The 72,089-nt window shown below is 42.2% G+C and overlaps 1 protein-coding gene across 1 annotated transcript; it reads right to left on the bottom strand.

Annotated features, from left to right (window-relative positions):
* Nucleotides 1-28,045: 28,045 nt before the first annotated feature.
* On the bottom strand, nucleotides 28,046-65,320 carry ETNK1 (ethanolamine kinase 1). The gene is made up of 9 exons (XM_083700790.1): nucleotides 62,850-65,320; nucleotides 50,905-51,164; nucleotides 47,823-47,963; nucleotides 47,232-47,374; nucleotides 41,318-41,401; nucleotides 38,279-38,439; nucleotides 36,639-36,712; nucleotides 30,226-34,712; nucleotides 28,046-29,904 (listed from the first exon to the last, which is right to left on the bottom strand). Exons 1-8 carry the CDS (start codon nucleotides 63,057-63,059, stop codon nucleotides 34,640-34,642), a joined length of 1,146 nt encoding a protein of 381 aa, XP_083556916.1. The 5' UTR covers nucleotides 63,060-65,320; the 3' UTR covers nucleotides 28,046-29,904; nucleotides 30,226-34,639.
* Nucleotides 65,321-72,089: the final 6,769 nt, after the last annotated feature.

Raw genomic sequence — 72,089 nt, 5'->3', positions numbered from 1 at the left:
GTAGTTGCTTCGGAAGACGATAATCGGGCATCCACACTACATGACCAGTCCAACGAAGTTGATGTGGAAGAATCATTGCTTCAGCGCTGGTGATCTTTGCTTCTTCCAGTACACTGGCATTAGTTTGCCTGTCTTCCACTTGACTTGAGCTCAGAAGTGAACAGAGAGCCAATGTAATTTCTTCAGAACTGGTGCAACAGATCTCACCTGGCAATACAGGTTGACATTGTGGCAGCTGAAGTCTGCAGTAATGGAAGCTTCAAAGTCATCTTCAAGGGCAGCTCCATGCGTAACATGTTACAGTAGCCTAAATGGGACCAGGGGATGGACTACGGCAACTACCCAGGAATGAATGTAGCTGATGAGCCAGACAAAACTGAAACAAGGCATACTTGCGACAAAGCCCACCAGGCCTTGAGCTACAATGCTGGATCTATGAGGACACTCAACGTGTGTACCAGTTGGTTCAAGTATACCACGACCCGAACCTGATCTCTATCCATAGCAACTACCTCCCTGTAAGTGCCTCCTTTAGTGAGAATGAAAAGAGATATGCGATATCATTATCAGAGTTAACAATTACAATTCCATACATAAACAAAAAAATTCCTTCCAGTAGCACCTTAAACACCAACTAAGTTAGTTCTTGGTATGAGCTTTCGTGTGCATGCACACTTCTTCAGATACACTGTAACTAATTCCATACATACTTATCTAATGCATCAGTATTCTTATTATCTATGTGTTCATTTTAACTGACTATATTTTGTATAAATGTGGTTCAAATATTGTTATATTTGTCCGTGCAATGTATACATCTATAAGTAATCCATTCCTAAATTGCAAGCATAGTCGTATCTTCAATCCATTGATTCAATGGATACTTATCTTTCCAGTGCATCAGTCTTTTGGCCATAGTAAGGGCATGAAGAATCAATTTATGTTACCCCGTTGTCCAATTCTGTACGCTAGGTATGTAATTTTCCTCTGATATTTTTCACTTTCTCTGAACACTCCTATTTATGTAGTCCACTACTTTCTCCCAAATCTTAATAAGTGTAGGATATTTGACATCTCCAACAATATATTGTTGTAGTAGACAGTCTTTCTATGCAAACATAGTTCAATAAATTCTAAATATTTTCTATTGTACGAGTCGTCATGTAAGGACAAAAGCAAAAGAAAGACAGGGCAATGTTTCCTACTATTAAAGGGGAAACAGATGAGATAAATAAAACCTCAACAGATATTAATGATTGATTAAAAAAATCTATTCAGAATTATATAGCAAACCAAGGAACATATTGAATGAAGATATAGAAAATTAACCTGCCACATCTAGAGGATATACAGAAACATTTGCTATTAGCTCCAGTATCTGACCTAGAGAGTAAGCAAATAATTATAAAAATGCAAATTGTAAAACACCTGCATTGGATGGATTTCCCATTGAGCGGTACAAAACACGCATAGATATTTTAGTGCCGAAACTCCACCAATTGTATGATGAGATATTTGAAAGCGGAATTTTATCAGTGAGATTTAATCAAGCTTATATTACAGTTGTACCAAAACCAGATAAACATCACACTCAATATGCTAATTATGGTCCAATTTCAATTTTATATATGAATATAACTTTAATTCTATTAATGCTTAACTGTTGTTGCTTTTTTATGTTTTTGGTGATTTTTGTTTTTTTCTGTAAGCCACCATGAAAAAGGGAAGGTGAAGAAGGAGGAGGAGGAGGAGGAGGTGGTGATACTAGGGCCATCTGGGAATTTTCAGGCCAAGCTACCCAGTGGTTTCTGCAAAGCGCTAAGTTAAAAAGTAATAACCATAGCAGCTAGGAAAAAATATATTGAAACGAGAGGTGTTCATGTATATGATACATCCTTGATACACTCTCACATCAATGCAAGGCAGATTTCTTGTGAATCAGTGGCAATGAGTGAAACTCTGAAGTGTAAATTGACACCTCCCTCAACATCAAGGTTCAAGGACACAGGGGGCATGTCTCTTGCAAGGAAGAAGTCGTCTCAAGAACACAAGTAGAGCTGGGGTGTCAGCAGGGGTTATTGATACTCCAGAAGGAATCTCGAGTGATGGTTGTGTTGAATTACGGACTGCCCACTGGCCTTCTAATGGAACAGCTGCCAAATTTGTGATTTTTAAAAAATGGAGTATGTCCTCTGTAAGCTTGCATCCAGCATCTACGTCAGGGATAGCCAATGTGGGGACCCTCCAGATGTTGCTGGATCACAACACAACTCCATCCTCCATGACCATTGTTCATGTTGGCTCAGGCTGATGGGAGTTGGAATCCAAAAACAACTGGAGGGCACTGTGGGAGAAAATTCCCTTTGGTTGTTCAATACAGAGGCCCACATCCAATTCCCAATTAGTCAGACTTCATTCAGTACAGTGGTACCTCAGGTTACATACGCTTCAGGTTACATACGCTTCAGGTTACAGACTCTGCTAACCCAGAAATAGTGCTTCAGGTTAAGAACTTTGCTTCAGGATGAGAACAGAAATCGTGCAGCGGCAGCAGGAGGCCCCATTAGCTAAAGTGGTGCTTCAGGTTAAGAACAGTTTCAGGTTAAGTACGGACCTCTGGAATGAATTAAGTACTTAACCCAAGGTACCACTGTAATGCATTACCAGACAGACAGACAGACAGACAGACACATGTCCTATATAGGAAAAATACATCATCTTGGCTGTTTTTTCCCTAGCCAACCAACCTCTGCCACTCCAGTACCTCACCATCTCATATCCAGTCCTGGGAAAACACTTGCTCAAGCCAAGTTTTTGCTTTACATGGAGAGCCCTCCTTGCACCTTATCACAAGTTGTTTTTCACTTGAACAGTCCGTGTTAGGGTCTTACCAGTTATGTGGTCAGGCCTCGTATGGTGACCTTGACCTCACCAACAATAGGTTTTACAGATTTTCTACTTCTACACTTTGTTGGATACCCCAACATACATAGAGTTTGGTATGTATTATAACCAGTGCTTTTTCTGGGGGTACGCATACCCCCAAACATTTTGTGAATCTAAGTTTGACCTCATTGAGGGGCAGTATTTCAATATGAATAGGAAAATGAGAGTACCCTTAAACATTTTTTTTTTTAGAAAAAAGCACTAATTATAACTATACAATCAGGTCAGCTTTAAGGAAACAACAAGGTTCTGTTGCATCAAGAAACCTCAGAACTTTCAAAACAGCCTCTGTTACAGCACAAAACAAGTTGAGCTGATGAATACAAATACAAAAATTAAGTATCATACATGCAGAACTTCTGGTTGGTATGTCAAGGCAAATGAATTGCAAATATACTTCTGCTAAACATAGGTTCACAAGCACCAATTCAGTATCTCCACACCAGAGACCTTTGGACAACACAAGAGGAAGCAGAAGGCATTATTATGTTACACCAAGTGATCTATGCTGTCACTGCGTGTCATCACAAACACATCAGGGTGATTTCATATGACAGCAATGTGTCTATTTTGCTGGTGCACTACTAACATGGCAGGAAAAGTAACTATGGAAACCACGGGAGACAAGTCACTGACAGAGGACCGTGAAGAAGCACAACGATATTGTACAATGCCTGGGTGTGACACCATGGCAGGTGGTCAAGGCGGTGGGCAAGAAACTGTGACAATGAAGTTGAAGCAACTGATTCATTCACAGTGTGGGAATGAAGAGAGATGACTCTCCACCCTCATCGTTCAGCCCGGACACTGAGATCCAGCGCCGAGGGCCTTCTGGCAGTTCCCTCATTGCAAGAAGTGAGGTTACAGGGAACCAGACAGAGGGCCTTCTCGGTAGTGGCGCCTGCCCTGTGGAACACCCTCCCTTCAGATGGGAAGGAAATAAGCAGCTATCTTATCTTTAAAAGACATCTGAAGACAGCCCTGCTTAGAGAAGTTTTTAATACAGTGGTACCTCAGGTTACATAAGCTTCAGGTTACATACGCTTCAGGTTACGGACTCTGCTAACCCAGAAATAGTGCTTCAGGATAAGAACTTTGCTTCAGGATGAGAACAGAAATAGTGCTCCGGCGGCACGGCAGCAGCAGTTGGACCCATTAGCTAAAATGGTGCTTCAGGTTAAGAACAGTTTCAGGTTAAGTATGGACATCTGGAACGAATTAAGTACTTAACCCGAGGTACCATTGTATTTAAGGCTGTATTGTTTTTTAACACTTGATTGGGAGCCGCCCAGAGTGGCTGGGGAAACTCAGTCAGATGGGCGGGGTATAAATAAATTTATTATTATTATTATTATTATTATTATTATTATTATTATTATTAAGACATTCTCAGTGAGGCTACAACGCTAGTCAGCAGCTGTCCTGAACCCCTTGCCTACCTGGCAACAAGTCAGTAGGCCAAGTCTCCAGTCCAAGATCGATCCACATGTCCAAAGTCCAAAATCCAGAGTCCAAACCAAACCACAGTCCCACAGAGATGATAGAGCCTCCAAGCTGAGGTCCCTCAACATGTGCAGTTGAGCAGAAACAGTACCTCAGCTCTGCTTCTCTGTTGCACTTTGCCTGCTGATTGCAGCATCTGGGCTTGATGAGGCAGACCACCCTCACCTGTTCCAAGCCTACTCCAACTGAGGAATCAAACCCCTCCTCCCAGAGCTAGCGAGCTCCACCTGGCCAGCTAGGGAGCTGGGCTGTGGGTCCTTGCCTACCTGAGTTTCCTAGAGCACCTCTCCCACTGTTCCCTACACCTCAGAGCTTGCCATGTTTGGGGAGACAGGGGCACCTCTAATAATAATAATAATGATTTATTATTGATACCCCACCCATCTGGCTGGGTCTCCCCAGCTACTTCCAATCAAGTGTTAAAGACAATACAGCATTAAATATTAAAAACTTCCCTAAACAGGGCTGCCTTCAGATGTCTTTGAAAGAGAAGATAGCTACTTATTTCCTTCACATCTGAAAGGACGGCATTCCACAGGGCGGGCGCCACTACCGAGAAGGCCCTCTTTCTGGTTCCCTGTAACCTCACTTCTCGCAATGAGGGAACTGTCAGAAGGCCCTCGGCGCTGGATCTCAGCTGAACGATTGGGGTGGAGACACTCCTTCAGTTATACAGGACCAAGGCCAGCTCAGGAGATGGGTCCTGGTGCTCTGGTTCCTGTGCACTGACCCCCAGCCCCTTGCCATCCTCTGCTACCCCTTGAGTCGTTCCTGTGTCAACCCTTCCTTCCCCATCCCCGGCTTGCCCCAGTGTGTCCCAGTTCCAGCTACACCCCTCGCCAAGATCCTCTTCCTCCTCTCTGTCGTCCTGCCAGTTCGTGACAGTGGTGGCTATGGCCACATCAAAGCAGACATATTGGCATCGAAGCTTATGGTGGGGTCACTGAAAATGGCAGCGGCAAATAGCCTTGCTGATTAGCTCAGAGCATGGTGCCAGAAACTGACCCAGAAACTCCAGCGGGTGCAAAATGCCGCGGCGAGAATACTGGGGTCCTCGCTGTGGGATCACATTCACCCAGTGCTATACCAGCTGCACTGGCTCCCGGTGGAGTACAGGATCAGATACCTACGGGACCTCTCCTGGTGTGTCACACAGAGGACCTTACAGTCTTCAAACAAAAACACTTTGGAGGTCCCGGGCCACAGAGAGCTTAGGCTGGTCTCAACCAGAGCCAGGGCTTTTCGGCTGTGGCTCCGATCTGGTGGAACGCTCTGTCACAAGAGACTAGGGCCCTGCAAGACTTGACATCCTTCCTCAGGGCCTGCAAGACAGAGCTGTTCCACCAGGCACAGCCTGACCCCCTCCTTTGGTAATTCTTCACAGAACTCTAACCCAATGGTTGCCATTAATTTGATTTGAACTGCTTTTATAATGAATTGATTTTAGAATGCTATGTTATTTTACTGTTGTTAGCCACTCTGAGCCCGGCTTTGGCTGGGGAGGGCGGGATATAAATAAATAAAATTATTATTATTTATTAATAATGCCAAGGGCATGGGTTTGATCCTTGTATGGGCGCATTTTCCTGCATTGCATTCGTCTTGGATGAGATGATCCTGCTCTATGATTCTATGAAGTCCATGTGCACCAAGACTAGCTTCTTTTTGCTCGATGCGAAGCTCAAACCCACAGCCCTGAAATTAAGAGTCTTGTGCTCTACTGACTGTAGATAGTATTAGCCTGCCTTTGTTCTTCGATGGAACTCAAGATGAAACTCAAGGAAGCTTACTTGGGGTTCCCAGGCAATCTCTCATCCTGACATTGACCAAACAGAGACCTGCTTAGTTCCATCATGGTTGCTACTACAGCATTTGAGCTCAAAGAATGGAATGGACTCAGGAGGTTAGCTACTGATGAACAAGTGGAAGCCAGATTTCATCCAGGGACATCTAGCTGCTGATCTTTACTTTTTAGGTTCCATTTTCACCACCACCACACACACACAAAATTGCCTCGGCGTGTTGATAGGAAGGAAGCAGTTAAATGATAAAAAATGTGAAATGCAGCAAGCTGTGTACAATTAACTACAATTCAAATATACACCTTGTTCCAATCCAAGCCATTTATCAGATAAAAATAGTCTGCTACAAGAATGTCATGATTAATGAGGTGAGACTCCAGCTAATTACTGTTTCCTCCAGAAGTAATTAGGTTGGCATTGCTAATCAAGATGAATGAACACTCTGACCCGCTTTTTTAAATGTAAAACTATGAGCGGCTGCCACAATAACATCATTTAGTTCAGGCAACGGAGTCTTTATTAGGCTTGTAGTTTGATTAAATTCTTTTGTTACACTCGGCTTTGCACACATGAACAGATGAATGCTGTGATGTTCAAAGAGTTTGTCACCCTTAATTAAAGACTGAAAAGGTTCATTCGACTCCGGAGGCAATACACATGACAGCTCTAAATTGATAGCTTTTAAGTAAGGGATAACTGGCGAAGTCACAGGGGTTTGCCCATCTGCAGAAGAGGTTCCTTCCACTTGCCATAATTTCCAGGCAGAGTGGCTAAGGATATTTATGTCTGGATTCTCTTTCAGAAGCGCTTGTTTAATCAAAGCTCTTTCCCCTGGTTTCCATCTTCACTACAATCAAACCGGAGCCTGGTTTCTAATACAATTCTCTCCTCTCTCTTTTTTTGTCAATTAACGTTTGAAAACGCGGCAGAAAACGATTCAAAAGGTAACCGGAGGGTCCATTGCTAGCACACGTTTCCCCCTGCCATGAATGTCTCCTACGGTTAAGCCCAAATTATTCAAATTTGGTGAGGGGAGGGAGACAGAGAGAAGAGGGTTGAGCTAAAAGTTCTTCAATGATTTGGCAAGTAGCAGCTGAAATCTGGGGCCTTTTAGGCTCACCGGCTTAATTTTCTCCCTTTTCAGTATCTCACTGTGGCAATCTCCAAAGTCTTAGTAATCAGTGGTCATCATTTTGTTCTTTCCAGGATCCACTAGAGTATAGGCAAGAAATTTACATGGTGTGGTACTTAACCCCAGTGAAACTAGCAAAAATCTACCACACTAATGATAATCTATGTTGGAAATGTAAAGAGAAAGAAGGCACTTTTTATCATATGTGGTGAAAGACTTCTGGGAAAAGATTGATAACGAATTAAAAAATATGTTGAAAAATACATTTATTAAGAAACCAGAAGCCTTTCTACTTGGAATAACAGGACCGGATTTGCCCAAGAAGGATGTTAGACTGTTTTTGTATGCCACTACAGCAGCAAGACTTTTATTAGCCCAAAACTGGAAATTGCAAGAAATACCGACAATAGAAGAATGGCAGGTGAAGATGATGGAGTTTTCGGAGCTGGCTGACCTGACTGGAAGAATCTGCAACCAGAAAGAGGAGGAAACACAAGAAGACTGGAAGAAATTTAAAGAATATTGAGCGAGATATTGTAATATAAGATGATTAAGAAATTCCTAGAAGTAACAGATTAGGCTAAGGGATAGAAAAAGATTAATAATAATGGCTATTATGGATTACAATTGGAAGTAAGGATAAGAAGTCTGTAATGAAAGAGGATATTGATGCTATAAATATGAAATTGGGAACTGCTTAATAGGTGCTATGATGAAATTCAGATTGGAAGGTGTTGAGGAAGTCTTTTAGCAATGTAAATATACCAGAGAATAAGAAGGGGGGGAAATCTTCTTTTATTTTTTGTGTTTTAATTGTTGTTAAGTTTTTATGTTGTGTTAAATGTAATGGGTTGTTTTTTTCTGTATTTATGTCTGTGTGCTATAAGAGAAAACCAATAAATTTTTGGAAGAAAAAAAAAGAAATTTACATGGTGGTGTGATGTCACTAGAATCTAGAAGGCACTATTGCTATTGCCACTGCCAGTAATTTCCCTCCTAGCTTTAGTTAACTAGATAACTCAGTTGGTTAGAGTGTGGTGCTGAGAACACCAAGGTTGCAGGTTCGATCCCTGTGCTGAATATTCCAGCCTGGCAGGGGGTTGGACTAGATGACCCCCAGGGTCCCTTCCAACTCTACAATTCTATGATTTTACTAGAATCATAGGTAAACTAAACCTTCACCCCTTTCCTTTTTCTGCCTCCCCACTTTGCCAAAATGCCATCCTAAGCAAGGGATAGGCAAGACACTTCATTTTGGCTTCCCTGTCATTTTTCCCAAACTTAAGTTCAGATAACCCCTTTTGTGCAGGTTTGCTAATTTAGTTAAGTCTGTGTGAAAACACTTACACATTTGGATTCACATTACATCCAATGCACACATTTTTGCTTCGTTTATGTGTGTGTGTTTTGCAGCCAGATTTTCCATAACAGAACTCCTTTTTAGACTTATTTATTCATTAATTTCACAAAAGTTATATACCACTTGACTGTTAAAAACCTCAAAGCAAAACTGCAAAGCAGGAAAGAATAAAACAATAAAATTACTAGTAAACACAGATATTTAAAACATTCCAAAAATTAAAATCAGTGCCAATACTTCCTTCAGAAACACACTCTGAATCTATTTGGTTTAAATCATTTGTTTTGTCTTTTTTTGTATACTTTTTTGAGGGGGGTTTCCACAACCAAGCAGTGTATAATTTTATGAAAAATGCTAAATAAATAATATCTTATTTATACGAATCCCTTGTCTACAACCTTTTCCTTAATGCGGGAAAGGTTTAATTTAATATCTCACCTGTCCATATGTTAAGATCAACCCATTTTAACCAAGTCTTGCTATTTACCTTTTCATTTGCCACACCTAAGCTACTCAGTTGCCCATCTTTAAATCTTCATCTTTAATAATTGAATAAATAAGATGGCACCATACCAACATTGCTGTTTATTGTTTATATTTCCTATGGCTATTGTGCCATTGTACATACATTGCCAACTGCTTTGAGCATAATCTATTTGTGGAAAATGCAGTATGTAAATAAACTAATTATCACAACTGTGATCATGTAGGAATTACGTTGAGTTATTTCCTTTCGGGGTTTTATTTATTTATTTTTATGGGTACTGGATCAATTCAGATATCCATCCAAATCATGATTTGCACCACCCATAGATTTTAATCTAAACCATGGTTTGAATTTTCGAATGCACCACCGAACTATAGTTTATTGCTGCACATCTCAGTTGGTTTTTCATCTGCTTGGCACTCCCCATTTCTATGGGGGTCTCTGAAAGTGAATTTGCAACCATCAGCATGCTTTGTCCATATATATTACACCCAGGGGTAGATAACTAGGGGTAGCTAGCATGTTGTTAGACAACAGATCCCATCCTACCTGACCATGAGACTGGCTGGCTGGGGCTGATGAGCAGTCTATTTTGTATTTTGTATTTTTTTATTCAGTTTTACCTTATACATTTGAATTCAAACAATAATCATAATCATCAACATATAGGATTGCCTGAATCCTTAGACTTCCCTCCATCCCTCTGTGGTTTCCATTGTCAAATTTTGTCTATTGCATCATATAATTTCTCCATTTTTCTTTTTGAAAAATCCATTTTTACCTTAGTTTTAAATACATCACAAGTGTTGCTAAAATCCTACCAAAGTTCTTAGTTGTTTACAGTGTTCTCTTAAGTAACTTGTAAATTTCCCCCAATCCTTTCTATCTTCCTGGTTTCTGATTTTCCCGGTCATTTTCGCCGTTTCGGCGTAGTTCATCATCTTTATCAACCATACGTCTCTGGTCGGGACTTTATCTTCTTTCCATCTCAGGGCCAGTAGCATCCGCGCTGCTGTCGTCGCATGCATAAATATTTGTTTCTTTTCCTTTGGTATTTCTACCTTTAGAATTCATAGTAAAAATGCTTCTGGTTTTCCCACAAATATTATGTCAAACTCCCCCCCCCCAACTCATTATATATCAGGCATGTCCAACAGGTACATCGCAATCTACTGGTAGATGACGGGGCACTCCTGATAGATCCTGGTAGATCTCTGGCCCCTCGGTGATCTCCCTCCCCCCCTTTGGCTTCCTAAAAAAAGCTCAACAACTTTTGGGCTTCCATCCAACAACAATGGGTAGATCACTGCCAGTTTTTCTATACTGTGAGTAGATCGCAGTCTATTAGGAGTTGGACGTCCCTGTTATATATCATTTCCCAGAATGTTTTTGTAATTTTGCACTTCCACCACATATGGTAGAAGGTGCCTTCCGGGGCTGATGAGCATTCTAGTCCAACAATAATTGTGCACCATCTTGGCCAGGCATAAGCAAACTCGGCTCTCCAGATGTTTTGGGACTACAACTCCCATGATCCCTATCTAACAGGACCAGTGGTCAGGGATTATGGGAAGTGTAGTCCCAAAACATCTGGAGGGACGAGTTTTCCTAAGCCTGATCTTGGCTATCCTGGCATCAAACCATAGTTAGCACAAACTATGTTTTGCAAATCCGTTTTAACTTTCCTATGTGCCAAAGAATTTTAAGAAGCGCTGGGAGCAATCAGCAAACACTTAAAGATTCCCCCAAATTCCAATTGAAAGGAAAACAACAGTGTAGCCCTCTGGATAAAAGCAAAGGGCTGGATAAAGACCTTTCCTCCCATGGACAAAAGGCCTCCTTCCATTCATGGGAGACTCATGATAGGGATGCTGCTGGCAGAGCAGGGTGAGGAGATTTCACCCCTCCCATATCCAAGAATCTGCTGATGTTCTCTGCTGATTCTCCAGAGAGGAGGGGCGGTTTCTGCTCACTACTTATTCCGCTCCAGCCTCACATCAGAGAAAGAGAGAGACTGAGTGTTAGAGAGAGATCGTGTGTATAGATAAGGTTGCTGCTAAGAGCAGCTGCAGACACTCAGTGCAGTTCAGCATTTTTCGTTTAGACCTCATTTAGCTCTGTACATAGTTGTGTATTATAGTTGTAGATAGAATAAAAGAAGATATTCTACAGAGCTGCTCTCCGAGTTGTTTATGCTCTGCTATACTCTGCTATACTCTGCTGTGCGATGACTGTCTTCTTGTTGGAGTGAATCCAGTGCTCACAACTCTAAGCTGTGAGTCCACAGCACTTTGACCTGTTCCTGTGCAGAAGGTGGTCTCTGGAAGTGCTACCCAGCGCGCCTAGCCCAGTCAGGGCTGAAGTGTGTGAGTCCAGTTGGTGGCACTGGCTCAAGGGCGATGCTGACACAGGGTAGATTAATTTCCCCTAATGCTACCTCCTATTATACCCCAGGAAGTCACGAGGTGGAGGCAAAGGCCATGAGCAAAAGTTGTCTCCCTCCATCAATGGTAGTGAAGTCTGCACCCAGTTCTGACACTCTGGATAGGAATGTCCTTCACCTTAAAGCAGAGGTGAGGTTTGTAAGCAATGATGCTTTATCTCAGTGTTCCCCAACCTTGGGCCTCCAGCTGTTTTTGGACTACAATTCCCATCATCCTTGACCACTGGTCTTGCTAGCGAGGGATGATGGGAGTTGTAGTCCAAAAACAGCTGGAGGCCCAAGGTTGGGGAACACTGCTTTATCTGTCTGTGTGAGACAAAACAAGGGGGGGGATTAAGGGGGGGAAGCAGCAGGGTGCACAAACATGTCAATCAAAATGTTGCAAGTATAGAAATGTCATTAAGTGGGAAATCCTATTTTTACTTTCCCCAATCTAGCAAGCAGAATTATCAAGCAGGTGCAGGAGTAGGAGAAATAACAAACGTGAACCTCCGGAGAAAACCATCGAGGAACGAGGATGTGATATATGACGAATGCGAGCAAAAAATAAATAAATTAGCATTTAGCTCCATGGAGTCAATCTGATGTGCTGAAAGAATCGGGTTTTTCTGTTGTGAGTCTGTGGCCATTGCTGGGCCATGGGCAGCAACCAGAGGAGGGGTGCCAGGAGCCAGGAATGAATAATGTGTCAAAATCTGCTCTCTGGTTTCTCAAAAGTTTTCTCCCCCTGAGAAAGAGGCTTTCGTTTTCCCGACTCATCCTCATCTGAGAATTCCTGAACCATTTTTGCAATAATAATCTTATCTTATCATTGCAAGCTGGCCAGGGGAGGTCCTTGTGGGTTTGTCTGTTTGGAGGCCCCTTAATAGGTTCACGGTAAAAAATTGTATGAGGGACGGTATTTGCGTCACAGTTTTGTATCCTTTCTTTAGGCTACAATTTCCCTACAAATAGAAGAAGAAGAAGAAGAAGAAGAAGAAGAAGAAGAAGAAGAAGAAGAAGAAGAAGAAGAAGAGTAGTTTGGATTTGTTATCCCGCTTTATCACTCCCCTTCAGGAGTCTCAAAGTGGCTAACATTCTCCTTTCCCTTCCTCCCCCACAACAAACACTCTGTGAGGTGAGTGAGGCTGAGACTTCAGAGAAGTGTGACTAGCCCAAGGTCACCCAGCAGCTGCATGTGGAGGAGCGGAGACGCAAACCCGGTTCACCAGATTACAAGTCCACCGCTCTTAACCACTACACCACACTGGCTCCCAAATAGGGGGCGGGGAGGGAGAGACAGCACAACCCACAAATGATTGGGAACAGAATATTTGTTCCCTCAATTCCTGGACTGAACCCTCTTTTAAATTAGGTGGAATTGCTTTGATCACATATCCTGTATTGGTAACTCTCTTTGATGCCTTAGCACAGGGTGGTCCAACTGGTGGCCTGAGGGCCTCATTTTTGGTGACCTTTGGCAACATTTGACACATACACTCACCCCAGCCCTTGTGCCACCTTCCCAAAGCTGAATAAGTAAGATGCTGCACTTTGGGAAGAAGGCATGAGCAGCCGTGCCAACTCCTAGGGGCGGTTTCAGGGGGCCATATTGTTTTTGAAAGGGAGGCCTGAGCCCCCCCCCAATTTTCAGGGGGCATTCGGCTCCACCCTCTGGCTCCTTGTGGCATTGCACGTGTGATGTCAGGGTGTTGTGTGGCACCACACACGGGGCACCTCACTAAAAAAATTGCTTCCCTGGGTATAAGGCTCTGATAGGGTCCTAGAGTCCCTTCCCCTTCTCCTCAAAGTCTAGTTAGTGCTTTCCCAACTTTGGGAGGGACGTGGGAAGGAGCCCCTTTCCCAAAACGCAGCAACTCGCTTGGCACAAGGCAGTGCAAGGGCTGGGGGCAAATTTTGCCCTCACTCCCACCTCCCGCAGGGCGAGGCAATGTGGGAGTCATGGGTGCCGTGTCAAAGTCCTATTGCGGCCCACTTGGTATCAAAAGTTGGGCCACCCTGCTTTACCAGTAAGTTTCAGCACTCCTACCTGCTTGAGGGGGACGCGGGTGGCGCTGTGGGTTAAACCACAGAGCCTAGGACTTGCCGATCAGAAGGTTGGCAGTTCGAATCCCCACGACGGGGTGAGCTCCTGTTGCTCGGTCCCTGCTCCTGCCCACCTAGCAGTTTGAAAGCAAATCAAAGTGTAAGTAGATAAATAGTACTGCTCCGGCGGGAAGGTAAACGGCGTTTCCATGCGCTCCTCTGGTTCGCCAGAAGCGGCTTAGTCATACTGGCCACATGACCCGGAAGCTGTATGCTGGCTCCCTCGGCCAATAAAGCGAGATGAGCACCATAACCCCAGAGCCGGTCATGACTGGACCTAATGGTCAGGGGTCCCTTTACCTTTACCTGCTTGAGGTCCAGAAATGCAACCTACAGGATGTCAAGTTCTGCAGCTGGTTTCTGAATGTGTGTGACAAACTTATCTACACTACACCTGCAGTTAAGTCCATAGAGCATCAACTCATGATGAGCCATGAACTATATGTTTCCCCAGGCCTTTAGAGCAGGCATAGGCAAACTTGGCCCTTCAGATGTTTTGGGACTACAACTCCCACCATCCCTAGCTAACAGGACCAATGGTCAGTGATGATAGGCGTTGTAGTCCCAAAACATCTGGAGGGCCGAGTTTGCCTATGCCTGCTTTAGAGGAATTGGTTAGCCTGCTTTGGGATTTTCAAGGTTTGGGGTTGCCCTGCTCCTGTATTGCTTGGTTAGTGGGGACCGGCAGTTCAAAGCATTGCAATCCATTCTATCACACCACACAAACCCGGCCTTCTCATTCCCCCACTTCTTGTGTAGTACAGCCCTAGTGAAGGATGGGCAGTTTAGTCTGTTTCGGGTTCATGCCAGTTTCCCATTTGCTCATTTACAAATTTGTTCTGTCCTACATAGATCTGCTTTTTCTTAAAGAAAAAAAAATCTGTACAAAAATCATATTTAGAGACATATTAAATTTCAGACTTAATCTCATGAATATGTGTTTTATCTCCATGCACACATTTCTAAATGAATATCCCAAATTACTTTTTAAAAAAATCTTGAAAAATTCAGTATTTTATTCTATTTGAGCCGGGGAACTGTATCCACAAGATTTAGAGAAGTGCAAAATGCAAAGGATAATGGCATTCTGATCCCGTGTTAGACTAGGAGGTGGAAATTAGGTCAGTTCGCTTTGAAGTAAGGACCAGGCTCAATTCTCTCCCTTTCCTAGGCCTACCTTCATGCTTTGAGAATCCGTTTCTCAAACAGCATCTGACCCCCCCATCCATTGCATTCTCCTGTTTAAAAATAAATCACTGGGCACGTACAAAAGTAACTGCAGCTATCCCAGGCAATCTACTTAAACCGTGATTCATTCATCCATTTAACTCAGACACCTTTGTCCAGTGGGTCTACACACTTTGGGTACCTTACAGAGGATTGTATAATCTATTCACCATCGATTTGGAGGGAATGCTAACTTCCCCTCAGCATTCAAGCCCATGATTTCCTTCATCCAAGTCACCTCGTTAAAGAAGAACTTCCTCAGCTCGAGAAAAACCTGTCTTTTAAAGAGCAAACGCCTCGTGGTGTTGTTTCCAGCTTGCCCAACCAATTAAGGTGAATCAGTCTGTGAGCACTTAATCCAAGGCCATTCGAATCTTCAGCAGCCATAGTTTGGTCTACCATCTCTTCAGCACTGGCAGAGCCGGCTCTGCCATTAGACAAAGTGAGGCGATTGCCTCAGGCAGCAGATGCCATGGGGGCCGCAGAGGCAGCCCCACCAACTGTTTCACTGAAGCCCCCAGCTGTTTGCCCTTGTTGGAAATCAGACCTGTATACAGTGGGCGCTCGTGTTGCGAACGTGATCCGTGCAGGATGCACGTTTGCAACCCGCAGCGTTCGCAACCCACACCTGCGCGTCTGTGCACGCACAGGTTGTGATTCGGTGCTTCTGTGTATGTGCAAAGCACGATTTAGCGCTTCTGCGCATGTGTGACTGCCGAAACCCGGAAGTAACCTATTTCAGTACTTCTGGGTTTCAGCAGTCCGTAACCCCAAAAAAATGCAACCTGAAGCATTTGTAACATGAGGTATGACTGTACACCACCAGCCTGTCACACACTTCATAAACAGTGCAGGAAACCTGCCCTCCCACTTCTCAAAAGTTTTCTTCTTCTGAAAACGAGGTTTCCATTTGTCTGTCTCGGTCTCAGGTCAGGTAAGAACTACTTCAATATTTTGGTAGGCACATGCTGTTGTTGTTTTTAAGCTTACCTGATACTTACAAACTGGCAGAGGGCAGCGTGTCTGTTTTTCTTTCCTGTAAGCATTTATTCAGCACTCTGCCAGCCTCCCCTGCTACCCACATGTCCTAATCTGAAAAAAACCCTCTAGGAGGAAGACTTCACAACGTCTCACTCTGGGCTCTAATTGAAGCGCAGGCACCCAGGGAGGCTGCAGAGTACAGAGCGACTGGTGACTTGATAGGCAGAATGGTGGAAAGGACATCTGCAAACACCCCTCAGGCACCTCAAAAGCAAAGTAAGGGGGGCAAACCCCTGCACCCCACACCCATGAGAATTTCACACCAAAAATTGCTCTCCCCTTTGATCATTTTCAAATGCAATCTCATGTTTTGTTGCAGCTGGGGCAGATGAAGGCGTCTGGCTGTGCTGCTGCAAACAGAGCCATCTTTCCCATTGGGTTTACTGGCGCATTGCGCCAGGGTGCCAGCCTCTCGAGGGCGCCCCAGTGAGTGAGGGAGCTGCACGGCTTTGCTGGCGGCCTCCCCTTTCCCTCCTGCATGCCCGCCAGCTGTGCCCCGTCAACCATATGGCTGGCGGACATGCAGCTTCCTTCCTAAGCCTCCACGGGAGAAGAGCAATCCCTACAGAGGCTTGGGAAAAGGTCGACAACTCCAGGAAACGGGAGGTGGGACGCAGGAGAGATCTTTGCACCACGGCACCGGATATGCTTAAGACGGCCCTGGCTGCAGATGCACCATTGCATGATATCTCTCTGTGCTCCTCCCAGCAGTCATTCCTCTTCTGGATGTTGGGATGCATCCAAGGGAACGGGGGCAATTTGCAAGCCCCCAGCTGGCTTCAGCCCACCAGCCGGTAAGCCAGGCGATCTCCAGTCCTTGGATCAGCATGAAACTGCGACCCACAGCTTCAGAAGCCTTCAGAAGCTGGAGCACGCAACACTCAGCAGAGTAAATAACATTGCGCAACAGAAGTGGCAGGAGACAGCTGTGAGAGCATATTTACAAGCAGTTTATTCAGCGTACATCAGGACAAAGGAAAAACATGTCTTCTCCCTTTGTGTCCAAGAGCAAGCAGCATAAGCAATAGCTATACACAAAACGGAAGTTTCCAGCAAGCTGTGCTGGAGTGTAAACAGACATGTGACATACAGCAATCCACACATCTGTTCTTAAGGTGGAACGGAATATTCTAACACTGGATACATAACCTGTCTGTCTGTGTCCAGGCACTGTGGTCGTCTGCAAGGGATTCCCAAACTGAGGTTGATGTTGCCAGACTTCCTGCCACATTTGCAGAATTTTTTTGTATTCATAGGAGTCAACTCCTAGGGCCTGAGATCCCTTCGCACCCACAATAATATATATGAGGCGGCCACCCCCCCACCCCCCAAAATTGATGGGCATTGCCGTCTTGTGATTGATTGTGTGGGGTGGGGCTTACCTGGAGCCCTGCAATATTTCATTCAAGTTTGCACCCCTGTTTGTAATGCAAAGTTGGTCTGCCAACAGGCCAGGTGCCTGAAGCCAGCTCCCCATAGAGCACGTCTTTGGGGAATACAGAACAAACATCTCAAGATGTTTATTAAAAAAACCTTTGCTTTTGACTGGTCTCGTATAGTTTTCGAGTGACTTAGATGTTCTTAAGAGCAGAAAGAACCCAGCAGCAAATCTGGTACTAAAGAACCAAGTTCGGAAGTTCTGTTATAAATGATTAAAGCAAGTGCGTAATCAATTTGGTTGAAGCAACCTGATGAGTCAGCTCAGGATTTTGGCAGGAGCATCCGTTAGAAACAAAAAAAAGGAACCTGGGCAAATCTATTTTAAAAAGCAGTGAGAAAGAATAAGCTACAATGCGTCACTCACAGAGTGTGCTCTGCATCTACCTGCCATAAACTTATGCCAAGGATGCTACCCAGCCAATATTATGTGGATGGGGGCAATTTTGCCCCTATCCCTAGGAATGGGGGACAAGAGGGGCTCTGGAATGGTTCACAAAAGAGCAACCAAAATGATCGAGGGAATCACTGGGTCCAGTGTCTGACTACAGTGGTACCTCGGGTTGCATACGCTTCAGGTTACAGACTCCACTAACCTAGAAATAGTGCTTCAGGTTAAGAACTTTGGTTCAGGATGAGAACAGAAATTGTGCTCCGGCGGTGCGGCGGCAGCAGGAGGCCCCATTAGCTAAAGTGGTGCTTCAGGTTAACAGTTTCAGGTTAAGTACGGACCTCCGGAACGAATTAACCCGAGGTACCACTGTATTGCTTTTCGCCAATCCTACACTGGGCAGGATATTCACAGGGAAACTAAAATGCCATTGTACTACCAATTTTACTGTATGCTTGCACAACATGGACCACCTACAAACACCATCTCCAACTACTTGAAAGAGTCCATCGATGGTGTCTTAGAAAAAAATTTAAATATTACTTGGAAGAAAGGAAAGCAAATGTCATTGTACTGGAAGAAGCAAAGATCACCAGTGTCAAAGCAACGATTCATCAACATCAACTTTGTTGGACTGGTCATGTTGTTGGGATTATCATCTTCCAAAACTATTTCCAATTTAAGAATGGAAAGCAAAATACTGATAGACAACAGAAGATGTTTCAATATTATTTTAAGCCATTTTTTAATTTAAAAAATATAGTATAAGCACCAATAATTGGGTAACACTGCCCTGCGAGTGCTCCAATCAGAGAATAGCCTCTACTAGAAGGTGTCATGGATTTTGAAGAAGCACAAATTGAGGACACAAGGGAGAAATGTGCTAAGAGGAAGGCACACTCGGCAAACCCTCACCATGATCAACTCCTGCCCGGAAACCTATGTCCCCACTGTGGAAGGATGTCTGGATCCAGACTTGCCCTCCATAGTCATTTACGGACACACCACTAAGACAGGGGTGCCCAAGCTTTTTCCAAAGAGGGCCAGATTTGATGAAGTGAACATGCATGTGAGGGCCGACCAAAGTTGCTGAGCTTTTTTAAGGATTTTTACCTCAGGACATATACTGCCACCGGAGCCGGATTAGGCCCCCGAAACGGACTTTGGACATGCCTGATGATGGAAGACAATCTTACTTGGTGAGTCAGGCACAAGTGTTGTCCGAGAGAGAGAGAGAAAGAGAGAGAGAGAGAGAGAGAGAGAGAGAGAGAGAGAGAGAGAGAGAGATTCTACTTCTTCCCCAGTTCTCTTAAACTTCTGGCTTGCCTTCTCCTGTACTTCTTTGTCTCTTCACCTCTGTATCTTAGCGTTACAGCTTTGTGTTCGCAGGAGCTCCTCATCTATGCACCCCTCGCAGAGTGCTACCCCTTGTGAAATGCAAATTCCAAATGATCAATGAGAAACCACTCTCCTAAACTGTTTCATGTATCCTTATTAATGAGCATGAAAAACATAACATCCCTTTACTCCTCTGCCTGTGCTAAGACTAATGCAGAAACAAAGTTTCTCCTTAATTTCCACCAGAGAACACACAGAGCTTCTGATTTTCCCAGCCACTGACTTGCTCAAGAGAACCCCAAGGTTTGCAGAAGATCAAATCAACTTTAGGAGAGGAGGAACATAAAAAGGAGGCAATCCCCTCAAAACAACCCAACAGTGTTCTATGGCCACGGGATAGTTATTGACTGCTTCAGTTCTCCCATTGTTTTGAAAAGTGAGAATGAAGTAAATTTGCCTTGAAATATGAAATTACCCTATTTTTTGCTCTATAAGACTCACTTTTTCCCTCCTAAAAAGTAAGGGGAAATGTGTGTGCGTCTTATGGAGCGAATGCAGGCTGCGCAGCTATCCCAGAAGCCAGAACAGCAAGAGGGATTGCTGCTTTCACTGCGTAGCAATCCCTCTTGTTGTTCTGGCGTCTGAGATTCAGAATTTTTTTTTCTTGTTTTCCTCCTCCAAAAACTAGGTGTGTCTTATGGTCTGGTGTGTCTTATAGGGCGAAAAATACGGTAGTTGATTTCCCCCCCTCATACCTACTCTGTACCTCCTAATCTATCTTATTGCCCTCAGGAAAATGTGTTCCTTTCATCAGTGTTGAAGAAAGATTCATCAGAACAGCATCACATCTCATTCACAAATCTCTTCTTTATAATAAGCAACACACTTATAATCTTAAGTATTGCTATTTTCTGATTTATGGCTCCTTTCTTTCAGATGGAATGTTTTTTCAGGGAAAGTTGCTTGCTTGGGGTGTTGCTGTATTCAAATATCTACAAGGCTGTCACATGGAAGGTGGAACAAGCTGGTTTCTTGCTGCTCCACAGGATCACACCTAAAGCAATTTATTTATTTCATGTAATTTATATACCATTTGATTGGGGGGGGAGGAATCTCAAAGCGGTTTACAATTACAGTGGTACCTCAGTTTAAGAACAGCCCTGTTTACAAACTATTCGGTTTACAAACTCCACAAAACCGGAAGTCGTGTCCCGGTTTGTGAACTTTACCTCGGTCTACGAACGGAATCCAAATGGTGGAAGGGCACCAGCAGCAGGAGGCCTCATTAGGGAAAACGCGCCTCTGTTTAAGAACAGTTTCAGTTTAAGAACGGACTTCCGAAATGGATTAAGTTCGTAAACACAGGTACCACTATATATGAAAAGGTATACCTACATTCTATTGTGACATCAAATTCCAGAAATTTGGTGTGCTGGGGGTTTTTTTGGGGGGGGGGTGTTATCATTTCAGAAAGTGCAAATTTGTTAAGCTTGTCTTTAAATGCAAACTGAACCCCTCATTCCTAGCCACAGGTACCTAGCTCAGCAAAACCTCTCACCTACATGGTAAAATTGGAGATGAAGGCCATGATGGTATCTGCATCTCAAACCGGCCCTCCCTGGGCTCCGAGCTGCTGTTCACCAAAGTGCAGGAGACGGTCGTAAATGCATAGCAAGAAATGATTGTGGATCTCACCGAGAATTCAGACACCCGGGGCCTGGTCTCCTGTTGGAAGAAAGCAGCCATTCCTTAGCGGCCTCACAACGTGTCGATGCACCTCCAACAATCCGTTACAGCTCTCTGAGCTTTTCTTCCCGGTTTGCAAACTTTACCTCGGTCTAAGAACAGAATCCGAACGGTGGAAGGAGATCTCATTAGGGAAAGCGAGCCTCGGTTTAAGAACTGTTTTGGTTTCTGGCAAAACTGACATACAAGCTACGGGACAAGGATAACTGTGACTTTAAAGATGAATGGGAACCCTTTACAAAGTATCTGAAGACGCAACAAAGCGAACTGGACTCCTTAGCTGGTTTTGAATAAACATTCACAAACTTTTTATTGATAATAATCAGCTAAATAAGTGCAGTGGATCAGGTAAAAAATCACAAATCACCCCGCTGGTTTCATAAAATCTCACAGGCTCAGAAAGGCTCAGAGCCAGCCCTATTATTAGGCAAAGTGAGTAGACCAGGCATAGGCAATATTAATATTAATAATAATAATAATAATAATAATCAGCTAAATAATAATCAGCTAAATTTACACAGCTAAATACAACTGTGTAACATGCAGAATACAGCATTTTTAGAGAAATCAAAGACTCGAACTGAGGGAAGTCGGGGGGTGGTTCTGTGGGGGGAGGGGGGGGAGGGAGGAAAAACGGGGGGAAATAAGGATGATATGTTTCTGGATAATATGTTTTGTTTCAATTTTGAATAAAAAATTTATTAAAAAGGGGGGGGGAAAGAACACCCCCCCCAAAAAAAAAAAGAACGGTTTTGGTTTAAGAACGGACTTCCGGAATGGATTAAGTTCGTAAACCGAGGTACCACTGCAATTCAAATCAAAATAAAGGAGATTACAACTAAACATTAGGAAGAACTTCTGGCGGTAAGAGTTGCTTGACAGTGGAAAGGTCTCCCTTGGACTCTACGTAGTTTGGGCAGCCACCTGTTGGACATTCTTAAGCTGTGACTCCTGCATTGCAGAGGGTTGGACTAGATGACCCTTGGGGTCCCTTCCAGCTCTAAAATTCTGTGGTTTTATGATTCTATTTCTATAGCCCAGGCCACGTCAATGCCCCATAGTTCCTGTTATTAGGGAGAAAGGATTTATGTCATCACCTCATTTGCTGCCATCTTCTCTCCACTTCTTGGTGTCATCTGAGTCACCGTGCAGAAAATAGAAACACAATAACAATAATGGCAAATTTCAGGCCCGTCCATTAAAGTATTCCAGTGGCATAGAATGCTACAGGGTGCCTCCTAATTAAATCAGAGAAGAATTAAAACTGCTGTGTGTTTCTGTTCACTCAGAGAGTGAAGTAATTATGCCTAATAAAAAGATCAGGTAGGCAAAAGCAGACGGTCATGGCAACCTTCCAGTTGCTTCAAAAACTGAGCCGGCAAGGACATCCATACATCTTGATCCTAAAAGCCTCGGTGCCAAGATTATTAATACAACACAGCCTTAAGAGAATAACATGAGCAAGAAGAAAACATACAGGAGGTCCCTGCCCAAATGACCTTGCAGTCAAGATGCCAGTACGTGTGAGGCAAGAATTAACAAGGAATAAGTGCGCTGAATCGGGTAAAAAGTCACAAATCACCCAGCTGCTTTCATAAAATCTCACAGGCTCAGAAAAGCTCAGAGCCGGCCCTATTATTAGGCAAAGTGAGTAGACCAGGCATAGGCAAACTCAGCCCTCCAGATGTTTTGGGACTACAATTCCCATCATCCCTGACCACTGGTCCTGTTAGCTAGGGACCATGGCAGTTGTAGTCCCAAAAACATCTGGAGGGCGGAGTTTGCCTATGCCTGGAGTAGACTCTTTTCACTCACCTTTGTTAGATAGGCTGTGCCAAAAAAATCCCGCCTGCACATTTTTCGACCATTCTCCATCAATTAAGGAGAAAAGAAATTACACTCAGAAATGATCAAATGGGAGAGAAAGGTTCAGAGAGCTTCTCATTGCTATAGGTGTATGGTTTTTGTTGTTTACCTTTCTCTCAAGGAGGCCAGGGGGTGTTTACAAGTAGTTTCCCTCCCTTTCATTCTAAAAATAAATAAATTCTGCAGCCTTCCTGGGTGGCCTGCACTTCTTTAAAATGTCATGATGACACCAGCTGGGCTTTTCTGTAAACACAGGAAGCTGGGGAGGCTGCCTTCTGGACACCCAACTCGTGTGTGCATGTGACAAATTTAAAAATAAAGAAAGATCAAAGCCAGTCTTCCCTTGCTTCGATTACAGCTCTGAGGAAAACGTTGCGAGGTCACTTCTCCCATGGGGCTTTCCAGATCAGGAAGTATTGTCAGCTAGGGAGGCTGAAGGGTGTGGGAGAAAAGAAATATACCACCTGGAGCCACCTCACAAGAACAAAGCGAGCTCCAGTCCACACTCACCAAAATTCTGAAGAAATCTATTTTTTAAAAGATATTTATTAAAGTTTTACAAAGAGAAAAAAGTTACAAAATAAAAACGGAAAAAAAGAGTACAAAAAATACAAAAATACATAGAAAAGAAAAAAAATGCAAAATACAGAAAAAATAAATAACAAACAGTTAAAAACAAATCAATCTTTTCATATCTTAAATTTCATTTACTTATTTCCCTGACCTCCTCACACCTCCCTTTTTTGTATTCCAGTTCACATGGTTAATTCAGTAAGTCCTTGCCCTCTTTGTTTTTATCTTAATTTCTATCTCTTAACGTATTATAACTTTATATTTTCATCCGTTATCAATCCATTTTTACATATTCTTTTTAACCTTGTTGCTAAGGCCGCTTCATTTCAATCCAACATCATTTTAACATTCATTAATTTTACAATATTTCTGCAAATAGTCTTTGAATTTCTTCCAGTCTTCTTCCACCGACTCTTCTCCCTGGTCTCGGATTCTGCCAGTCATTTCCGCCAGTTCCACATAGTCTATCACTTTCATCTGCCATTCTTCCAGGGTGGGTAGATCTTGTGTCTTCCAATACTTTGCGATGAGTATTCTTGCTGCTGTTGTAGCATACATAAAGAAGTTCTATCCTTCTTTGGCACCAATTGGCCGACCATGCCCAGGAGAAAGGCCTCTGGTTTCTTCAGGAAGGTATATTTAAATACCTTTTTCACTTCATTATAGATCATCTCCCAGAAAGCCTTAATCTTTGGGCACGTCCACCAAAGGTGAAAGAATGTACCTTCATTCTCTTTACATTTCCAGCACTTATTATCGGGCAAATGATAAATTTTTGCAAGCTTGACTGGTTCTGTTTCCGATTTTGATTTTTCCACCTGGAAGCCAACAAAATTCTGAAGAAATCTAGATGCTCCCTGAGAATTAAGAAAAGCAGAAGCCATTCATTTGGGAAGACATCTTTTGAGAAATTGAAGGACAGGCATTGCATTTTGCTATTGAATTTATTTGTTGTCCTGGCTGTTTTTATCTTGCCCTGCAAGTGATGTTATTGGACATCCTTACTCTGTTTTATCATCCCCTGGTCTTGGGGTTGCTTGTCTATGGAAGGCTGATTAAAACCAATCTTAAATTTGATAAAATAAATGGTGCCAAATGCCATTTAACATTTGCACGAGGATAAACCGCCCAAACAAAGCCTCACACCTCAACGCTCTGGAGGGCTCAGTAACAAATACCCAAACCTTTTTCCTCTTTGGCTGCACATTTCCCCTTTTGGATAGCAGAAATGGATGTCCTCAGTAGTAAGAAGATGGAGAAAGTTTTGAATAAGGGACATCTGGCAATCCTCTGTGTCTAATGATGGGTGAACTCCCTTTGGCTCATTTTGGAACTGGACTCGGCTAATAACGTTTAAAAAGAACAAAAAGAAAACCAGAGTTTCCCCACTGTAGAGTTTCCCAAACTCAGGTCTGCAGCTGTTTTTGGACTACAACTCCCATCATCCCTAGCTAGGACCAGTGGCCAGGGATGATGGGAATTGTAGTCCCAAAACAGCTGGAGACCCAACCTTGGCAAATCCTGATCTAAAGCCTAGCCTGACATTCTGACCCCCACACATTCGGTGATATGGAAATAAACTGTCCTTGCACAGACCACTGCCCTATCTAGTTCAGTATTGTCTACCCTGACTGGCAGCAGATTCCCAGGACCTCAGGCAGCAATCTTTCCCAGTGTTGCCTGCAGATGCCACATAGAATGAATTCATGATTAATGTCTGGTCTTTAGCTCATCCAGACAAGAGAGGGTTTCTGTAACATTCACCCACATTTATTGTGTAGTCTTAATTTGTAGAAAATGACTTCTACGGACTACCTGACCACCACAGGAAAGATGGATCCTAGTTGATAAGGGGAAAAGAAAGACAAACTTTGGAGAGTCTGAGTACTAGAAAATGAGAGGAGAGCAGGAAAAGTGCAAAAAGGGGAGAAGCTCTTTAGGATCCAAGTTACCTGGTGTCCAAACATCTCACTTATCAGTCACATCTCTAAATTAGAGCAGACGAGAGCAGCCAGGCTGGTTAATTTCACAGAAACTGCCTAGGATACCTTCACATTTTGCTTCATAACTTTCTTTCTAGGAAGGCTAGAGGTATGCTTTTTTAAAATAAATAAATGAAAGCTTGAAGTCTGGGGCATCGCGGGTGCAGCATCGACAACCCCTATCTTTCTTGTGTTAATAATGCCGTCCACTTTTGGATCCTTCAGGCCATAAAGGTAAAGGGTAAAGTGACCCCTGACCATTAGGTCCAGTCGTGACTGACTCTGGGGTTGTGGCGCTCATCTCGCTTTATTGGCCGAGGGAGCTGGCGTACAGCTTCCGGGTTATGTGGCCAGCAGGACTAAGCCGCTTCTGGTGAACCAGAGCAGCGCACAGAAACGCCGTTTACCTACCCGCCATCTACTTGCACTCTGATGTGCTTTCAAACTGCTAGGTTGGCAGGAGCAGGGACCGAGCAACGGGAGCTCACCCTGTTGCGAGGATTCGAACCATCGACCTTCTGATCAGCAAGTCCTAGGCTCTGTGGTTTAACCCACAGCGCCACCTGCATTCCTTCAGGCCATAAACAGGCATATAAATACACCATCGCATGTTTAAGCCACCTTATATCCCAGGAAAACTGACATAAATGTTTGCAAATATTGGCATAGCCAAGGCTGGCATGAACCTAGAGCATGTTTTGAGAGTAACGGTTGAGAAGCAGCCTATGCAATTCACTGCTCTGGGTTTATTCAAGGAAAGGTAATATTCTGGGATAGTTGGACAGTTCCATCAAACTCCACACAAGACTCCCTATGAAAAAAATATCTGCAATAATGGCTGATAGAATATGAACCTCAGGCTCCTTCAAATGTATCAGTAATAAGATGGTCAGAAATCATCATGCATTTGAAGCCTAAGGCAATATTGGTAATGGCTCGCTGTCACAAAAGAGACCGAGAAGCAGGCTAACAAATTCAAGAGGCTCTTAAAAGTCAAATACTCACTTGCTTCCTCTTAAGGTAGAGGGTTTTTTTTAAAAAAATAACCAGAAAATCTGGGGGGAAATATGCTGTTTTTATAGCACAACACAGTTGGCAATCCTTCACTTTCGCAAAGTGTGGGTTGGAACATGCCTGACTAACGATTAATGATGCTCATTAAAAAATGAAGTTCTGGTAAAATTCATTAATGCTTGGCTTGAGTCTTGCTAACAGTTACGCAACATTAAGAGCAAGGCAATTACAGATCTTGGCTGCAGCTCATCAGGGGTGGGAGAAGAGAGAATAATACCTTTTTTCCTGGGTAACACAAGTGTACGACACGTGGGTTTTCTCGAAAGCGACTTGAAAGAGCAGCATGGCAGAGATATCTGCCATCTGGAACTAGTTCCTAGAGATTGCCTTAGGACAGGCATAGGCAAACTCGGCCCTCCAGATGTTTCGGGACTACAACTCCCATCATCCCTGACCACTGGTCCTGTTAGCTAGGGATGGTGAGAGTTGTAGTCCCAAAACATCTGGAGGGCCGAGTTTGCCTATGCCTGCCTTGGAAAACGTGTGGCTATAGCTCAGGGTAGGACGATAGTTCAATCCCTAGCATCCTCACTTTTGAAATGGGACAGGTCGCAGATGACAGTAAAGGCTTTGGGGCTGAAACCCTGAGTTCCCTTCGCGCTTGGATCTGGAAGCTACCGTTTCCGCAGAATGCTGCAGCACAATTGCAGGCAGCAGTGAGACCCCGTCAGCAGGTTAACAGCTTTGCTTGGAAACCTGCAACGGGTTACCAATCTGCTACTGAGCCAAATTCAAGGTGCTGCTGTGTGTGCATAAAGCCCTTAATGGCTAGGGACTAGTTTACTTGCATTATCGTACCTTGTGTAAGTCAACGCTTCAATTCGTGGACCAGCACTGTTAGATGTGCCACAAAATATTATTTCCACACTTGTAAGAAATAAGATGTTCTCGAAGCCACAAACATGAGTTTGACCAAACTGTGGGAGGCAGTGGCAGACAGGAGTGCCTGGCGTGCTCTGGTCCATGGGGTCACGAAGAGTCGGACATGACTAACGACGACTAAACAACAAGAAATAAGATATTTTGGTGTGGCAACATCTGAACTCTGGAAGTCCTTGCCTATTGGACACCAGGCAGGTGCCTTCACTGTACTTTTACAGCACCTGCTAAAAACATTTTTTCTTTAGATAAGCCTACCTACAGTGGTACCTCGGGTTACAGACGCTTCAGGTTACAGACTCCGCTCACCCAGAAACAGTACCTCGGGTTAAGAACTTTACTTCAGGATGAGAACAGAATCGTGCTCGGCGGCACGACAGCAGCAGGAGGCCCAATTAGCTAAAGTGGTGCTTCAGGTTAAGAACAGCTTCAGGTTAAGAACGGACCTCCAGAACGAATTAAGTACTTAACCAAAGGTACCACTGTACGTAGAAACTGTTGTGTGTTTTAACCTGGTGTTAGCTTATTTTCAATTTTAATTATTGTTGGAATTTTGGGGGGGATGTGTGTGTTTAGCTGGGATTTTATTTTTTATTTTTCTTAATTTTATTGGTTTTCTCCTTTTCGTAAGCCGCCTGGTTTAACTGGTAGCAAGTAATGTTTGTCTTGACAAAGGTTTGCCACAAGTTGCAACAAGCAGAGGTAAAACACCCACCAGGACAAAACTCACCACTGCAGTTAGAAACCAGCTTTATTGTTACAACCAATTTTGAATTATTTACATAATATAAATCTCTTTGCAAGATACATTCCTTCATTGAAATCAATAGTAAAAGGCCTTGTTACATAGCTCCAACAATGCTTAGCTTAAAAAGAAATACATTTCACTCCAGTACAAGCCAATGAACAGAATGCACAATTTAATTCCATTCATAACATACAGATGAGGTTACTTTTCTCCTTTCCTTAGACAGGCAAACCCATTATATTCACAGGACAAGATTGGACTCACAGACATAGGTTTAGAAGTGTAATGGGACAAAGAAAGTTACAGGAAGTGCTCCAGGTGTGCTGTTGTCAGAGATAAGGACAGTGGGCCTCAAGGGAATACCCCTTCAATGCTCTTTTTAATTACCTGAGGTACCAGAATATTTTCAGTGCTGAGACAGTTAAGTACCAAACTATCATGGCCTTTGAAGATGGGCAGCTGCATAAAAAAAGGGCATCCCAGAAAACATGAGGAACTTTTTACACCCACGTTGCATGGAAATTGAGGTCTAGCCAGTTACATTGCTGAGTTATGGGCACTTTGTGACTGCTGTCTACTCCTGGTCCTCATTTCCCCAGCGGGCAGGATGCATTTAACAGTGTTGTTCCACTATTTCCTCTTTTGCCCTTAAGAAATCACCTTTGCTACAGGCACTTTCAGCTTGCAGTGCTTTGCAACCCACCTTAAGTGCTTTATCACATCCCTTTGAATCCAACCTGTGAATCAGTACTGCCGTTCAGATGCAGAGCAGTATGAAATAATTTACTCAGGACCATCTAGAGGAGATTCTCGATTACTATTGGCTGGCTTCCAAAGGGCTGTCAAAATGGCAGATTCCCAAACAATCTTAACTCCCTATATTTATTCGTCTTCTAACACACCACAAGATCAAGTTGACTCTATTGCCATGAGAAAAGCTGGATGTTGTGTAACAATTTTACAACAGCTAGCACCAAGGTGTTTCTGGGAGAGTGGTCAGTAATGGGGATTTTTTTTGGGGGGGGGGGGCGAGCAGGGGAACATGTCACTGAAATCAGAAGATAGTACAATGTGATTATCAGTGAATAATGCTATTTGCTTAGTCAAGGTTGGTAACAGATATTTTGGTAAACTGTCACCAAGTTAGCATATATTAAGGTTGTAGAACCACTTTGGAAAAACAAAATGCCCTATCAAGTTTTTCTTGTCATGGACATTGGCAAGGAATTGTCATATGCACTTTCCTCATTCCAGAGGTCTACGTACTAAAAAGATACTGGCTTGATGGGGCACCATCCAGCTGTATCACTTTTGAGTGTCTTCCTCGTTATTCTAGGACTGCGATTATCAAAAAAAATCCAGGCTCGATATGAACGCAGCAATTATGCCCTTAATTCACAGTGCCAAGTTCAAAGCACCGACATGTGAGGTGCCTGAAACTACAACAGGAATAAAACTGCTTGCCGTTCTACTACGGGCAGTTGTAAACTATGTAGAGGACTTGGGACTAGCAGATAAAACTGCTCAGGCCACGCTTGGGGGGGGGGGCGTGGAATCAAATATTGTGAAATAAATATTTGAGATAGGCTCAGCTGAATCGAACGCAAGTTCTCAAGGACAAAGGTTTTACCAAAGAAATGGGTTCAATTATTTACAGATTTTGCTGCAACAGAAAGAAAAAGCTAGTCCGGAACACATGCAATGTCAACAATCTTCAAGGATGCCACCATTTCTCTTTCCCTATGTATGAGGCTTTGTTTTTTTACCCCAGAACATCAATGTGTGCCAGTTTGTAAAAAACGTTATGAATAACTAAGCAAGCTTAGATGCGAACTGGAGTTCTTCTAAGCCACGGGTGTCAAACACAAGGCCCGCGGGCCGAATCCAGCCCGCCAGACCTCGTCATGTGGCCCATGTAGCCGCCGCCGGCCGCCAGCCTTCACCTTTTATTCTTGCTTTTTTTTTTTTAATACACAAGAAAGCCGCCTCTTCAGCGCATGCGCGGCAGCCTACAAGCCAGAGAACGTCTGCCCTCTAGCGGCGCCGGCCGTTCTACACAGGAAACCTCCACTTTACATGTCCTTTACATAGTCCTACAGATACAACCGGCCCTTTGAGGGTGACCAAAGTGCTGATGCGGCCCCCGATGAATTTGAGTTTGACACCCCTGTTCTAAGCAATTTAATGAAATATTTCATCTCATTTGCTTCTAGTACCTGCAACAAAGTTACAGCCATGTCAGAACACAGAGCAATAATATATAGGGTTTCATTTTTCTATTGCGTTCGACCCGCCTGATGTTTCTGCCATTTACATCACAGGGTCTCTGCTCTGAAACCAACTTGCACAAGCTTTTTCTTCAGCAAAAGCCAATGACCCATGCGCTGAGGAACCGTAACGTTTTTAGGAATTAAGCCGGCCTTGGAATGGAGTTTCACAATTCACCTCACATAAGCATTTCCCCCTCCAATTGGCCAATCTGCTTCCCAGTGGAACAGTAGGCATTGTGAGTTAAAGCCAACTATTGTACCAACTTGTTTTCAGAATGATTACTTCCTCCAAAGTAAATGCGTGAACATGAAAGCAGACACCACGGGCACAATGAGAAAGATGCATTATGAAAGCTAATGTGGTTACCTCCTGGTACTATTATTTTGTTCCCAAATGTCGTTTTCCCCTTTGAATGTGGTCAATTTAACAATAAGGTCAGCACATTTCGGATTTCTCTTTACATACATCAAAATTTCTACAAAAGGAGAGTACAATGAAATACATGAGTTCATAAATGCGAGGTACCATACAATTCACACTAATTTACAAATGGTTATTTACACTATTGTATATACACAGTCAGATCCGGTTACTGTGAATCAGTTCGCTAAGCCATCTGCAAAATTCACCAAGAGAACCCCCAGGCCAGAGTTCAAAACAATGCAAAAAATAAAAATCACCATCATTACCTAGGATGCTTTGATGTTTGGATCAATCAGGCATAATGATTAACCTGGTCTGATTGCCAAACTGTGAAGTAGTAGAAGGAAAAGAAAATCACGCAATTCTGCTTTACAAAAGCTACTAGGCCACTACGGTCTGTCAGGTGATGTTACACAGGGCTGAATGCCACTTCTAAGAACCCTCTTCACATTTTCAGTATTTTGTTAGTGTCGTCGGTGACGGCATTCAGAATCAATAGCTTAACGGTGAAGGCAACAGAATAGATTTTGGCAAGTCACAGCCAGAATTACATGAGGTTGTTTCTAGAGCTCTGGAAAAAATAAGAGTTCAAATACTTGATAAATGTGAACAAGTTTGGGGGGGTTGGGGGGGCAGTTCTAATTTAATGACAAGACCACCACCCTTCTAACTGAGATTAGAGCAGGACAAGACAGTGTCGTGTTAAAGAGGCAAAACAGCTAGTTTAGAAAATGAGAACCAATTTTCTCTCCATGGCACCATTACATTTGTACAAGGCCTGTGTCAGAATTATTTTGATAGTCTAAATCCATGATGCAGAGGATGCCATACCAAGTAGACCTTTTCCCCCCTCAAAGTAGTGTTTCACAAAGAATAGGCTCTCCCTACTTGTTATTTTATCAATGCTTTTATGGAGTTAAATTAGTGGGTGTTCCATTTCCCTGTTCAACTTGGAACATGCCAAACGCAATGGCACAGACCAGCTTCATATCAGTTAATGACCTTACAACCGCAAAAATGAAAATAATGGGAATGTAGTTAGCGCCTCTTTCTTATGATTTGACATCCTTGTGATCAGCAGCTACCTTGGAGATGTACACAGATTTTTGATCAGAGAAGCATTTTTATTCACCAGGGATGTGCTTGCCTTTAACATCTGGAAAATATATATTGCTGCCTGATACTTTAATTTGCTACTACTGGAAATGCTGATTATAGGATGATTCACAATACTGCTTTGTCTGCCTTGTACAGCAGCAACTATAGAGGGGCATAGAAAAAATTCATCAAGTCACCCATTATTATCAAATACCAAAGAAATCCACACAGTTGGATGATGCCCACCTGTGAGATAGCACATTGCAAGAGTGGACACCAAGGTCTAAAAATAAGTTTAATGCAAACTGGAGAAGAAACGGGGAGACCTGGGAGAAAATGAACTGCTCCCTCAAGGCAGGAGGAAAAAAATTGAGATTCAGCCTGCCTCCCACAATTCTTTGCTCCTGCCTCGATCACATGGTGAGGTCTAGCAAATATAGTAATACAAGGCAGAAATACAACCAGCCACTTATCTCTTCTACGGAACTCAGTATTTGTCAAGAATGGAGGCAGCCTGGGTCATTCTTTCCTATCCAGAAAAACGAAGAGCTCAACTGTCTTCCAGCAGATGCAACAAGCCCTCTGAGAGAACACTGTGATCTGTCTAGCCAATTTCAAAAGTAGCCATTAGCAAGTATTCCTTAAAATTTGTGAATGGGAAGAACTAGTTCCTGCATTCAACAATGTATGGCAATTTTCGCTTTAAAAGCCTTGTACACTTTGTTGAAAAACATTAAGATTTTCAAAAATAATATTTTAATTCCATCTATTCATCTGGGACCCAAGACTAATGATTTTAGAATAAGATGCCATTAAAGACTACGAAAAAGCAAGGAGGAACAGACCCTGGTAAAGAAATTCAGTTTTCGCAAGAGAGATTTACTCTGTGCTGACTTTTTCTAGAGCTCCAGCAACATCCTTGACCTGATAAATTACACTTTCCTCTAACTAGTTAGGTCAACACTGAACATCAAGAGAAGCTGCCCAATTTAAGAAAGTATATCAATAAGTGCTTTAAAAAAACTTATTAGAAAGTATAGATACCATAATCCATTAGTATTACAAGTTTTAATAGTGACTAGATTTGAATGCAGCCTACTGTCTAGTGATTAGTTCCACTGTCCAATGGAACTACCCCCCAGCAGGGCGTTTGAAGATTGTGGCTTTAGACACGAGATAATTAGACATCTCAAAATGTGTAAAACCATGAGATTATTTACAGAAACAGAAAAATCATTCAGTGATCTTTGGGGTGAACTTTTCATCCTTGTTAATTGCTGTATGTATCATTAAACAAGCCAGGCTTATTTTAGCCAATGTTTAATTTACAGAGTACTATAAAATAATTCTGAATAAATATCCTTGCTGAGTCTGTGCAACAGGCTCCCTGTAATATTTCTTAAGGTTTATTTGGGTTTACATATACTGCGTATGAACACAGACTTTGTACAAATGGGCACTTAAGTGGCCAAAGTGAAGTGTTTCAGACTAACAGAGTTGACTGTGTGGCAATTCAACTCAATGCAGTGACTTTCAAAGTTTAAAGCCTTTTACCCTACCTTTGAATACACACACACATACACACACACACACACACACACAGAGCGCGTTAGCTAAGTAAACATTTGTTTTTCATTTCACATTTCTGAAATTCAAACCATTCTTGGGTAGGATAGCTTTCGAAAGAAAAGGAAAGAAACGCGATTGTGATCAAATCCTCACTCTTCAAACGCCATCTATTTCAAGAATGATCTTGTAACTTCGCGGCTTTGTGCTGGCCACGAGCTTGCCACCATCTAGCAAAGAAAAGAAGGCAACCTACCAAATAACAGATCTAATGACCGAAAAGGAAGCAGGGTAAGAACAGATTATCAACAAAACATGGCAGAGTTTTGCTCCCAAACGCTACAGGACTGCTCAGCGGCTGGTCCTGTTAGCTCCTTTTCGCGTCTCTTATGAACATGTATAGTCCCTAGACTACATGCCAAAGCGTTCAAAGAGTTTTTTGGGGGGTGGGGAATAAATCATTTTTAAGGGAGGGGAATGACAATGACACTCTGGAACAGTGGTCATTTAAAGCTTGCATTTGAAGCTAGAAGCTGCCTCCAACAGGATGAAAGCATCTACAGTAACTATGTGGTGGCATGTTTTTCTTCATGAGCGAGCAGACCTCTGTAAAAAAAAAAATTCATCTGTATGTTACGTAAGAAGGATGTCCGGTCTTTTTTCACAGTACTGAGGTAGAGCTTGGAGAAATATCAGCATGGGAATGACCTCCCATCCTCTCCTAGCAACCCAAGTCAGCACCAATGAATTGCACTTTAATGCAAACTGCTTCTGTTCATGTACAGGTTTTGTACACAGTCTGCAAGAGCACTGAAGTTGCTCTTAAGTAAATGTCAATGTAACATAAGAAGTACGAAGTCCTTCACAGTAGTAGAGCCCACAACCCTCCTTTGAAGAAAACTGATGAAAAGCAGCAATGGAATGTTAAATTCATAATAAATAATTCACATTTCACGTTAAAAATTGCAAGAGAAAAGATTAAATTTGCTCTCCCTATGTTTTATAAATCTAATGCTTCTATTCCTTCTACAACAGCAGTAAGATCCTCATTTTAGGTTTAACATTAAGAGATTGTTGTTTAGAGGCAATGAAAAGCAAAAAACCACCATAGGAACGATACAAAACTAACAAATGTTTAGCTTTTTCCATTATCTGTACTCGGATGAAAAAAACAACTTTAAGGAATCTGATCCAGATGTAGATAACTGAAGCTCTCAGTTGTTACTCAGGAAGTTTTAATGTCATGACTTCGTTTTTCATTTTGAAGTACTGATTGAAGCGAACAATTGCATACCTATTAGAGGAAATAAAAAATGTTAAATCATGTCTTACTGCCTTTGTGGCACAATTAACATGACTCTACTCACAAGCTTTTTGCAGTTAACTTTAGTTTTTCCTGCCATCTAGTGGTTATAGAATGCCTTGCATATTTGAGAAACTTAGTTGTCATATGCAGGTAAGTAGCTAAAAGGTATTTCATGCCAAAATGGAAGACAGGCCATAATGCTTCATTCAGGGGTTGGTGGACTCAGGTTTCCTTTTTGAGACATTTCAAGCACAAAACAACTACTTAGGCTAATAAATTCAACCCAGATAGCACCACAGCCCCTACTCTGTAATGGCAAAATATTGGAGCTGCAGGTTTTGATAAATGCTTATATAACTGGCACTTTCACAGTTTGCACAATGCAATCTTAAGCATGGTTACTCAAAAGTCCCAATAAATTCAATGTGATTTACCTAATAGCAGGTGTGCTTAAGAACACAGTTCATATACATTGCCTTGTTGTAATCCTAAAAGGTAAAGGGACCCCTGACCATTAGGTCCAGTCGTGACCGACTCTGGCTCATCTCGCTCTATAGGCCAAGGGAGCAGGTGTACAGCTTCCGGGTCATGTGGCCAGCATGACTAAGCTGCTTCTGGAGAACCAGAGCAGTGCACGGAAACGGCGTTTACCTTCCCGCCAGAGTGGTACCTATTTATCTACTTGCACTTTGACATGCTTTCGAACTGCTAGGTGGGCAGGAGCAGGGGAGCAACAGGAGCTCACCCCGTTGCGGGGATTCAAACCGCCGACCTTCTGATCGGCAAGTCCTATGCTCTGTGGTTTAACCCACAGCGCCACCCGCATCCCTGTTGTAATCCTAACCACCCCATAAACCTTAATTAGTACTTAATTAGCCCTATGCTGCAGATGCAAACCTAAGTATCACATGTTAGGTCACCTACCCGAGTTCATGGCAAAGGCAAGATTCAAAACAAGGACTTCCTTAATCATAGCTCAAGGCTCCTAGTATGCTAAAACAACTCTCAACAAATTAATCTACTGAGATTAATCTTGGTTTAGCTGATTAACTGGGGGGGGGTCAATTCTAATTTGTGGGGGCTAAGTTCAGTACATTTTTTAAAAGGGTGTTTGGCTGTTCAGTGACTGACAGGAATGCAAGAAAGTATTAAAAATTGCTTCCAGCACACGGAGCATTGTTTTTTTAAAAAACTAAAATAGTTAATACTGGTCACTGTTACAGAATACTGTAAGAGGCAGAACCAAATTTTCTAAATTCCAATTTGAAGAAGGGTAGCACACAATGGATATAGAACAAAAGTGAACAAATCCAATTATAAAGGTAAAGGTACCCTGACTGTTAGGTCCAGTCATGGCCGACTGGGGTTGCGGTGCTCATCTCGCTTTATTGGCTGAGGAAGCCAGCGTACAGCTTCCGGGTCATGTGGCCAGTATGACTAAGCCGCTTCTGGCGAACCAGAGCAGCGCACAGAAATGTCGTTTACCTTCCCACTGGAGCGGTACCTATTTATCTACTTGCACTTTGACGTGCTTTCGAACTGCTAGGTGGGCAGGAGCAGGGACCAAGCAGCGGGAGCTCACCCTGTCGCGGGGATTCAAACTGCTGACCTTCCGATCAGCAAGCCCTAGGCTCTGTGGTTTAGACCACAGCGCTACCCATGTCCCAATCCAATTATAGTCACCTATATATCAACCAGTTTGGTAGTAGGGAATTTTACTTTGAACAATTAGGCAGTTAAACTGTGGGTAGCTATTCGTCTTAAACAGTCTACAGTGCAAGAAAACAAAACTAGTTATATTTCAGAAACAGCACTTCAAAATTCTGCATCTCAAACCTGATAGTCCTCTTTACAGAAGCAGCACTAGTCAGAGGTTCACAGGCAACAGAAACACTTGTAGACTAAGTTACCTACCCAAGAAAATCAAAGTCGATGGTGGAGTATTTGGCTTGAATCAGGGCCCACAATCCCCAGAAGAAGTGAGAGGCCTAAACACAAAAAACACACAATGAGGGTTAACACACACTTTATGTCCGTAACAAGAAAGTTATGCTACTATCTCATTAGTACAGTTAGAACGGACTTGCTGTTAATTGACTAGATATGCATAGCAACACAAGAACTCTTGAACATTTAACATAGCCTTGTCTTATTGGCTTTCAGGGTATCTGAGTTTGATAAATTTACCAATGATTTCACCATCTCCCTTCCTCCTCAAAGTCCTCTGGTTTTTAAACGCCCCAAAATATAACATTATTAGATTTTAATCCCACCCTGTGTTTCAAGGAACACAAGGCAGCAAGCAATACCAATATATTAATTTTTAACCAAGTAGCCTTGTAGCGAACAATTTCAAGGTTGCAAACAACAAAATCAAAACCCTGACTTACTACTACCAATGGAATGCCACCTTGGGGGGAAAATCCACTTCCAACTTACTCAGTTACTGTGTGACACAAGTGGTTTGTGGGTGTATGTTAAACATTAAACCACAGCTATAATTTACCCTACTGCAGAAGACACAGGAGAAAAGAGACTGTTGCTAGAGACCTTCAGAAAAGAGAGGAATGCAGGGAAGGACGCCAGGTAAAAATGGGATGCAAGCAACAGATGAAGGCCAAGGCTGAAGAGAACCACCTCAGATGAAGGAAGCAAGAGTGCAGCTGAGGGCTTCAACGCACCTCTTCCTCAACTTTCTTGTGCACTTCCTGCCTTCGGTCACTACCCTTTTATCAATAAGCTGGAGGAGCCCACCTCCACACCCAGAGCTTTATGCCAAGCAGCCTGAACATGAATCAAAGAAAGGCAAAGAAAGCTGCATTCAGCCCATTAAGTGCTCTTGCGCACTGAAAAATATTCCCCGACAACCGTGACATTTACAACAATGATGTCAGGACACAAATACATATTCCAACAGATTAGGTCTCGCTGTATAGTATTATCCTTTTGCAGATTTCTGTGGCCTTTCCTGGATCTTGTCTCATGTAGCAGTGAGATGGCCCAAGAATATTTTATTTCACATTTCAACGATCTGGAGACAACTCTAAGCCATTCATTTGTGTGCAAAACAGCTGCCAACCCAAAAGATCTGTAGAAGCAGTATGTAACATTCATACTATGTGTATGTATTACCGTAATTACTCAAATGTAATGCATTTTTTGGCCAAATTACATCGCAAAAATTAGAGTGCGCATTAGATTCGCGCAAATATGGTACAGTGGAACCTCGGTTTTTTAATGTCTTGGCTGCCGAATGTTTTGGAAGCCGAACACCGAAAACCCGGAAGTGAATGCTTCCGTTTTCAAATGGCTTCCAAGGCACATTTCTCAATTTTCACCATAGACTTTGCCAACAGCCCTTTGATCCTCGGTTTTCGACCATTTCGGAAGCTGAACGGTCTTCCGGAATGGAGTACGTTTAAAAACCGAGGTTCCTCTCTCTCTCTCTCTCTCTCTCTCTCTCTCTCTCTCTGTGTGTGTGTGTGTGTGTGTGTGTTACCTAAATTGAAAGAGTTTATCTGAAATTTATTAAGCCAAAGAAATCTTAAACTTACCAGAGCAAACTGGTTGACTTGGACGTAAAGCACCTCAACCTCTTTCTCAGTCACATCTGTTCCAAATCCTTTATACTCCTTGTAGGCTTCCAGGTAAGATCTCAGCCACTGCTCTTGCAGTTTTCGGCTTGGATAGAGGCTATAGTCAACCTCACTCACACCTAAGAGACAATTGTTTTTGTTTTTTAAAAAGCCTAGTATTTCCAGAAATGTTTCTTCTGTACTGTCATTAGCTAACATGCGTAACAGATGTGTGTGTCCTGGTGTCAGAAGAAATAACAAGGAACAGTACAGTCAGTACTGTACAATACCTTGGTTTTCAAACAGCTTACTTCTTGAACGTTTTGGCTCCCGAACGCCGCAAACCTGGAAGTGACTGTTCCAGTTTGCGAACTATTTTTGGAAGCCGAACATTTAATGCAGCTTCCATGGCTTCCGATTGGCTGCAGGAGCTTTCTGCAGCCAATCAGAAGCTGCGCTTTGGTTTCCGAACGTTTTGAAGTCAAATGGACTTCTGCAAAAAGATTCCGTTTGACTTCCAAGGTACAACTGTACATATACCAAGGCAAAATACATTATGATTTTTCAGTACTAAAGCATGCAAACTTTTTGCTCTACGAAAACATGTACCTTAATGGATGATACTCCTGTGTGGCAGAACCAAGTGTATGCTTTATCTATGGCTGTTAACTTTCATTTGTTCTCTGTCTTAGGACCGATGAGACCAGCGCTCAGATCCCTGCTAAGCCATGAAGCTTGGGCCAATCACTATCTCACAGCCTAACCTACCTCTCTCAGGATTGTTGTGAAGATGAGAGAAACTATGCCACCTTGAGTTCCTTGGAGAAAAAGTGGGTTATAACTGATAAATAAAAAAAAGTGATAAAGGGTACAGGAGGCTAAATGTTAGGCTTCTTGCTCCATGTTTGCAGTCATGAGATTGTTATCTATCACATGACAGTGTATGTTTTCATTCCACAGTGTGGGAAGTGACAGAGACAGGATGTTTATGTTACTGTGTTCCGTGAAGTGGGACTATTGTCCTTTGTTTCTTTTTCTCTTTGCTGTCTGATGAGAAAGAGGAAGGAGCAGAGTCAGAATGCTCCAAGTGTATTACATGTAAATAAATCAGATTAGCCAAGATGCTGTGCTACTGAGTTCTGTTACGCAAACTGCAAATACTCTGCAGGATTGTAAATGTGCTGATGCTTTTTGGTATCAGTTGCTGTGATGTTCGGGCTGAAAAAAACTTTTGAAGCTCCCGAACAACAATACAGGAGGGAGAGAACTTGCCAGTCGGGCATGTGCCAGGGTCCTACACGAGAGTAAAATTGTAAAGGGACCCCTGACGATTAGGTCCAGTCGTGACCAACTCTGGTGTTGTGGCGCTCATCTCGCTTTACTGGCCGAGGGAGCCAGCATACAGCTTCCGGGTCATGTGGCCAGCATGACTAAGCCACTTCTGGCAAACCAGAGCAGCGCACGGAAACACCGTTTACATTCCCGCTGGAGCGGTACCTATTTATCTACTTGCACTTTGATGTGCTTTCGAAATGCTAGGTTGGCAGGAGCAGGGACCGAGCAACGGGAGCTCACCCCGTTGCGGAGATTTGAACTGCCAACCTTCTGATCGGCAAGTCCTAGGCTCTGTGGTTTAACCCACAGCACCACCAACATCCCATTACACACGAGTAGGACAATCCTTAAAAAACCACATAGCCAGTGACATATGACCTGCTCAGCCATTTCTTCTGCATGGTGGGATCATTGAGAATCATGGGGATCTCAAAACATCGTCTCCTTTGTATAAGATTCAGTAGCTGTGTTCAAACCCCACCATGGGATCCTTCCTCCAGTCCCACTTCAGCCATCGTCCTGTATGGACTGAGGAACTGGGTGGGAGGGAAGGAGAGTAGTAAGTATCACTGCTCACAATAGGAAAGGAGAGTAAACACCTGAACAGAGACAGGTTTGCCATATGTCCAAAAAATTCCAGACATTACGGAAATCAGACACCTAAAATGGAGTGGGGGGGGGGCGGATTTTTGAATGTTAAGAGATCTCCGGAATTTTCTGAACGCATGGCAACCCGTTTTTCCGTTTTCTGCTTTTGGGGTTTTTTTTTTTCTCCCAGGGGAGACTGAGCCCCAGTGGCAGTGGAAGTGACAGGAGGTCACTTCCCTTGGTGGGGGAGGCAGATAGGCGAAGCAGCCGCCCCTAGCATGTTGAAAAAGGGACCCCATGCCAGCTATGTCCTGCAGGCGGCTCAGTCGTAGTGGCAGTGGCAGTGAGAGAGACTGCAGCTGGGAGCTCGGGAGCTACTGGCGCAGCCACCCACTGGCGCCCAAGGGGGTTGAGGTAGCTGTGTTGGTACAGTTTGCCCACCGGGTACATGGCAGGAGGCGCCTCCTTGTGTTGCCGGGGCAGGCTGCAGCCGCTTAGGGTCACCGTCCCCTTCCAGCTGCAGCATCATAAAGGTGTGTGTATGTGTAAGCATGAGCAGGAAAGAGTTTAAACAAGATCTGGATAGGCCTGGATAGCGAGGGGCAGCAAACCATGAGGAAGGGGAACCAAACTGGCTGTGGTAAATTTGAGGTTGTGGTGGGGAGAAAGGTGGCGGCGCCTCACTACATATTTCTAAGGGCTGTTGGGGGCCTGAGCAGCTGGGTGGGGTGTAGTAGTGAGAAATGTAAGGTGGGGGGCTATGTTGGAAAAGGGGATGCAATAGGACCTGGCCGTTTTTGTTTTTCCCCCGGGAGGGGTTTCCAGAGGTTTTTTCCCCCTAGGTTTCACCCCCCTTCTTTCCCTGCTAGAAGAATTGGCTCCTCAATATGCTTGGGGGGTGATTTTTTGTTTGTTTTTAGGGATTTTCTAAAAAAACACACACAAAAAACACCTCAACGACTTTGGGGGTGTCAGGAATTTTACTTTTTGAAATATTGCAAGCCTAGACATATCAATCTCAATATTAACAACTAATCCAGATCTCAACAATAGAGCTTTAAATGAGATGTAATATAAGCAAACCAAGTAAACTACCTGCAAATTCATTGAAGTGGTTCCCAATGTCATAAGCCAGGTAATTGTATCCACAGTACTCATAATCAATGAACTTAACGTCACCTACACGAGACACAAAAAATAAATTTTGTAAGAGTAAGCACAAGGCAGTAAGCCCAAAGCTTCACTGTGTCTTTAGCCACTTGCCAGTGTGTCAGCCTGTTGTGCTCAGATGCATGCACTTTAAGACATTCAAGGTTAGGGTTGTGTTTTTGTTCGTTTTAACAACTTTAATAAAGATATATACTGACCACAGTCTCACTAGAGAGCTTAAGATCTCTAATCATCACAACTGCTTTTGTGCCACCAGGGGCATCAGTAATAATACTTCTTTGATTAGCTAGCATCCTTACTGGGTGTTTGTTTTTTAATGCAATGCTAGTAATTTTGCACAAGGGAATGTGTGCTACGCTATTTTGTATAGTCATTTGTTCCTTCACACAAGACTGAACGCTTTAAAGAGTTTTTATTTTATTTACATTTCGGCACATATTCTCCCTGGCAAATTATTCTAAAATATCAGAACAAAAAAGCTGTATAATCCATTATAAGAGACAATACTGAGAGAGGAATTCAGTAATCTTTCAGTTAAGCTTTCCTCACATTTTAAACTAAAATTTAAATTTTGAAGAATTCTAGTAGCACCATTAGAGTTTCAAAACAATTTGGGAAGAATGGATATTCATCTCAAACCTTCCTTGAAGACTTTTGAGTGGGAGAGACTAGCAGTATGACTGATTTGGGGACAATATTGGGTTGTGATGGGAAACAACATTTTTTTGTTAAACCTGGTGCATTAGGTTTCCCTCTGCATGAACATTTTGCTAGTAAGCCTTATCTGCACTAGAGAAATGAAATAGATCTAAATCAAGTTAACTTATAGTTCTGGAAGGGAATTATTGTTCTGTAAGGGGGCCAGGAATCTCAGTCTCTCCATAACTACAGTTTTTAACAGGATTCTTTGGGTGACGTGATGACCATTAAGTTATAAAACCAATACAGGATTGTAGCATATATATTCCCTTAAGAGTTTACAAGGAAGTTTTTATACTTTAAATCAATGGAGTTTCTACGGAGGCTCCCACACCACTGCATTAACAGCAAGCTTGCAGACAAATCATTTACACCCTACTGGCAAATCATGAAACTAGTTGTTGTAGCCCCTAAATGAATGCCATTTCCTAAAGTACTCAACTTGTTTCATAAAGATATACTAGTAAAATAATCAATTCTGGTTTAAATCTCGTTTTGCCCAAACACATTGTTTTAATGCATATGTCCACATTAAAAAAAAAAATCCAATAAAGATGGCAGGTGAAAGGCCTGCATATACAAAATGTAAGACAGTTATTTAAAGATAAACATTGTTTGGATTCAAGCTTATATACATTAAAATATAGGTCTGCAGTGCCATCATCACCACCAGACAACCCTTGCTTTTATTCAAATGCTAATTTCCAGGAATAATTAACAGTATTACAAAATAAGAAAATGAAGCTAAGATACAGATGAGGCTGTTACCAGGCTCCGTGCTCTCCTAGGGGGGAGGTGCATGCGAACAAGTGATGCGATAAACCTCCAGTCAGTGCCTTTAAGTAGCACGGTGCACGCCGCCACTTGGCAGCAACAATGGCATACCTAATCTGTAGCAGATGAAGAAAATTTGGCAAACTCATATTTGACAAGACACAAAACTTTAAAGAGAAAAGTTCTGCATTTCACTGGTCCTCCTGTTCTAGACTGACATCACAGTGGAACTCAGCCTTAAATTTTAAGTTTTGCAAGAAATACAAATGTTCAAGATGCACTGCTCCCTTCGATTTTGGGGCTCCAATGAAACTTGGGTGTTGGCAAGCGTAATTTCGTCCGCCCCCTGTCCCGTCCCCCCATGTTTGTGCCATGCTGTTTTTAAAGTAAGTTTATTTATAGTTTCCTTTTTTATCAAATAAGCATTAAAACAATTCTCACCTATCAAACCTCTACTTCCATCCCTCTCAACGGTTCCATGAATCTTCCCTCTTTTTTTCTTCTATATAACCCGGTTATTTCTATTTATTCTTTCCCTCATCTGTTTCATCTATGTTTCTAAATTTCAATTTTTAAGCATAATGCTCTTCAACTGTATGGCAGAATCAGTAAGCATGTTTTTCTTGAAGGGCAGCTATTCTTTCCAACAATGTGCCAAGATGAAATTAACAACTTTGAAACATTCTTCTCCTTATATCAAAGAGATATCATTACAGTTTAAAATGTGAGCAAAGACTGTAGACACTTTTGAAAATCTTAAACTATCACTTATTGAATGCCCGATTTTGTGAGCAGTAGGTTGAATTCAATGCAGCGCAAGCAACCGGGGGGAAGTGGGTGGGAGCAGCTGACACAATTTCCCCTTCCACCCTGCTCTACACCCAGGCTTGGTACCCTGACTGGAGTTGAGAGAGCGGGGAATTCTCTATATGCTCACACTGCATTGAATACAAACCAACCCTTTCAAGAGCCTCAAATGAAAATTAGAAGTATTCCTAGCTGTTCCATAACAACTGGGGCTTTGAAATGGTGAACAGCTTCTCAGGACAGTTCTACCAGAAAGAAAAACTAAGAAATTGGACAGGGAGATACATAAATGCACTTGGATTCAGAGTCAGTACAGAGACTACTGCAGCAGTATACTATATTATTGCTGGGAGAGTGAAATATGAATGCAAGAGCTAGACTTCCATGGCTGCTTCTTAAGGGTATAAACGAAGTATAAAGTGTAAAGTCCCGACAAAAGACTAGCAGTAAGAACAAATGCTTAAGCTATTCCGCAAGCTGCTTATTCATAAATGATAGCTGGCAATTATAGGTGTTCTATGCAAGGCAATACAACTTAAAACATTTAACATCCTGAATGTTAGTAGCCTGAATTAGTAAAGCAGAAAGAGGCAGCAGCTTCACCTGGCATATTAAAACTAAATATTATAGATTTAAAAATTATTATATATAAATGAAAATCGGACCAAGTTTGTTAAGTTTGTAAAATGTGCTGGAAGAAGGCATTTTTGGAACCCTTATTTTATGTGAAGTGTTATAAACAGACATTCAGATATTTTATAAAATATATTTATAAATATTTTCTTATTTTATAAACAATTGAAAGCCCATATGGTAACTTTAAGACATAGCTGTGAACCACTCTCCTCTAGCAAATAATTAATATAATGGACTTTATATTACCAGAGGCCAACTTTTCACAGGGATAAAATTAAAGGAGTAATCAATGTGGCACATTAGTACTGTGGGCCAAAAGATTAAAATCAGAATAAAAAGTTTTAAGTAAAGAAGATAGTTTAAAAGGGAAGAAAATCCAGGGAGACGCGTGCTTCTTTCAAGTAGCTTGCAAAACATTTTTAGTATGGCAGCAATATTTTAACTGCATGATTTTTATTTCACTGCATGACCAGGTTAAGTTAAAAGTTAAAGCTGAGTTTCCACTGCAAAAATATAGTTCCTCTTAAAATACTATTATGCACCAGATTCATAAACATTGTGCCCAGTACAAGACAATACACAGTGCCAGACTTTTATTCATGGTTTATTTATTCTAAGAGAAAAGCAGTGCTCAACATTTCAGCATTGCAGAAGTCTTCAGCACTGCTAGAGATAATTCACAAGACCTCTTGAGGTGGAAGTTATCAAATAATAGCATGGCTATAATTTGCTAACTGCAACTTTCACACTGAAAACAGTCACAAAAGATCTTTCCTTGCTGTGAATACTTAATGCACTACACACTTCGTATTTACCCCGTTTTTAAAGAGTTGCAAGCATTTCCCCGTATTTAGAATTCTCCCTCTCCCCCTCCCTGTTCCCAAGTGCTAAACACTCACACACTGGTTTTTGCAGAAATGCTCTTAAATGATGCACTGCTCTCACTGATTTATTCTCCACTCTGTTTACAAAAGAAAATGACAGCAGATTTGTTTCAAAAGGGGGGGGGTGTCAAGCCTAGGAACTCTGACAGTGTTCAATTCTGAACTTTTTGTCTTGGGATATTTAGTAAAAATGGTTCCAGTATGTTGTAAACTGCCCTGTTATCTTCAGATGAAGGGTGGTACATAAATTTAATAAATAATAACATAGTGCCTATGCAGAAAAGTCACTTTTCTCAAATTGGAATAATTCACACATAATTCGATCAGGTTTACATATCTCTTTTCAAAATATTTTAGGACTGCAAAGTAAAATCTAAGGAGTGTGATCTAGAAAAGCCTCTCAAATGGCAATCTTTTTTTCTCTTAGTCTCATCTGTGGGCCAAAGGACCCTTGTGGTAATACACATTGCAGCACAACATATATAGGCCCCCAGGAAGAGCCAATGTTACACCTTTCATAAAAAGTTTGGAAGGCATTTGATTGTTTAGAATGGGAAGGCAGAAAAAACAAATGAGCACTGTAGCCATGCAAAATACATTGAATAGTATAACATGCATACTATTTTTTGCACAACCTTAGGCGAATATTACTTGACCACACTGAAGGTAGAGAGAGAGACATGCCTCTAGTGCCAGGAAATTGGAAATTTCAAATGCTAGTCTAGTTCAGGTTCTGTTTGTTTGTTTGTTTGTTTGTTTGTTTGTTTGTTTGTTTTTAAAGGAGAAGCTTGCCTCAACAGCTGTGGGAACTGTTGTAGAGGAAATATATTTAAAAGACCTATCTTTGTGTGCAGTTTCCTTTCAAATAATTTATTTGGGTCACGTTCAACATGCCAACTTCCTGATAAATTTATCTGTTTTAAAACAATATTCTATAAATCCAAATTTCTAGTTCCTAAATGCTACATTCCCTTCAATGTGAACATACCAGTTTGATTAAGCTCAGACAAAATTGGAGCACAGGAAATGCTGGTTCCCTGCAAGATATCTTTTGCAAATCAGAACTCAGCCTTGGGTATTCACATTTCCGCCCGCACCCAGAATTATTTCCCGTTCTTTTCCTAGAATTAACTATGGTTTTGTTACAAGGTCTATGCAAACAATATTATAAACATGGATTACAAGTTTCAAACCATGCTTGCAATCTCTAGTTTATAATCGGACCACTCTTTGTACTGGTGCACACAAAACCCAAACACATGGTTAATACCAGCAAGAGAGGAAAAACCACCCCCCAAAGGGCAAAGAATATCCATTTCTAATGTTACTTTTAAAGGGGTTTAAAATGTTTAATATAATAACTAAATTTATCACATCACCAAAATTAATAAGCTATAGGTGATTCATTTATTCAAACACAAATAGTTGAAACTGACAATGAAAACAAATCCAATTTCCCAGTCTTCAGAATACCTCTGACCTCAATATATTTACAAACAAATCTTCAACTTTAAAGATACCTATGTACCTCATCATCAGCGTATAAAGAGAGCCTTGGAAAGTATCTTTCCAGATACTTCACCATGTAGAATTCATCATGTAGAATTCCTCGGTGTCATCAATATATCTGACAAATCAGAATACAAAGATAATACACAGTAACCTGGAGACATTTGCTCCCAAGGCTGTTTGAAACAGTAAAATCTGGATCAAGGACAGTTACACAACAACAATTCAGCTTGAAATTTCTGCTGTCAACACAGTGGAATAATAAAATTATTATGGTAAAAATTATTTTTTTCAGTAAACTATTAAATATTAATTAAAGTATCAGTTATAGTTATCAGCAACAATTCTATACAACAACTGCTATGACACAAAGTTTGCATCAAGCAACAAATGGTAATAAAGTATAAATAGTTAGATGTTATTTAAAACGAAGTACAGTTGTCATTATCCACCCACCACAATTTACTGTTGTGTATTAGGCAATACAAAACAAGCCTTAAAGGTTACTTACAGCTGTGTTCAATACCTACCTTGTTTTCCATTGTAGATTATATTTTTACACAACAGATCATTGTGACAAAGTACCACTGGGGAACCCAGGTTGGACAGTCTCTCTTTCATCCATGCCATTTCCTCTTGAAGGATTTGAGGACTTGGTACATCAGCTATAAACCTTTTGAGTTTTAAGAAAAGGGAGGGTACATGTGTAAATAATAATTTCAAAACTTTCAGACAGCACCAACAGAAAACAGTTCTCAACACTTTAATCAGAAATGTGGTTTTCTCCATTCTCTCATTATTTCAGTCATATTATTCAATAAACAACAACTTCAACTTCAACTTCTTCTTCTTCTTTGGCGATCACTAGTAGCCGAGTAATATTGTCTTCCATAAACACGGTTTTAACACAGTCCGTGACTGTGGAGGCCAATTCTGGACCCTCACATCCTTCCACAGTGGGGAAATTGGTTCCCAGGTTAAAATCCCCTAAGCAACATGAAAAGCGCTATGGATATATTTTACATTTCTGAAATGAACATGGGTACAATCAGTTTAACGCTTCCATCTTCATTAACAAGCTTTAGAACGCTACAATCATAGAAACAAGAATAGCCATTCACCTTTTGTGCAACTCCTCATCAGCAAATTCTGTTGGAATGAGAGAGAAGTATTTTCCCATCTTCAACCACAAATTAGACTTGGGGATCCATCCATTGTGAGCATGAATAGCATGTATTTTAGCAAGCTGTCTGGCTATGAGCCTGCAATAAAGTGAAATTTATACCAGAATAAATCCTTTGTATAATTACAAATACATTATTTCAGCTCGGAACATTGAGAATCTATTAGAAGCACATTAATAGGGTGGGAGGAGGTAACGAAATGTGGTCATTATTAAATGGCAACTTAGGACCTATTTGTTCCAGCAGGCCTTTGGAGTGACACCATTTGCATAATTAATATTAATTATTAATGTTCACTGCATTTTGTATTGTGGTTCTAATTTTGCTTTTTACACTGCATTTTTACTGTCTGCCACCCTGGGCTGTCATGAGAGAAGGGGTGGGGTATAAAAATATATATTTTATTATTTTAAAGCACACAAAAAATTCAGTGACTGTTTCTTGGAAGCTGAGGTCATGAGGCTAGGCTAAATAGGCTGAGACTTAATTCAAAAAAGTGAGTAGGAAAACTGATCTGGGATTAGGTGTACAGTCAGTTCTGGCTGAGGATATGATTTCTTGAAGGATCCAGTATGCAGACTGAGAATGTTCCTGGGTGCTCAAGTGGTATCTGTGGCATAAAACACAACCAGGTTAGTCTACTGCAACAAACCCTAGGTGGATCAACCTTTTTTTTTTTTTACTTGTTGAAACTGCAGTTGGAGGCCACAGTGCCAGTGTGGGCCTGTTTTTGGAGTATCTTGCTCCCTAGTGTGAGATCAGAATTAGTTGTTTCTGCGCCCAATTCAAGATCCTCACCATCTCTTGTAAAGCTTTAAATTGTTTAGAACAGAGGTATTTACAGGGCCTCCTACACTTTCACACCTTTTCATGAAGCCTTTCCTAGGAGGCTGTGTAGCGTCCCACTGCCTTCAAGAAGTATGATGAACCAAACACTGGACAGGACCTTCTTGACTGCAGTGTCCAAAATGTGAACTCCCTCCCGAAGGAGGCATTGTCCAGCACTTTCCCTTCAGCAGCTGGTAAAGACCATCTCATTTAGAAATGCATAATATCCTGGCTAGCTGTCTCACTAATTAGGCTCCTGGTTTTTGTTTTTGCTTTTTTTGAACTTACTATATTTCTGTACTCAAGACATTGTGCGATTGGTTTATAAATTCAATTCAATTTTAATTTTTCCAATATATTACCTTAAAAGCCAATTGGGTGCAAAAAATGTTGATAATTTTGATATAAATATAAAATAAATGATGACTTTCCTAAAATTCTTCTATTTGTTTCTACTTGTCTGCAAAAAAACAGGGGTTTCTCACCCGTGGTCCATGGACCCCAGTCCCCGTGAACTGAGCACAAAAGGGGAGATCTCCTCCCTGTTACTTTGAAAATTGCTCTTGTTGGGGGGATATGGGGAGGAGGTTCATAGCTTTCAGATTCTCAAAGGCATCTGTGACCCCCAAAAATGTTATGAGCCGCTGTGCTAAATATGATAAATTACACTGAAATACAGTGATATACATGAATCTGAAGGAGTTGACTAGGATTATGTGAACAGGCAGATTAAATGCTCCATAAAGCAAGATCATTCATTATTGACATCTTTAGAACAGCAATTATTGTCCATCAGCACCACATTTTGCTAAGTTTCTGCTCTGGCAGTAACTTCAAAAACTTTGCTTATTGCTTAGGAAGTTTCCATGGTCCTTGATGGTTCAGTCAGTTCTAAGGCTTTAGCATGGAAGAAACCTGGATATTTGTAATGGCTAGAGCTGAAGTTTTAAACCTTTTTGAGTCCATGGCTCCCTTAACCAACTACAATCTTTCTGCGGCACACCTGTGGGGCTCAGGAGCCCAGTTATGTCACCTGTTGCCTGCAGAGATGGCAGCCTCTTACCCTTTTTCGAACACCTTCTCTTGTGGAGTGTTCCCTCCAAAATGCAAACTATCACCAGTCTTAATGAAACTGAGAGCAGCATTTCTTCCAGTGGTCTGAAGAACAAGCCTGATGACTGAACAGCTCTACTAATCACAAAGTCATCAAATTGGCCCTGCTGCCAGTCAAAGGTAAAATGAAACTTTAAAATCTCTTGTGGATGTAAGAAATCTGGCCCTAAATAGTTGCTGTCAGAGAAGAGAGGAAAAACCAATTAAGTCTCAAGTGTGCCACAATGTTCCTAGAGCCATCACAGGATGAAGTGCTCAAGATGGACAGACTGCCTTCACAATAGTCTAATACAGGGTTCCCCAATCTGGTTTCAAATGTTTTTGGACAAACTCCCATCTTCCCTTATCCAAGCTGTCTGGGGCTGATGGGAGTTTTGGCAAGAACATCTGGAGTTCATCAGGCTGGGAAGGCTAATCTTACAAATTTGAAAAAGTAATTGTAGCAATGTCTATTATGTTCCACATAGTCACGTTTGAATGTCCCATGCAGATTATTCTGGAAAAGTTCTGGGAACAAGGAAGGATAGAAAAAGACAGAATAAGCAAACAATCAGATATCTTTGGGTGACAGAGGACAGCCAAACTAGAGAAACAATGGAAAGAACACATTGCAAGACAGATTAAGAAAATTAAGGAGGGGCAAGTCCATGAAGAGACTTCAAGGAAAGACTAAGTTAAATGTGTCAGAGGCCGAAGCAATGGGGAACCAGTAAAGACATTTGAAATGGGTGTGCCACCTGGTTCGAACAATGGCAACTGAATTGCTTTGGCAGCCATTACGGACAGAGAAGTAACACAAGCATGTCAGAAAAAAGAAAGTTACAGTAGTTAAGATGGCAGGTGACCACAGCATGAGCCAGTGTTTTAGCCAACAAATAGAGGAATGGCTGGGTAACAATACAATACAATATTGTAGCAGCTGCCTATACTTACGGTCAATCCTCTAAGTATCTATTCATCCTCAAAAATAGCATTGTCTCAGGAATGGGGCATCAGGCACCACAGAGTCCTGTGGAATATGCAGCATGGGAATATACCTAACATCACTCTTTAGAAGAAAGAGTGCTGAAGGGCTTACCGAAAAATCTCTGGGTTGCAAACATGTTCCGGATCCAGTGCTTCGCCTTCCATAAACTCATAGCACAGGCCGTTGCGGAAAGTACAGTAAAGTTGTGGAGCACAGCCGTGCGCCTGCAACACACGGAAGCTCTTCACTTCTTCCTCTCGATCAACTAACAGCTCTGTTTTATTTCCATAAATTCTAACAAGGACAACATCATCCATTTCCTCACCCACGTAACAGCCAATAAGCTTATTGGTGATTCCATCTGTAAATACCTGTAAGGAAGAGTAATTCAGATTTGTTTTAATTAAAACTTACTCCTACTACCACTACTGTATATTTATTTATACCCCTATTTCCCCTAACAGGGCCTCAATATGGCTTACAGATAAAGCAGGAACAGCTATAGTCATTCATGGCTTCCTGTTTCACAAGAGTGAGAACAGGTGCTCTTTGACGAAGGCAGGACAGACTGACATGCTGCAATGCACCATGGCAGAGCCTGCTTTGGTGATTGATAGATTCAGTCCCACAGCAGGAGGATAGAAAAAGAAAACCAAAATACTCCAAGGAAGGTTGTCAATGAGTACCTGACTATTCTCTCAGGGGTGAGTGCACAAATGCATCCCACCAATCCACACAAATTTAGGTTAGACCTGCAGGACAGAACCCTTTATGGCAAGTCCACCTCTTCATTCTTGGTCAAAAGAGGTGGTTGCTCAGAAGCAGTATCTCCAGAGACAAATAAGAGAACCTCCTCTTGTAGTGAGTGCTGGGGTACTCTTCTGTGATGAAAGGATACCTTGGTCAAGCCAAACTTGTCTACCTTGTAGTAATGATAAATACAAAGCGATAAGTCCAAGTGGCCACCTTGCAAATGTCTTCCAAAGAAGAAAATATTATCTTTACACATTGGAATGGAAGTACTTCTCAGTTAGCTTTGTAGTTCATTGCCACAAGATGTACTGACTGCCACTAGCTTAGAACAGACAAGTGGATGTGTCAACAATGACTATTAGCTGGGATAACTGAAAATAGAATCTCTGTTCAGAGACATTGCAAATCCAGCATCAGATGCTAAGAACACACAGAGTGGCTATTGTCACCCCACCCCCTGGCACATTCCTCAGGGCTGCCAACCATTGTTCCTTATAGTGGCAGGATGCTGGACTAGATTTTTCACCAGCTACAGAATGACAATACTTATGTACTCCATATAGGAGCAAACTTTGTCTCTTAGTACAAGATAAAACACAACTCCCCAAGTGTTACAAGACCACACAAGAAAACATTTTAAATGAACTGATTTGACTTTTTTTTTGCATTCACAAAAGCTACGCAGAGATATTTAATCACACTGATAAGCTATAGTTTAAAAAATAATAATCAGGTTTCTAGTAGTCAGTAGCGTAAATTAGTGAAGTCTTCCACAAACAGAAAAACTGCTCCCTCACCCAGTGTCGCCACCCCACCTCTAGCTCCTTAGATTTTATATTCCAAACAGCTGTATGCCATGTGGTTGAATTTATTTAGGATGAATTTGAAAACAGCTTCATTGGCACATGTTTTTGTATAGTTTATCACTGATGGATTGATGTTTACACACAGATGTTTTGGTTTCTGTGATCTCTTGGACTATACTGTCATGTTAATTATAGTATAGGGCCCAAGATACACAATATTTTACACACCCAAAAAAAGGGATCAATATTCAAGTATGACACAGTATTTCCTAGAATAAAATAATATATTCCAATGCAAAAACCGTATTGCCTAATATAATGGCATGCTTACCAGGGCATGACACTGCCTGAAGAAGTTGCTAAAGACACTATGAATTACAGAATGAAACACATGAAAAGTCCTGCTCATAAAGTTAACAGCAGAGGCAGACTAATAATAGACATTAAGATAATGATTTTAAGCTATACTGCATATTTATTTTGAATTTATGCCGTTACACAGACCAGAAATTAAAATGAGCAACATGGAATACAAAAATATGATATGAATTGCTGAATTACTAATGTGATTAATGACATACATTAAGGAATTCTACATGCACAGAAATAATCTAAGTTAATGCAGTCAATTCTGACTCATTCAAGCGCCATTTTTCTTGCTCTAATATCTATGAGCCAGGGAGGTCAAGTTAACAGAATAGTACTGCCAATTCCAAGCAAGGGGTAACTTCAATCTTTATCAATGTTTAAACAGATGCTATACTGCCTGCAAAATGTATTACTAAGAATTTTGATGAGCTCTGTCTTGTGAAGACCACAGTTGTGCTAGTCCCTTCCACTAGCAGATATGTATTGAATTGTTTTCAATTTCAAGCTAAGAGTAAAGAGGGTCCAACTCTCTGCAAAATGCAGTCTTCATTTTCTAAGCTCTACCATTTTCAGCCATTTTGAAGTGGTCCTAAAACTGCTCGTTCTCGCTTAACTTCCTCCCAGAATTTCCTCAAACCTAAGACTTTCCATTAAGGTTTAAATCCCCATCCACAAATGAAATAAAGTCTAACTACAAATGCACACATTTACCCTTGGTGACCCTTATCTCTTATCTCTCACCTCCATATAAATTTAAACTATGGGGTCATCAGGGCAAGGACCCATCCTCTGAGCATGTCATGGTGCTACTGTATACATAGCGGTACCCCATTTTATCCTCCCATTAATCCAGTGATGTCCATTTGCACCCTGGTCTCCTCAGTCCAAATCCATGGTACTCACTCTACCACAATGGCCATTTTGTGTGAAACACCTGAATAAGACAGTGCAAAGTCAGTGGGCCGCAAGGTTGACAGGTCTTGGTTGAAAAATAAATGAATGGGAGCCTATAGCCTGATTCTATCCAGCCCTCAAGAGTCCTCCAGCCCACTCTGGCAAAGCACAAGCAGGTAGAAGGTTCTTCTCCACAGAAAATGAAGTGAGGTGATAGAAGTGAGTTGGGTGAGGACCAGAGAAGGTGAAGACTGGGTTGGGTGACAATCAAATCCATGATTGCAAAAGTATCTCTTGGGCCATACGGCTGCCCCCCCCACACACACACTTTTTGTGGGTCATATAGCCCTTGTGCACTCTGCTCCATTACTTAATATTTTCTTTCCTGCAGTTGCATATTTTAGACACTGGATGTCACTGTGGGACTTTGCTGAATATACTCAGCAATCTTCCATTGCCTTTTCAGTAAATCTTTTAAGTACATGAACTTCAGGCTTGGCTGACTGCTGGTAACAAAGGTATTCCACAAAACAGATGCTTAGGACATGGAGAGCCAAGGTGGGGGGGGGGGTGATTAGTGATTCACTGTACAACTAAGTTACAATACCTCAAACTGCAGTTCTGTCTACACTGTGCAAGTGCCGAATCTGTCCAACAAAGCAAGCCAATTTCAAGTCCACTCACATAAATTACGCCTATGACACAAGCAGTACTTCATCCAAATTAAAATACAGGTGTGTTTTACCTGTTTTATTACTAGCTATAGCACATGAGGTGAGTTACCTGGATCAGAATTCAGTTCTCTGCTTTAACAGTCATTATTATGATCATGAACCAGTCTCTCCTACCCAACCCACAGGGTTATTGTAAGGAAACAACTACAAAAGCATTTAAAACATTGATGGGGTTCAATTAATTGGTATTTCTACATGGATTTGTAATACTCTTAAAAGACAACCAGCAGCAGTACTTTGAAAGAGGATTAGAATCTAATCTCTATAAATTTCACACTTATCCAAATGCTTTAATTGCTGAATGCTGAATGCTGGTCATTCTTTTAAGTCATTCATTTCTCCTCAGTGTGTCAATGTGCAAACAATTCTGTTTAAAAGCAAAACAGCAAAATCTAGATCTAAATTACTTTCTCTAGCACCCAGACCCATGCAAACCAAATTATACAATAATCCAGAGACAGAGTGCTATAGCCATTTGCTTATAAAGGATCATAAAGCACATGCTTCAGTTTTCATATGATGATTACTACGTATTTGCTCCAGGCCTCATAGTTTGTCACATTATGTCACATGACCAGATGATTCTAATCTAGATTACAAAATAGCTGTTGCATAATGTCATAAAATACATGTCACTGAACTATTTACCAATTCAAATATTCTATAAACATTCTAGTAATAATCTCTTCTTTTTTATTAATAGTACCTTTATTTTCAAAATGGAAAGGAGAAATGTCTTATTTTTACATCAAAAAGGTTATGGTTAAGAGTTATCTAAGTAAAAGTAACTGAATTGTCAGTGCCATAGTAGAAATGTGTGCTGCTAAACAAAACATCTGGTGTGAAAAAACTAATGAGTATCAGCTCTCATGCAAACATAGCAGGAAGCCAGATAATTTGACAAGAATTACGTACTAAGGTTTAAGGTGCAAGTGAACAGAACAAGACCATAGTTGACAAGCACAAGAAAAGAATCTTAGTAACGGAAGTCTCAAAAAGTCAGATCACTGGAGAATAGATACCAAACCATAGAACTACATGAAAGATTTGTCTTTAACTCCAGGTTCTAGAATTGAGCTCTGTGTGTTAAAAAAAAGTAGCTGGGTAATAGTCATTGAAAATGACAGCGTATCATGCAAGCCAGGAAGTCATGTGACCACATCTAGTTTGAGAGTGCATCCTAGAGGCAGCCAACCTTTTTGAACTCAATGACACATTCAAAAACCTGAGGTCCCAGAGTAGGTTATAGCAGGGTTTTTTTAATAATAAAAAAACAATATTAAGAACAATTTAAAACAGCTTACAGACCTATACTCAGGTCTACTCAAAAGTTAAGTCCCACTGAGATGAGTGTGTGTAGGACAGCAGCCTTAGAAAAAAAGAATGTGGTAATAGATCAAGCTCTATTCTAAACTGTAACGAATGACAAAGGCTGTAATTAAAGATAATCCACTGAGTTGATGTGCATGCACACAAAAGCTCATACCAATAACTAACTTAGTTGCTTTTTAAGGTGCCACTGGAAGGATTTTTTTTGTTTGTTTGTTTCAACATGGCTACCTACCTGAGTTGATAATGGTTAGACTTTTAAAAGGCCAATGCCAAAGCTTAACATAACTCCAAAATAGCAATTAATACACTGGCTAAGTGAAACTTGAAGCTGCAATATAATGCTGCTGCTAAGTAAAAAACAAAACAGAATACCCCTCTACAATGGAGCTAGTATGCCAACCTTCAGCTAACTTGCTGCAGCTTAGTTTAGGAATAACCATTTCTGAAAATTCTACAGGGTAGAGACATGGTTCACTATAAGATATTAAAACAATACAACTGGAGGAAGTGCTGTTTCCCTTTCAGTTTCACATTCGTATTACCAGTATTTGTTGGCACTTTCATAATCTATATTACAATAAATGACCCACCCAGAATATAGCATGCAAAAAAAACACTCAACTTCCATGGCCTGGTCTTGAGTGAACTAGTCTTCCCTCAGTTGACCAGGCTGTACTAATCTTACACACACACAAAATATATATATTTACATTTTTAAAAAATCTTATACCACTTTCTTCTCGTCATACAACTGAGTGGCTCACAAAGTAAACACCCCCAAACATCAACAGTGTATAAAGCATTTTTAGAAAACCTGTAACCATATATAAAAAATAATAAAATGATATAAGGAACAGCACAAGCACATATCAAATTTAAAGCATTCAGCCAAGGGTCTTCTCAAACTAGGTTTTATGACTTCTGTTCTATTATGGAGTAATCTGTCCCAACAGCTGAAAGTTGTCAGTGTACTACATAATACTGTTAGTTAAATCAGCTGTAGAAGCATTTATCCTGTTGCAAACTGTTGAATTTTATTGCTTAGATGTAAGCCCTTAATTCATCTAATTTTATATACGGTCTTCTAATTATTCTACTCAATTTTTGTTTGGTAGGTTGTGTCAACCAAATCACATATGATCGATGGGTGTGTTCTTCAAAACAGCTCACAACCAGATTCACCTCTACATGGGCACTAGCCATTATGTTTGTTCAGCAGAAGTTCCAAACTTCTAGGAGAAAGAGATAGACCAGAGCTTCAAGTAACTATTTGCTACTTCTTTAACAGAAATAGTTGGTTAAAGTATCCTTTTCAAAAAGGAAACACAATAGTCATTCTTCCTCACGCAACTATTTAGTGCCTTCTTCTCAACATGCGCAATGAAGACCAGCAGTCCTCACTGAAAATAGCAATGTGAACCACATATAACTAATCAGGGATGGCGCCAACTAACACTGCTTGTAAAATTAAGTGCAAATGCACTCATTTTCAAAAGTACATATTCAAAATACATATTTGAAGTGTGAATGAGGACTACCTGTTTGAGAATGCAAATTTGTACTGCGTAAAGAAAGGTACCAGACAGAAAGCTATCTATTTCAGGAGTTTATATCTGAAACAAATCCATTTATTGCAGCCTTATATTATAAATCACAAGATACCTGTATATGGTAACTAGAAATTCCAAGATGACGACACAGAATTCTATTCCAGTAACCGAATGGGATGGTATAGAAGGAATGGATTGCTCTGTACCTTCTCTGCCAGCTCACTTGGCTCCTATAATAGTTGCAGCGAGGGAGAAGGATTGCACTGTCCCTCATTCACCAACCTGCTTGGCTTCCTTGCTAGAGGAAGCAAAGCCTCTTGTTTTCTGGCAGCACAGAAGTTAACTGGCCACTACACTTTTCAGCTGGTCATGCAGGAGGCAACGCATGACCAATATAGAAATCAAGTGGTCTGGCAGTAGTCGTGAACTGCTCCATTTCTCCAAGGCTAGTCATCCATCCTGGATACATACCCTAGAACATCTAAACTGGATAAATACATTTAATTCACTATGGCTCAATTCAAACAGACTGACTCATGCATTGTGGAATGCCACAGTCACAAACTATGCCTCACGGTGACTGAGCAGCATTTGTACTCAACTTTCTCTCATAGTTTGAAGCACAAGCAATCATTTCTCGTGCAAAACTAAGCCAGCACTGTGGTTTGTTTCCTCTTAGCCACGGAGGACCCAATTTGAACAGTGCACACGAGCTTTTTTTAAAAAAACAAACCTGTGGCTTACTGTAACGTGTAGATGAGGAGAATCCTTCAAATCATTATTATAAGATTGAGAATGTGCCATGGACTCATGCAGCCCATCCTATACTTTCCCCCTCACTGTGGATTGCCTCCTCCATGTCTAATTTTCTCTAACAGCTTGCTACAACATATGAATTGGGCAACTACTTCCAATCAAGTATAATCCATGTCAAACAATGAATTGTATGTTACAGCTAAAGACATGCGTCCTAATGGTCAGGAGGAAACTCCATTAATTTTTGTGGTTTTATATTGTAAACCACCCTGTGATTCTCAGATGAAGGGCTGTATAGAAATATTATTAATTCCCAGAGACAAGTGTGTACATTCCTGTTCCAGAATATTCTATTTGAATCATACCTAATCAGAAATGCTATACATAGCCTCTAGGCCAAAACTAATCTCAGTTTACAAACTTAATCTGTTCTGAAAGTCCGTTCTTAAACTGAAACCATTCTTAAACCGAGGCGTGCTTTCCCCTAATGAGGCCTCCCGCTACCGGCGCCCTTCCACCGTTCAGATTCCATTCTTACTGAGGTAAAGTTCGCAAACCAGGACACTACTTCCAGTTTTGCGGAGTTCATGAATTGTTTGTAAACTGGACTGTTCTTTAACCAAGGTACCACTGAAATTTAAGCTGCTTAACCACTATTTACTCTTTCTAGTGAGACCACCCTCACAGGCATGCTTAGTAGGAATGAAGGAGAGGGCTTTGGAACTCTCACCTTGAGAAGCTAGGTATCTGAAGAAGTGTGCATGCACACGAAAGCTCATACCAAGAACTGACTTAGTTGGTCTTTAAGGTGCTACTGGAAGGAATTTTTTTGTCTTGAGAAGCTAGGTGAAGACTTTGTTCCAACAGGCTTTTGGAAACTGACAGTTTTTAATGAAATGACTAGTGCCATGCTATTTTCATTATAATCATTGCTATGGTTTTAATAGAGTTAAGATATATATGTATTAAATTGTTTTTAATGATTATTTTCTATGTTTTTAACAGTTCTAATATTTATCTGTAAACTGTCTTGAGTCCCATGAGGGAAAAAGATGGAGTATAAATAAATATAGCAATAATTATAATATATACTCCCTGTCACTGATGTGGGGTAGAAATTTTTGCAAAGCAGAATTTTTATTTATTTTCAAATGGAAACATTTTTACGTATTTCATAAGTTAATTTGTAATAATGTAAACTGCAAATATAATATTGTAATTAATGTTTTTAGGTGATTATCCCTAGAAATCATGTGAGAATAAATATCACTGATCTGTAGGCAAAAGGGAGAGTAAAAATAATAAATATGTTATTTTAGAAGAGTTTATCTGGGATGATTATGTATTGTATTGATTTTTAATTCTTGTACATGCTTAGAGCTGTTGATCTTATTTATTTTAATACTGCACTACCTCCTTCAACATATATTTAGAGAGGAAGTATTTATAATATTTAAGTAAATAAATCGAAACAAAAAGAATCCAATTTTTAATGGGATTCACCACACTGGTCATGCAGGTCAAGTAAAATCCCAAGCTAAAAGGTTTTAGTACAGGCGCCCCCCCACTTATGCGGGGGTTATGTTCCAGGTGCCTGTGCACATAAATAAACACCATGTAAGTAGACAGAACCTTCTAAAAGCCCCTTTCTCCTGCTCTACAGCTTTCTCTCCACACATCTCCCTCTTCAACAACAGTTGAAGCTCTTGGGCTGGCGGGAGGCTGCTGCTGCTGCTGTGGAAATCAGCTGCTAGGTGGGGAGGCAGAACAGCCTAAACAAATCTCTTTGGTCTCTCTGGGGCTTCCTCTGCCCTCACTGAAGTCCTCTTCAGAGTCCAGGAAAGGTCTCCTTGCAAACAACTAGGATTTTCCAGCTCTCTCCTGCTATCTCCTGGTTTGAATCTACCTATTTATTTATGTATTTCCTGGCACCATGCATATATGCAGTTGTGCACAAGTCACTTATGTGTAATAGGGTGTGTGTGCCTGTAGTGACATCAGACTGGAGGGCCCCTGACAAGCTAAGTGTAAAAGAAGTGAACTTTGCTGAAATAGATTAGTTGTCATCAGCAAGTCAAGAGTTCTTTTGAGTTGCTAAATTTTAGTGTAAACAAGTTTCAGCAACTTAACTTTTGAGCAGTACATGCTATTTTGAATTTTCATAAGCATTCCAATAAAAAACATTTAAACCACATTAAATGTGAATTAATAGTCTAAAATAAAATGTTTCAGATACTGGGACAAAAAACTAATAATGATTTGTTTACTAAATACATGTTAAAAAGGCAAGCTAAATTAAATCACTCCAAGGCATAAGATTTTTTCCCTCATTGCCAACTGAAAATTTCCCAAATAAACCTACATCACTGATGTGTATTTTTTAGAAGTACAAACATCGGCAAGCATAAACAGATCTTCAACATCCCTAACCAAGAAGTCGAATAAGCTCTGCATCACCCATGTCAGGAAGATAATCCAGTCAAATGTTGAATTTTTTAAATAACAGCTACAAAGCAACTTTTATGAAGACCACAAGCTGTCCCAATATTAAGACCAACTCTACTGTCATATCTGTTTGCCTGTAACCTACCTGAGCCAAGAGATTCAGGGCAGATTCTTTTAAAGCTATTACTATAAATGCATCTCTTGCAGTAAGGAACTCCAAAAGGTTTTCTGGCTAACCCACAGAAGGTATATTTGTATAATGTTTTATATCAGCTATATTCTGTTTGTAACCCTTCCCCTCCCACACTTTAAAACAATGCAACTATACACCACAAAGTGCAAAATAAAGCTATTTAACATACATATTTCAATTTATCAACTTAACATGCTACGTTTATTACTACAATGCAAAACCTCTGAGATTGGGTAAACACCAATTTTGAAGCAGAAAATGGTTAGAAGGGTGACGTTGCCCCTGAAAAGACTTGAAAGAGAGACAAGAAAGGAAGACAAGGGGTTATATCTAATGCTAGCCATACAGAGAGAAGACCCATTGAAAGGAAAGGACTAACTTGGTTCATTAATTTCAGTGGGTCTGAGTGTAACTTAGTTGTATACAAGCTTATGCCACTTTATTCATGCTCTCCTTCAGAATGTTTAGGATCTAGCCTTTATTTCCTATGTGCTGCATCAATGCAATAGTTCATTAACACCTTTCCTTGAGGTGAAAGTGATAACCTAAAGCTGTCCCATGCTTAATTATTCAGTAGAGTGCGAAAGATTTGACAGGGACAATGTTTAGGGAAAAGGTGAACAACTACAATGTGCTCTCTGAGAGAAAATACAGAAGAGTATTCACTCAACTCCTGCTGCTTTATTATTGTAACGCTTAAATCCCTCTACAAAGAAAAGTGCATTGGGGAAAGGGTGGAGGAACATATTGTCCTCCCAGCATTCCTTTGGGCTAAAACGTGACAGAGAAATTCAAGTTTTTCTTATGGTTTTTCTGGAAAGACAAGGAGAGAAAAGAATGCTGACTTCCTCAATTGAGATTTGTATAGATGATGTGTGCTTGCTACATGGCAACCCCTTTGCCTCTCAAGCTATACACTGCAAAAGCCTACATGGCAACCTATACTAAGGAACCCAGCCCAGCCCAGCCCCCAACCCCCCATCTCTCTTGTTCCATTTCCCCCTTCCTGCAAACTAGCATGTTTTATGTGTGAAAATCAGTTCAGGGTGGATCCCATTTTAAAACAATCATAACCTCGTGAAACAGGGTTGAGAGGGGGGAAGCAAGAGAGAGAAGAGATGAACCCTGTGGAAAGAGAGAAGCAAGAGGTGAGGGTTTTTTTAAGGAAAGGTGAGCAGGGAAAGCTTATTCTCCCTTTCTCTATATGCATGGTATACACACCCACAAGTACACATAAGACTTCAGGCTATACTACAAGAATACACAAGCTCACCAACACACACGCAACTCCCTGCCCTATATCCTTCAGGCTATATTAATAGAGTACAAGCACAGTCAGATACAAAGATGTATCACATGTGCACTCCTCCCTATTTTGCATCTGTTGAGCTACGTTGCTGGAATAAAAGCTCAAACATACCTACAGGTATCTCTCTCTCTCTCTCTCTCTCACACACACACACACACACACGTATATTACACACTGCCATGTCACATAAACACATATATATTACACACAAGTGTATTACACACACATGTATTAAACCCAGGCATATCATATATGCACATACATATTACATGCAAGCATATTACACACTTGTATTTAATATGCATGTGTCACACACACACACACATATGTATCACATACATACACTACACACACTCTCTCACACACACACTCCTCCCCATCGTGTATCATCTGAGCTGTTACCAGAATATAAGCGCTCTCTCCCTCTCTCTAACACACAGGCGTATCAAGCCATAGGAGCACGCATCCCTCCCCCCCCCCCAGCTCTATAATTAGAACACGGCTCGGGTTCCGACTCGTCCGCCTTGCACAGAAACGTGCGTGTGTGAGCGCGCGCCTCCGTGTAGTCGATGTACGAGTTGGAACCGCACGGGCACAGCGCGCACGCCCAACCTGCCTGCTCCTCCTTCCTTCGGGCTGCGCGAGCGGAATGGAAGCCGAGGCTGCCCGAGCCGCTCTCTCCCTCCTCCTCTCTCATTCTCCCCCTCAAGAGGGAAGCGCTGAGGAGAGACAGAAAGAGAAAGACAGAGCCGCCGCCGCCGCTCCTACTCCTCCCTCGCCTCGCCTCGCCACAATGGCTGCCCGCCATCTCTCCCCCTCCCCACAACCTGCCTCCTCCTCCTCCTCCTCCCGCTTCTCTCTCTCTCTCTTCCCCCCCCTCACAGCCACCCTCCGCCGCTTCGCCTCAGCCGTTACCTTCAGCGTCACCTCCTCGGGCTTCCAGGCGGGCCTCAGTTGGCTGAGGAGACGGAGGGCCCCGCGGCGGTAGCCGGGCCCGCCTCCTCCTCCTTCTCCATCTCCGCCGCCGCCGCCTCCCGCCCCCGAAGCGGGGTCCCTCTCGCTCACGACGACGTCCAGCTTGGGCACCTCAGGCGAGCCCGGCGGCACGTGGATGTAGTTGGCCATGGAGGCGGCGACGGCGGCGGTGGGCGAGCGCAGGCGGCGACGGAGCCTCGGCAGCAGGGCGAGACGGCGGCGGGCGAAGAGGAGCGGCGGCAGCAGCAGCAGCGTCGTCGTCGTCGTCGTCGTCACGCGAGCGGGAGCAGCCGGCAACTGAGCGGCGCGAGACCAACTGGCGGAGGGAGGCAGCCAAAGAGGCGGCCGGCGATTGGCTGGCTCGCCTTTCTTTCTCTTCTCGCTCTCCTCCCTCCACGCCCCTTTCCCCGTTTCCTCGGATTGGGAAGGGGAAGCTCCGCCCCTCTCCCACCAGCCTATTTATAGATGCGGGTTTTCTGGTAGGCCCCGCCCTCGCTTTTCTCCCCCACAATGCTCTTCTTCGTTTTCACGCGGACAGACACACACACACACACTCTTCGCAGACTTCTCCGCCGAGGTTCTCTCGCCGCGGGGCATGCCGGGAGAGACGGGTGTGGGCGGGGCTGGTTCTCCAGAGCGCGGGGGGCGGGCCCCCGTCAATGGAACGCTCGCGCCTTCGCTGTCAATGGAATGTTCGCGTCTCCGCCCTTCTCTCCCCCCCCCCCGCACCCAAACCTCCCTCCCATTCAGTTATATGGTCCACGATTGACGTGCCTTTTTCCCAGACAGGTTTTTTTCTCCGGTGACTCCCCCCCCCCTTTTTTGCCAAAAATGACAGAATTACAGAGTTGCCCCAAGTCCTTTAAGGACCTAGCACCACCCCTAGCAAAGGGACTAGCCGTGGGGCGGGGAGGGCATGTCTGACGTTCAGACATTTGTGTACACAGATTTAGACGCTCATTGAGTGTGACGTAGGAAGATCCCTTTGTAGATTTGCACAGCTGGGTGTCCGTAGCCGCAGCGCACACAGATCATACTCCTGCTGCGGAAAATTGCATGTCAACATTGCAGCTCAACTGGTACCCACAGGCTTCACACTTGAACATAGGAATAGCTGTGCAGTTCCAATGATTGCATACACTTGAATGTCACGTGTGAATAACGTTTTATGAGTGCACAGCTCAAGTAGGGCTCATTCCACCAACTTTGCTAAAAGCCCACTGTGCCAGATGGTCATTGCAGGAACAACTATTTAGAAATTGGTGTCTGACATTTGATTTTTGTTCTTCCCTTCCTGTCCCTTTTTCCTTGCGTGTCATTTTAAAATAAAGATTGTAAGCCTGCGGGTGGGGACTGGGTGTGTGGTTGTGGGTGCGTTTAAACCACTCTGGGAGGCTTTCAGGCTGAAGAGCAGGGTACCAATGCTCTAAAACAAACAAATGGATTTAATGCAACACTTAAGTCTTCCTTACGTCTTACTCATTTGAGGCAGAGTTGCCATGATCACAGTTTGATTAATCATAACAGAAGGAGGAAATGGGACTGCACATTGGCTTAGCTGAAAGATCAGCACCCATCAGTCTCCTCCTATGACTGTCATAATATGGCAGCCATTCCACCAAGAAAGAAGTTCAGGGCCTCAGCTGAGAGACCAACAACTTTCAGCTCTTCCTTTCCCCAAATACTGTTTCGAGGGGGTCATTACAAAACCCCACAACTAAGACTGAGTTGCCTGAGTTTACCAACTCCCAGCACCTCCTCCTCCCTACAACTCCTTTTTCCTTTGTGTCCTGTCTTTAACACTGCAAGGCTGTCAACTGTCTTATTTTGTGGCCGATCAGCAAAGTAAAAAAAAAAATGCTTCAGATTAAATAATAAGACCATCACTTCGCAATCCCCTTACAGTTTTTGGATAGCTCAGTCAGTAGAGCACGAGACTTTTAATTTCAGGGTTGTGGGTTTGAGCCCCGTGTCGAGCAAAAAGATCCCTGCATTCCAGGGGGTTAGACTAGATGGCCCTTGTGACCCCTTCCAACTATGGATTTCTAGGATTCTAGGACTGGGATGAAAAAAGAGAAATGAGCTTATTGAGCAATTGTATCCTTGTCCATACATAACACAGGAATGTGTGCAACCTCAAAATCTCCAAAGAACTTTCAGGAGCTGAAATTCGGGGCATGACCCAGACCAGATTGACTTGTACATTCATTTTGTAATGCCTCAAGGCTGGATTGATGGGTGTGTCCAATGTTAATGAAAATGTGCAGAGTTCATTTTATCTGAATCATTTTGAACCTTGTCCCTATATTGACTTGAAAGCTTTCTCTCCCCCACCCCCTTCAGAGGATATTCAGCATATCTAACCAGGCATTTGCACCAGTCATTTACTTCCAAGTAAATACACTTCTGTCCCAGACATAAGTCTTCTTCATGTGTCTTCTTCAGCAACTATTAACCCTTCCATATTTACACAGTGCTATTCACTCCTTCATCCACTTGGTATTACTGTATTCTCTACTTAATGACTGATCCCAAAAAGAGAAAGAGGGACCTGAGGAAATGATTAATGAAAGCGAGATGGTTATCTAGTGGAAAAAAATGTGCCATTCAAATGCAAAAGATTAACCCTGCAGCACAGGTCAGGCAAACTCTCATCAACTAATAGTTCAGCTATTAATGGTTGCAAAGTAAATTACAGCCCCTGACGCAACAGCGTTTACTGCCAAGCACAGTGCATGGCATCACTGCATGCTTATGTAATTGCTGGCTCCTTTCATTTATGTTTATGTTATATGATTGTCTGCTTCCGTAGCATATTTCAATCCAGAATCCTTTCCTTTATTGGCGTATGTGCACCCCTAACCTATGGTTACCAGATGTCCCTGTTTCCCAGGGACAGTCCCCAGATTTACAAATCTGTTGCCGGACAAAATCCATCCCCGGAATGCCCCCGGATTGAACTTAATGTTCCCGGATTTATATTTTAAGTGTTGTAGATTTATTAGTAGGGAATGAATGTTGCGTGGTTGGTTCAACGGCACAAGACACATCATATGGGGACTTCTGGAGAGGCAAAATGGCGGGCTCCATGGCAGCGAGCAGCTCCTGAAGCCAGCCAGAGCCAACTGCACTACCAGGCTGGCTCTGGGCTGCTGAGGCTGCCGCTGCCGCGGGGGAACCGGGGATACCTGGCGCATCAACTGGGGGACCCGCAGATCCCACCTATGACCCAAACTGAGGCAGGAATGAGAGTGCCCGGCCACCTGGTTGACTGCCCAACAGCACTCGCAGGGAGAAGGAGAAGGAAGAGAGAGAAAGAGGAAGGAGAAAAAAGTGGGGAGCCCCGACCCTGCCGCGCTTTTGCCTCTGCCGCTGCTGAGGAAGAGAAGTTGGAGAGCCCAGGCCCAACCCAAGCCTACTCCATGTCAGATAGCACTCCAAGAGATCAGGCTGGGGCCCAGAGGAAGTCTGTGTGACAGAGGAGACCCAGAAGAGAAGATATTACTTCTTCTTTTTTAAATGATTTTTTAAAAATAACTTTCTCTCTCTCTCTCTCTTTTTTTAAAGTATCTCTGTATTCTTTGGGGGGGGGGGGAATCTGGTAACCTTACCCTAACCCTTCTGCTGCAGTTCTTAATGCTTTATCTTTATGCTGTGTTTTAGCTTGATGACACATTCTTGAGTTAGGCAATAAGGTTTTGTTGTTTTAATGTGTATTGTCTACATGGGTAGCCATGAGTTGTTACAGGAAAACATAAATGTTGCTGCAAGGCTGATCAAAAAAGGGCGTTGGCACATGCAACCCTTTTGTAGTGTAGCAGCATTAGAGGTAATCCAAAAACAAGCAAACCCCTTTAAGATACAGTGTTGTAGTGGTCCAGGGTCATTGGGGTATGGGCGACCCTTACTAATTTCCTCAGCAGGGCCCCTGCCTCCAGCATCTTAAAGCCACCCAATCAGCATGGAAGGGGAGCGTTTGAACCACTCCAAAGCTAAGTGTTTAGATGCTTTACGTTTCAAGCAAATGGTGCGCATGTTCCGTAACGGACAATGGCATGCCCTCTAAGCGGCCCTGTTTTCCAGGAACAGTCCCAGAATTACAAAAGCCCTCCTGGCTTCTGAATTGATCCCAGAATGTCCCTGTTTGCCCCGCTCAGGAAGGAGGATCACCAGCACTTGTCTCCAGCCTCCTCCCTTGAGCAGCTCACAGTGGCTGCTGGAGAACAGGTGAGGACGAGGAGAGGCCACACCAAGGCCCAGCCCCATGTGATGGGCTGGCTCTGAGCTGCAGGCAGAGGACAGGCCTACCCTGAGCAGGAAAAAGGAGCGGAATGGGGTGCAAGGGGTCTTGTTTTTTTTTAAAAATGCCTCTGTAATAAACAAAAATCTGCCCTTATTCCTTTATGGGGGACACAAAAGCCCTCATAGAGTCCTTTGTAGGTTGTACATCAGTAGGAGAAAATAACAGAGGCCAACCAGAGAATATTGAGAAGCAAAGCAGCTAGTAAGCCTGATTTTATTGAACAACAGGGTGCAACCGGGTGGTCCCCTCACCCGCAGGAAAGGGCAGGCACAGCTTGGTTCTGAGTCAAAATGGTTTCAGAGCGGTTTTCCTGTGCTGCTCCAGATATGTTGTCCACGTATCTATGTACGTGCTTGGTTGGTACATTTATGAATATATATATTAAAAAAAAATTATTACACCATGTGCATCCACATCTAATCTTGCCCCTTTCTAAAATGTATTTATTGGCATGTTTTTCTCTTTTTTGGTAAATCTTACCTGTGTTAGCAGCACCAAAGTGATCTCTCCGGGACGCAAGCCTGGACAGTGTATATGAAGGTCCTGGGGTGCCCAGATGGGAAGACTCCCCTCTTGGTCTCACTGACATGGTCCAATGGAAAGCAGAGCAATACATTTGGCACCAGCTTGGCTGGAGGAGTTGCTGTGTGCCAATTTCATCGTTTTCAACGTGCTCTTTGGTCCTAGCACTGTTTTGTATTTTTCAACATTATTTTATTGGGGTTTTTAAAAACTCTGCACTGTAAACCATCTTGCAATTCTTTTATAATTCAAAAGGTGAATGTGATAAATATGTAAGTGTGAGATTTCACAAGTTTTCACCATCAGCTTAATACTTTTTTTAAAAAAAAGAATACCTGAAGCTTTTTATGTTTAGTACATTTGCTGCTCCTAGTTTTATTTTTACAGCTTCTCTTCCTGCTTTATAGATGTATATTCTAGAAATAGTTCTTAATGCCACAACTAGTTTGCTTTTGATGAATATGAGCTGCCCTGAAAATCATGCCCACATTTCTTCCAATGTTCTGTTGTATCTAGAAATTGCCAGGGATCAGATGACTGACACAACTCTCCTGCGAAGAAAGGTTACAACAGTTGGAGTTTTTTAGTTTAGGGAAAAAAATATTGAGGCTGCATGATAGAGATTTGTAAAAATGCATGCATGCTGTGGGGAAAACAGAAGTTTTCTGTTAGAACCTGGAGTCATCTGATGGGGTCGAATGGTGGGAGATTCAGCACAGACAAAAGCAAAACGACTTACAATTTATTTATTTATCCAAAGTTATATACTGCTTGACTGTAATAAAACCTCTAAGCAGTTTACAGAAATGAGACGCTGAAATTATTAATAAAAGGCAGCTAAAATCAGTTATTTAAAAACATTAAGATTATCAGAATCAACAATAAGCTAAAAACAGATTTAAACACATGCAACGCCTACTTGTCTGGATAGTCTTGCCCATGGATAGGCAAACTAAGGCCCGGGGGCCGGATCCGGCCCAATTGCCTTCTAAATCTGGCCCACGGACAGTCTGGCAATCAGCGTGCTTTTACATGAGTAGAATGTGTCCTTTTATTTAAAATGCATCTCTGGGTTATTTTGGGGGCATAGGAATTCGCTCATTTTTTCCCCTTCAAAATATACAGTAGTCTGGCCCCCCACAAGGTCTGAGAGACAGTGGACCGGTCCCCCGCTGAAAAAGTTTGCTGACCCCTGGTCTTGCCTAAACAAAAATGTTTATGCAAAAGTGTGGGGGTGGTGCAAAACAAGTATCATGCAGCACCTGCAACAGTGCCAGTTCTGCAGAATAAGGGGGTAAAGGCGTAAGGTGATGCCATGATCTAAAATTCAACCTAAGGAAAGCAAGAAGAGGAAGGGGAAGTGAAGGCAGGGGTAAACAGGGAAACGTGTGGTTGTTTCAGTTAAAACACGCTTGGGCTTGACTACAAGATTAACTGCAGTATGGCTTTGGAGTGTTGATAGTGAATGGGAAAACTTTAAACAATCAGATGTTTCGCACAAACTGTGTTTGAAATAAAAAAAAGCAAGCTGCCATAAAAAAGGAAATGTTTGAACACCAGTGATCTTTACGATGGAAATAACAGAAACGTGGGGCTATGGGTTAAACCACAGAGCCTAGGACTTGCTGATCAGAAGGTTGGCAGTATGAATCTCCGCAACGGGGTGAGCTCCCGTTGCTCGGTCCCAGCTCCTGCCAACCTAGCAGTTCGAAAGCACGTCAAAGTGCAAGTAGATAAATAGGTACTGCTCCGGCGGGAAGGTAAACGGCGTTTCCGTGCACTGGTCTGGTTCACCAGAAGCGGCTTAGTCATGCTGGCCACATGACCCAGAAGCTGTACGCCGGCTTCCTCAGCCAATAAAGCGAGATGAGCACTGCAACCCCAGAGTCGGTCACGACTGGACCTCATGGTCAGGGGTGCCTTTACCTTTACCTTACTATGAATTTTAAGTTCTTATAGGCAGATGTGACATTTGAGAACTTGCAGGCACTCTCCTCTGATCCGCACACTTTTTATTTAGAGAACTTTCTCCTTCAGTCATTCATGTGTAAACAGCCGTCCATGTGGCACACTGTTGGCGCTTGCCCAGAGATCATTCATGGCTATTTTTGTTCTGCCTTTTATGAGTAGGCGTTTCCAAGATGCTCAGTCATAGCACTCTACAGTACACGGCACACAAAGAAATTGTTGTAATTCAGGCCTGCAAAACGTTAATGGCCTATCTCGTGCTGAACGTGTACAGCAGGGGCTTACTATATAGGTAGCTCTTGCGATTGCTACCTGCTTGGGACAGTGCAAAGAAGGGCCTGGCAGGATGCAAGACATGCCAAGTGGGAAGTACTTGGCTCACGTGCGACTGGTCAGTTAAGAGTTCCTTGTACGACTATCAAATCACTCCAGAGATTTTGGCTAACAAACGTTTTAAGTAATAATTTATGAAGAGCGCTGGTGGATCAGGCCCGAGCTCATCTGGTCCAGCGTGTAGGATCAAAAGAAACCTACATGCAAGATTCTGAGTTAGACAACTGCCATATTTTGCTGAGAATAGCGGAACATAGTATAGGCCCATATAGCTATCATGTAAGAATTGCCTTTGCAATTCTATACAGTGGTACCTCAGGTTAAGTACTTAATTTGTTCCGGAGGTCTGTACTTAACCTGAAACTGTTCTTAACCTGAAGCACCACTTTAGCTAATGGGGCCTCCTGCTGCCGCTGCGCCACCAGATTTCTGTTCTCATCCTGAAGCAAAGTTCTTAACCTGAAGCACTATTTCTGGGTTAGCGGAGTCTGTAACCTGAAGCGCATGTAACCTGAGGTACCACTGTATTTCTGGGTTAGCGGAGTCTGTAACCTGAAGCATCTGTAACCCAAGGTACCACTGTACTCACTTACACCTGGGAATAAGCCCCACTGAAATGAGTGGGACTTAAGGATTGAGTTGGCATATTGTAGGACTGTACTGTAAGAAATCCATTTGAAAACTGACCTTTCTGCACATATGCTTGTGTCCTTGAGTGGTCTGTGCATATGTTGTTACGGGGGCAAGGTGTGGTGCTGTTGATGGGCTTTCTTTGCACTGTACTGAGTCATTGAGAAAGACAGCCCTCGTTTTTTCCTCCAGGGGCCTTGGAAACAACTCTGTGAGCTAAGCACATGAACTGGCCCTAAATCATGATATTATCATTGTTAATTTGTTGCTTACAACAACAACAAAATCAAAGTGACTTGCTTTTTTTAAAGCATTCAATACTAAATTTAAAGATTTAAATAACATCAAGTCAATCATTCTCTAATTTAAACTATTATAAAAGAACAAGACCTTATAGAAGTGACACCAAAGAAGGATGTTCTTCTCATTATAGGGGATTGGAATGCTAAAGTAGGGAGTCAAGAGATAAAAGGAACAACTGGCAAGTTTGGCCTTGGAGTTCAAAACGAAGCAGGGCAAAGGCTAATAGAGTTCTGTCAAGAGAACAAGCTGGTCACCACAAACACTCTTTTCCAACAACACAAGAGACGACTCTACACATGGACATCACCAGATGGGCAGCATCGAAATCAGATTGATTATATTCTCTGCAGCCAAAGATGGAGAAGCTCTATACAGTTAGCAAAAACAAGACCTGGAGCTGACTGTGGCTCAGATCATCAGCTTCTTATAGCAAAATTCAAGCTTAAACTGAAGAAAGTAGGAAAAACCACTGGACCGGTAAGATACAATCTAAACCAAATCCCTTATGAATACACAGTGGAAGTGAGGAACAGGTTTAAGATTTAAATTTGCTGGACAGAGTGCCTGAAGAACTATGGGTGGAGGCTCGTAACATTGTACAGGAGGCAGCAACTAAAACCATCCCAATGAAAAGGAAATGCAAGAAAGCAAAGTGGCTGTCCAACAAGGCCTTACAAATAGCGGGGGAGAGAAGGCAAGCAAAATGTGAAGGAGATAGTGAAAGATATAGGAAATTGAATGCAGATTTCCAAAGAATAGAAAGGAGAGACAAGAAGGCCTTCTTAAACGAGCAATGCAAAGAAATAGAGGAAAACAACAGAATGGGAAGAACCAGAGATCTGTTCAAGAAAATTGGAAATATGAAAGGAACATTTTGTACAAAGATTACCATAATAAAGGACAAAAGTGGTAAGGACCTAACAGAAGCAGAAGACATCAAGAAGAGGTGGCAAGAATACACAGAGGAATTATACCAGAAATATATGGATGACTCGTGCACCCCAGATAGTGTGGTTGCTGACCTTGAGCCAGACATACTGGAGAGTGAAGTCAAATGGGCCTTAGAAAGCACTGCTAATAACAAGGCCAGTGGAAGTGATGATATTCCAGCTGAGCTATTT

The sequence above is a fragment of the Podarcis gaigeae genome (assembly GCF_964106915.1).
Source record: "Podarcis gaigeae genome assembly, chromosome: 10".
In the NCBI taxonomy this organism is placed as follows: Eukaryota; Metazoa; Chordata; class Lepidosauria; order Squamata; family Lacertidae; genus Podarcis; species Podarcis gaigeae.
This window is presented reverse-complemented; position numbering and strand designations above follow the sequence as displayed.

Excerpts from the sequence above, each read along its gene's own strand:
- ETNK1 (XM_083700790.1), bottom strand. The coding sequence starts at position 63,059 with ATGGCCAACTACATCCACGTGCCGCCGGGCTCGCCTGAGGTGCCCAAG. Across the intron at positions 47,375-47,822 it reads GATGAGGAGTTGCACAAAAG|GTTTATAGCTGATGTACCAA; the intron begins GTGAATGGCTAT and ends AAAACTCAAAAG. Across the intron at positions 38,440-41,317 it reads CCACTTCAATGAATTTGCAG|GTGTGAGTGAGGTTGACTAT; the intron begins GTAGTTTACTTG and ends ATTGTCTCTTAG.